The sequence below is a fragment of the Scyliorhinus canicula genome, chromosome 25, assembly GCF_902713615.1.
Source record: "Scyliorhinus canicula chromosome 25, sScyCan1.1, whole genome shotgun sequence".
Lineage (NCBI taxonomy): Eukaryota > Metazoa > Chordata > Chondrichthyes > Carcharhiniformes > Scyliorhinidae > Scyliorhinus > Scyliorhinus canicula.
The window spans coordinates 19165306-19226253 of record NC_052170.1 but is presented as its reverse complement, the minus strand read 5'-3'; the positions used below and the strand labels follow the sequence as shown (position 1 = coordinate 19226253).

The following is a 60948-nucleotide window of genomic DNA, read 5'->3' as shown; positions in this document are numbered from 1 at the left end:
ACATGCATACCAATTAGGAGCAAGTGCGGGTCACCCTGCCATTCATTAAGCCAATGGTTTACCAGCTTTTAACCTAACCTCCGTGAAGTGGCAACTTTCATCTGAGTATCGGGATTTATCAAGATTTATTTGGGTCAAACCAGTTTCTGTGGTGAGTTTACAGTTTACAAATCTGCGAGATGGCAAACAAAAGTGACTCCCCGCATCTGCTCAATATTGATGGTGTGGTCAGTGGGATATCAAACTGATCATGCAGACAAATAGCAAAGCCAGAGAGCTAACATTGCCTTGCAGAAGCTATTGCTGGTCATTAGCTTGCAGCTGGAATTATTTAAACATCCCAAGGGAAGCCGCCAAAGATCTATCCCAAAGCCTCCTTGGTCGGAAACTCATGAAAAGGACATGCGAGAGAGAAAATATTTCAGCGTGCCAGTAAAACGAGGCAGATTAAAATGCAAATGCTCAGAATGAGGGGGCAATTGCATTTATGCAGCACCTTTCAACGAAGTCCAGGCTTCCCAAGGTGCTTGATTCAACTACAAGCCACATATGGAAATATTGGGACAAGTGGATGAAAGCTTGGCAAAGAGGTCAAGTTGTGTTCAAAGGAAAGAGGAGGTTTAGGGAAGGAATTCTGGACCTTGAGGCCAGGCTGCTGGAGGCACGGCTGCTATCAGAGAGGCACAGGAAAACAGGCATGCGTAACAGCCTAGAATTGGACAATTGCAATGTTTTCTGAAGGTTGGAGGAGCTCAGAAATTGAGAGTGCGAAAAACCACAAAGGAATTTGAACATAAGGATAAGAATTTTAAATCTGAGGCATTACTGGACAGAACACCAATGGAGGCAAGCATACACAAAGCATGATGAGAAACCAAGACTTGTTTATGGAGGGTGGAATATTGGGGGCCGGTTTGGAGACCAATGGAATGGTCACAGTTTCAGCAGCAGGAAGAATGAGGCAGAAATGCCAAGTTGGAAGAGAGAGTTTGAGGTTGGAAACAATGCTATGACCATCGCCGAATCCCCCACCATCAACAACCTGGGGGTTACCATTGAACTGGACTACCCATATAAATATTGTCACTAAAAGAGGGAAGAGGCTAGGTATCCTGTGGCAAGGAACTCACCTCAAGCCTGTCCACCATCTACAAGGCACAAGTTAGGAGTGCCAAGGAATATTCTCCACTTTCCTGGATGAGCGCAGCTTCAACAACACAAGAAGCTCGACACCATCCAGGACACAACAGCCCGCTTGATTAGCACCCCAATCATAAACATTCACTCTCTCCACCACCGACACACAGTGGCAGCCTTGTGTACAGGGTGCACAGCAAAACATTACCACGGTTCCTTCAGCAGCAATTTCCAGACCTGCATTGCTGCCATCTAGGAGGGGCAAGGCAGCAGATCCACGGAACACTACCACCTACAAACTCCCCTCCAAGGCATACACCATCCTGATTGGAAACATACGAGTGTTTGTTAACTGTACATGGCTCGAAATCCCTCCCTAACAGCAGCGTGTGAAAATGAAAAATGAAAGAAAATCGCTTGTCACAAGTAGGCTTCAAATGACTGTGAAAAGCTCCTAGTCGCCACATTCCGGCGCCTGTTCGAGGAGGCTGTTACGGGAATCGAACCGTGCTGCTGGCCTGCTTTCAAATCCAGCGATTTAGCCCTGTGCTAAACAGCCTGCGTGTATACCTTCACGACATGGACTGCAACGGTTCAAGGCGGCAGCTCGCCACCACTTTCTCAAGAGAGACGGGCAATAGATGCTGGCCTAGCCGGCGATGCCCATATCCCATGAATGAATTTTTTAAACAAAGAGTAGGATGCAGAGGTTACAAGCCGTCTGGTTTAGCCTTCAGGGCAGCAGCCAAAGAGAAGGATGTCCATGGCTCGGAAACAGAATCGGCAGCAGGCGCCAATGACATTGCTTTAACTGGACAAAAATTCCTGCTCATCTGATCCAAACATGCAACATAAAGCAGAGAGCGTCCGACAGCTACTACCACAGATAATCATTGATCTCTGCTCAACAGTCTGAGGAACATGAAGGTGGTGTTCTGGAGTGTCCCTTGGCGCAAGAAATGACTATAGCCTCAGCAAAACTACAAAGATTGAAAGGGCAGCTTTCCAGATACACATACAAAGTGGTAACAATTAATAATGGGGTTACAGAATCACTTGTACCCTGTACCTAAAATTCCTCCATGTTCCAAATTACAGGCTGAGCACTCAGCATCAGCTGTTCATTTTGAGATGTCGTGAAACTTGAATAGCAGTGGTCACCACCACGACTTTGTTCAAACCAGAAAAACACTCTGCTTACCTGGTGGCTCAGCTTCTGAAAGCCAACGACGAGCCACCAAGGTGAGGGAAACGCCACTCGTTAATTCCAAGTCTGTGCTGAGATTACTGAACTCACGGGAGCAGTCGGAACAGTCAGACCCCGAACCTCTTGAGTAGAAAGAGCCAGTGGCTCCCGTCCCCTCACGGGAACGATAAGCGTGGATGTCGAGGCGGAGGGGAGGCTCAGGTGAAGTTAAGGCACCTACTACCCCTTGGTCGAATAACTTACTGCTGCTCAAGTCCAGCTGGAAAAAAAAACCTGCCCTCGTTCCATCTCTATTCCCTCACATTCTGCTCGTATTATGTGCAATTGCTAACAGAATCAAGAAAGGTGGACACTTTTACATAGCAGGGTGACATAGGTCCATAAATCAGCAAAGTCCTCCATAATAGAGAACTTTCTGTCCAGTGTCCCCATTTGTAGATTCCTCCACCCCGCCCCCACATTTTATTCTTTTAGGGGTTGAAAATCAGTTCTCAATTCCGAACTTCAAAGATCAGTACAAATAACTTCAAAGCAGTTTTGCTCTGTGAGCTTTTCTGGCTAAATTGGGAAAATAATATTGACACCGACTCCCACTTTGTGACCACAAGATGCTTTATTAAACCATTCAGAATGCTTACCTGGTACAGGTTATTTAATTTAACTTTTTGTGTCTTTAAATAATCCAGTGTAGTTCAATGTTTTGCAGCGAAGTTGGTAATTTTATTTGATTTAAAAAAAAATACAATTCGCAGTAACACTTGTTTCCCCCTCATTTGATTTTGCTGGAGCCCGTTTGGGCATTTTCATCCCACTGTAGGTTTTCTTTGCACCCCCCCCGGTCCCCCAGAGTTTCAGCGGAAACGAGAATCACCCATTTTACTGTGGCTTCTTCAGTCAGGATGACGGGAAGCTCCAGGTCAAGAGCCCTCCACAGCTTTCATTTCGTCCCACCTTCACAGGAGGCAAGCCAGAGAGATTTTCACAAAGCTGGATGCAAAGGAGGTGCCGAGTTAGCAAAATGAACACAAGCTCAGAGGCGCCGACCACTGGGATGATGAGGAGGCAAGGTGAGGGAAGCATTCGGAGACAGACACAAGCCGGCTGAAGCCAACTGCATTTAGTGAGACGAGCGGGAAGCTAGCAGTTTAAGATCGGCAGGCAGTAAGGAAGGAAAAAAAAACCCCAAAAGTTGGCACACCCTCCCAGCAAGAGCAGAAGCATAGTTATGGAAGGATGTCTCAAACAATAGATTAAATGCAATGACAGGAGAACCAGGAAATCAGTGAAAAGGTAGCAGCAATGAGATTATCGAGCCAAACAGGTTCTGCATAGAAGTCACAAAACAAAGCCTAATGCAGAACCAATAGCCAAAATATCCATGCAAAATACATAAAGCACTCACACCCTCCCCGCGCGCTGACTCTCAGCTCATAGAGAACTCACCTTGGAGAAGTGGACAGGGCAGCGTGTGCAAACTGCTGCCCTGCGGGAGTGCTGTGTGTGAAAACTGCCACCTGCGGGCCACAAAGCCCAGGTAACTCAGCCACGTTCACATTTGTGCAAATTCGCAATCGCTGGTTTGTCCCGAGTGAAACCTTTGGGCCTGGAGCTTTGGAAAGAATGGTTTGTTTGTGGCGCTGTTGTCTCTTATTGGCGGAAAGCTCCTAAATCAGAACCCGAGATCTGTTAGTTTCAGCAATATGAGATTTCAACGGATGGCTGAAAAGGCGGATTTCAGTTTGGTGTGCGGCGTCTGACACGGTTGGACAACAACCTCGTAAATGTCTTGAGTGAGCATGGGTCAGCACACTAACCCTAATTTGCATCCCCAAAACACGGATTAGATCTAGCAAACAGGATGATAATCTCCTCTGTCTCTAAGGATCCTGTATCAAACATGGGTCAGTTCAACCTCGAGGCCACGAACCCACAGCACGAAATGAGCCCCACCTGAAATATTAACCTGCCCTTTCAGATACCGTGATGGACCTGCTGGTAATACAAACTAATTTGGTACTAGCTCATTCACGAGGATGTTAAAGCCCTGGACAGAGTGCAGAGGAGATTCACTACAATGATACTAGGAACGAGGAATTTTAGAAAGGAGGAAAGATTGGAGCAATTGGGCTTTTTCTCCTAGGAGTTGAGACGATTAAGAGGCGACCTTATTGAGGTGTGCAAAATTCTGACAGGGTAAAGGAGGCTATTCCGTTTCCACTAGTTGTTAAGTTAGTGACTAGGGGGTCACAATTTCAGCAAGAGAGCTAGGAGCGAGATGAGGAGAAACTTCTTTACTCAGAGAGTTGTTGGGGTTTGGAATGCGCTGCCTGGGAGAGTGGTGGAGGCGGATTCCATCGGAGGTTTCAAAAGAGAGCTGGACATATATTCTAAAGTGATGAATTTAGAGGGCGACGGAGATAGGGCTGGGGAATGGGACTAGCTGGGTAGCTCTTTTGGGAGCCGGTACAGACACAATGGGCCAAATGGCCTCCTTCTGTGCCGTAAAATTATATGACTGCAGAACGAGCTCCCCATGTCCACCCCACGTCTAGTTACGAATACTGGATAGCACTCGTTTAAGTTATGATAGTACCGTGGCAGAGTAAGTTACCAAGGAAGGCTGGAGTAGACAGCATAAATGGATTGAAGCAACAATCAGATGCATTTCTGTTCTAAGGTTGCGATGGGTTTGGTGAAGCAGTTAGTTTGAAACACGGAAAAGGAACGGGAGGGTGAGCCCTAATGATCAGTGACTGTTACTAAAACACCTAATGCTCTTTAAAATCCTGATTCATTTCCACAGAATAGGAATTATATTTAAGGGTTATAGATGGTGACAACTTTCCTAACTCTGCAGAAAACAAGGCACTAGTGTAATCATGTCTATCCTGAACCACTCAGCTAATTGAGATAAACTATTTCTCACATTTTCTAGATCTATTGTTCACTGTAAAGACAGCTTCAGAAGTTAAATAACAGGATTGTTCACTGCTCACTGGACACACACATACAAATCAAAACCAGCATCCTTTTACCAGGTACACTTGCTCCTTTGATGTAATCTTTTTCAACCACCAGCTGTTAATTGCCCAGCCTGTGTAGCATTTCTGTCCCTGATAAAGGAGATAGTAACTTCAAATCAACACCAGAGATTTGACCACACAATCCATGACTGACACTCTCAATACAGCGCTGAGGGAGTTCTGCATTGTCAGAGGTGCTGTCTTTCCCTCTAAAGGTAGATGCCAAAGATCCCATGGCACTATCGCAGGTTTTGGGGCATTTAGTCCAAAATGTCTCCCCCACCCCTTCAACAGGCACCACAGCAAACAAATTTGCTTAGAGGGCCGGCACTGTACGCACATTGGCTACCTCAATAAGGCTGCAGCGGTGACTGCACTTTCCAGGGTAATTCACTGACTGGGAGAACGTGAGGTGCCAAAAGGCCGTCCTCTGATTGAGCAGCCCTCTATAGCTCCATCGTTATACCCTTCACCTAAAATCAACCCCTTGTGCCTTTCGTCACCCCCCACCATCAAACAACTGTGCCCCTCTTCATTAACCCCCTGTGTCCCTCCATCATGAGCCCTTTGTGTCCCCTCACCAATAAACCCTGCCCCCTCATGAAACTCCACAGGCCTCACTCCCATCATTAACCCCTTTCACCCCATCATTAGTCCCTGCACCCCTCACCCCCGTCATTAGTCCTTGCACCCCTCACCCTCATCATTAGTCCCTGCACCCCTCACCCCCACCATTAGTCCCTGCACCCCTCACCCCCATCATTAGTGCCTGCACCCCTCACCCCCATCATTAGTCCCTGCACCCCTCCCTCACCCCCATCATTAGTCCCTGCACCCCTCCCTCACCCCCATCATTAGTCCTTGCACCCCTCCCTCACCCCCATCATTAGTCCTTGCACCCCTCACCCCCATCATTAGTCCTTGCACCTCTCACCCCCATCATTAGTCCTTGCACCCCTCACCCCCATTAGTCCCTGCACCCCTCACACCCATCATTAGTCCCTACACCCCTCACTCCCATCATGACCCAGTCTCCCTCACCCCCATCATGACCCCGTCCCCCTCACCCCATCATGACCCCATCTCCCTCACCCACATCATCCCCCTCACCCCCATCATTACCCCCAGTGCCCCTCACCCCATCATTACCCCGTGCCCCCATCCCCGCTACCTTTCGTGCCCTTACCCAATTACCCCATGCCTCACCAACATAACCACCAGTGCCCCTCACCCCCTCCTGTGCCCCTCATCACCCCGTGTCCCTCACCCCCATCATTACCCACTATGTCCCTCATTCCTATCATTCCCACCCGCCCCCCCCCCCCGTGTCCCTCACCACTGACTTCCCCCATCCCCGCCCGCCAGCGAGGACGCACCGGTTTTAGGTTCAACCTCCTTGGGCGTAGACTCCTTGCTCTGGACCGAGGTATTGGTGCTGCTGCTATTCTTGGACCATTCGCGGTTGGTCAGCCGCCAGAGTTTCATAGCCCCGCCTCCCACTGACCAGCAGCAGCAGCTCTGCCACAGCTTGGCCGCGGGGGGAGGGGCCGGAAGTTCCCCCTCCCCGCCCCCACCGGCGGAGGAAGTCCCGCCTCCCGCCCTCACCGATTGGCTTACGGCTGAGGGGCCGCCCGCCGATTGGTGGAGCTGCCCGCCCCTCGACGGCGAGCCCCATTTGCGTCCCCCTCCCTCCGGGCCTGTAAAGCTCGGGCAGCCGCCTCACCGCCACCACCTGGACAGCCCCGACGCGCTGATTGGCTGGGAAGCGCTCACTGATTGGCAGAGTCGACCCCGTCACGTGGGCCGAGCCTCCTCCCGCTCTCCGGCCGTCCGCGACCGGCTCGTTTCCCCGGGCAACGAGCCTCGCTGACCGCCCTCCGGTGACGTGCCCTGGCCATGCCCTCCCGCCGCTGATTGACGTGTCGTCGCCACGCCCTTCCATCGTTGATTGACGTGGGGGAGGCCACGCCCTCTCGCCGTTGATTGGCGAGCTGAGGCCACGTCGTCACGAGAGCTGAATGACGTAAAGGCCGCGCCCACCAGCCAGTGATTGACGTGTGGAGGTCACGCCCTGTGACCTCCACAGATGAGGGATCCAGCATGGCTGCGAGGTGACTGACGCCCGCCGGTGATTGACGTGCCCAGGCCACGCCCTACCATTGATTGACATCTGTCGCCACCGCTGATTGTTTGGTAGGCCTGTGATTGGCGGGCCGGGGCCCCACCTCTGACGCATCATTGACACGCCCAAGCCACGCCTCCCACGCTTCAACCATCGCAATGACGTCATCCAGCTCACCAGCCCCTCCCCAGGGATAAACTAGTATGGCAGGGGGGGGTGGGCCTGAGGGAGAACTAGGGAATAGGGCCACTATGGCTCTGAGGAAGAGCAGAAAGGGAGATGTTGCTGAACACAGTGGGTCTGGTGGCCTGAAGTGCATATGTTTTAATGCAAGAAATATTACAGTCCAAAGATGTGCAGGTTAGGTGGATTTGCCATGATAAATTGCCCTTAGTGTCCAAAATTGCCCTTGGTGTTGGGTGGGGTTACTGGGTTATGGGGATAGGGCGGAGGTGTTGACCTTGGGTAGGGTGCTCTTTCCAAGAGCCGGTGCAGTCTCGATGGGCCGAATGGCCTCCTTCTGCACTGTAAATTCTATGAAAGGCAGATGAACTTAGAGCTTGGATCAGTACTTGGAACTATGATGTTGTTGCCATTACAGAGACCTGGTTGAGGGAAGGACAGGATTGGCAGCTAAAAGTTCCAGTATTTAGATGTTTCAGGTGGGGTAGAGGGGGATGTAAAAGGGGTGGCGGAATTGCGCTACTGGTTGGGGAGAATATCACAGCTGTACTGCGGGAGGACACCTATATGGGTAGAGATCAGGAATAAGAAGGGTGCAGTCACAATGTTGGGGGTTTACTACATGCCTCCCAACAGCTAGCGGGAGATAGAGGAGCGGATAGGTAGACAGATTTTGGAAAGAAGTAAAAGCAACAGGGTTGTTGTGATGGGTGACTTCAACTTCTCCAATATTGCCTGGGACTCCGTGCTCGGGGCTTGGCCGGGGCAGAGTTTGTAAGGAGCCTCAGGAGGGCTTCTTAAAACAATATGTAGACAGCCCAACTAGGGAAGGGGCTGTACTGGACTTAGTATTGGGGAATGGCCAGGTGGTTGAAGTTTCAGTAGGGAAGCATTTTGGGAACAGTGACCACAATTCAGTAAGTTTTAAAGTGCTGGTGGACAAGGATAAGAATGGTCCTCGGGTGAATGTGCTAAATTGGGGGAAGGCTAATTATAACAATATCAGGTGGGAGCTGAAGAACATAGATTGGGGGCGGATGTTTGAGGGTAAATCAACATCTGACATGTAGGAGGCTTTCAGTGTCAGTTGAAATGAATTCAGGACCGGCATGTTCCTGTGAGGAAGAAGGGTAACGAGGGATTTTATAGGCCTCGTCAAAAAGAAAAAGGAGGCATTTGTCAGGGCTAGAAGGCTGGGAACAGACAAAGCCTGTGTGGAATATAAGGAAAGTAGGAAGGAACTTAAGCAAGGAGTCAGGAGAGCTAAAAGGGGTCACAAAGTCATTGGCAAATAGAGTTAAGGAAAATCCCAACGCCTTTTACACGTACATAAAAATCAAGAGGGTAGCCAGGGAAAGGGTTGGCCCACTGAAGCGCAGGGGAGGGAATCTATGTGTGGAGCCAGAGGAAATGAGTGAGGTACTAAATGAATACTTTGCAGCAGTATTCACCAAAGAGAAGGAATTGGTGAATGTGGACTCTGGTGGAGGGTGTGTAGATGGCCTGGGTCACATTGAGATCCAAAAAGACAAGGTGTTGGGCGTCTTAAAAAATATTAAGGTGGGTAAGTCCCCAGGGCCAGATGGGATCCATCCCAGAATACTGAAGGAGACAAGAGAGGAAATTGCTGAGGCCTTGACAGAAATCTTTGGATCCTCACTGTCTTCAGGTGATGTCCTGGAGGACTGGAGAATAGCCAATGTTGTTCCTTTGTTTAAGAAGGGTAGCAAGGATAATCTAGGGAACTACAGGCCGGTGAGCATTATGTCAGTGGTAGGGAAATTACTGGAGAGAATTCTTCGAGACAGGATCTACTCCCATTTGGAAGCGAGGGGCCGTATTAGCGAGAGGCAGCACGGTTTTGTGAAGGTCCCTCATGGCAGACTGGTACAAAAGGTGAAGTCACACGGGATCAGAGGTGAGCTGGCAAGATGGATACAGAACTGGCTAGGTCATAGAAGGCAGAGAGTAGCAATGGAAGGGTGCTTTTCTGATTGGAGGGCTGTGACTAGTGGTGTTCCGCAGGGCTCAGTGCTGGGACCTTTGCTGTTCGTAATATATATAAATTATTTAGAGGAAAATGTAACTGGTCTGATTAGTAAGTTTGCAGACGACACAAAGGTTGGTGGAATTGCAGATAGCGATGAGGACTGCCAGAGGATACAGCAGGATTTAGATCGTTTGGAGACTTGGGCGGTGAGATGGCAGATGGAGTTTAATTCGGACAAATGTGAGATAATGCATTTTGGAAGGTCTAATACAGGTAGGGAATATACAGTGAATGGTAGAACCCTTAAGAGTATTGGCAGTCAGAGAAATATTGGTGTACAGGTCCACAGGTCAATGAAAGGGGCAACACAGGTGGAGAAGGTAGTCAAGAAGGCATACGGCATGCTTGCCTTCATTGGCCGGGGCACTGAGTATAAAAATTAGCAAGTTATGTTGCATCTGTATAGAACCTTAATTAGGCCACACTTGGAGTATCGTGTTCAATTCTGGTTGCCACACTACCAGGCGGATGTGGAGGCTTTAGAGAGGGTGCAGAAGAGATTTACCAGGATGTTGCCTGGTATGGAGGGCATTAGCTGTGAGGAGAGGTTGAATAAACTTGGTTTGTTCTCACTGGAACGAAGAAGGTTGAGGGGCGATCTGGTAGAGGGCTACAAAATTATGAGTGGCATAGACAGAGTGGATAGTCAGAGACTTTTTCCAGGGTAGAGGGGTCAATTACTGGGGGGGGCATAGGTTTAAGGTGCGAGGGGCAAGATTTAGAGGAGATGTACGAGGCAAGTTTTTTACACAGAGGGTAGTGGGTGCCTGGAACTCACATGGAGGAGGTGGTGGAAGCAGGGACGATAGTGACATTTAAGGGGCATCTTGACAAATACATGAGTAGGATGGGAATAGAGGGATACGGACCCCGGAAGTATGGAAGATTTTAGTTTCGACGGGCAGCATGGTGGGCACAGGCTTGGAGGGCCAAAGGGCCTGTTCCTGTGCTGTACGTTTCTTTGTTCTTGTTCTTTGTTCTTCCACCAGCTCAGAAACCCCTTTGGTTAAGCTAAAAGAATGGTCCATGGGAAGAACACACCCCCTCCCCCTTGAGGAAGCACATCACTCTGTCTCACATGGAGTCCAGGGAGAAGAAGACCACACACAGCCTTCTGACTGCCCCCTCAACCCTGCTCCACCTGGAGCCCCTTCCAAAGATAACCCACCCCATCGAGCCGGGTGTCCCTGGTCTCACCCGGAGCCTCTTCTGAAGATAACCCACCCCCTCGAGCCGGGAGGCCCTCGTCTCACCTGGAGCCCCTTCTGAAGATAACCCACCCCCTCGGGCCGGGCCACCCTAATCTCACCTGGAGCCCCTTCCGAAAATTACCCACCCCCTCGAGCCGGGTGACCCTGGTCTCACCTGGCCAGTAGTCCCGGTCCATCAGAGGGCTGGTGCTGCCCGGATCAGCAGCGGAAAGAAGCACGGGCAAGCTGTGGTTCTTCGGCGGGCTCAGCGCCACTGAGACCTCGATGGGATCTCTTGGTTTCGGCCCTCTCGTCCTGTAATTAAGCTCTCTGACCTCTACGGAGCGCGAGTGCATACTCTATATTGGCCAAACAGAAACCCTACAATTGGGTGTCGATGTCTCCATAGCCTGATTTAGAGATTTGAAAATGGCGCTGGTTTCCATGTATGTCAGACAGACCCTAACCGTACTGTCTTTCTATTACATCATCAAAGGCTAACGGAATGTTGGCCATTATCTCAAAAGGGCTAGAATACAAAGGGGCGGAAGTTACATTACAGTTATATAGAGCTCTGGGTGGAACCCATTGTGTTCAGTCTGGGCGTCACACCTTTGGAACGCTATGTTGCCCTCGGAGAGATGCAGTGTTGTTTCGGCAGAAAAGTACTGAGGCTGGAAAGGTTTTTCGTTAAATCGATCTACTTCTAACCTATTTATTTGTAGCGAAAAGACTCCCTTATGTCGGGTTCTCTTCCCATTCCACACCATTAGCTTTGGTGTGTGTCCCGCCCCCAGGATTTACCCATGGTTCCACCCTGTTTCTCATCGACAAACTGGCTGGACTGGCATCCAGTACTGGGTGAGCCGAGCTAAATATTCGCCAGCTAAATATTGGGAGGAGTGGAGTCCCTGCCAAAAATTCCCTTGTCCAGGAGGTGAGGGGAAGTTTCTTCACCCACAGAGTGGTGGAATTCGCCACCACAGAAAGTAGTTGCGGCCAAAACGTTGTGTGATTTCAGGAAAGAATTGCATAGCGCTCTTGGGGCTAAAGAGATCGAGGGACATGCGGGGGGGGGGGGGGGGGGGGGAGGCAGGATCAGGGTATTGAACTTAATGATCAGCCGCGATCGTAATGAATGGTGGAGCAGGCTCAAGGGCCGAATGGCCGACTCCTTCTATTTTCTGTGTCTTAACTACTGGCTCCAAGGAAACTGAGAGCAAGCTTGCAGTTTGGCAAGTGGGGGAGTTGGGGGCAGGAAGTTTTTGTTTTCCTTTGCTTTTTCTATTTTTCTCACCCGTTACAATTGGTTCTTACTCTCCGACAGGGAAAGGAGCTAGCTGTTTGGTGAGTACCTGGTAAGTAACTAATAATAATAATCTTTATTGGGCCTCACGGTAGCATGGTGGTTAGCATCAATGCTTCACAGCTCCAGGGTCCCAGGTTCGATTCCCGGCTGGGTCACTGTCTGTGTGGAGTCTGCACGTCCTCCCCGTGTGTGCGTGGGTTTCCTCCGGGTGCTCCGGTTTCCTCCCACAGTCCAAAGATGTGCGGGTTAGGTGGATTGGCCATGCTAAATTGCCCGTAGTGTAAGGTTAATGGGGGGATTGTTGGGATACGGGTTACGTGGTTTTAAGTAGGGTGATCATTGCTCGGCACAACATCGAGGGCCGAAGGGCCTGTTCTGTGCTGTAATGTTCTATGTTCTATGTTTATTGGTACCCCAAGTAGGTTTACATTAACACTGCAATGAAGTTACTGTGAAGTTTCCGGCGCCTGTTTGGGTACATAGAACATGGAACATAGATAATACAGTGCAGAAGGAGGCCATTCGGCCCATCGAGGCTGCACCGACCCACTTAGGCCCTCACTTCCACCCTATCCCCGTAACCCAATAACCCTTCCTCACCTTTTTTGGTCACTAAGGGTAATTTATCACGGCCAATCTACCTAACCTGCACATCTTTGGACTGTGGGAGCAAACCCGGAGGAAACCCACGCAGACACAGAGAGAACGTGCAGGCTCCGCACAGATAGTGACCCAAGCCGGGAATCGAACCTGGGACCCTGGAGCTGTGAAGCAAGAGTGCTACCTACTGTGTTACCGTGCCGCCCCACTAGTGTATCCCTAAGATTTTAACTGGTACACGGCTTGCCGGTATTGTTCATAAAATGTATAAAAAGCATCATAAATAAGTAAACAGTTATTTCAAACACATTACGGGTGTAGGACAGGTGATGTGTCAAGGCTGCAGCATGTGGGAGCTCCTGGTCACGTCGCGATCCAGGGAAAACACGCCTGCAGTAAGTGTTTGCAGCAAAGAGGAACTTCGGCTCAATGTCATTGAGCTGGAGGCTGAGCTGCAGACGCTGCAACACATCAAGGAGGGGGGAAAGTTACCTGGATGCTTGGTACCAGGAGGCAGTCAGACCACTTAGTCTTCTGATCTGGTCAGTGGTCAGGGACAGGGGTGTGTGACTGTGAGTGAGGCAGCAAAGGGACCGACTGGGCAGGAGTGCCAGACTCTGTGGTTGTCCAAATGGGAGCGGGGCTGCAGAGTAGATGAGCAAACTGACCATAGCTTTGTGGTACAAGAAGCTATTCATGTTGGGGGACCAAAAAAAAGAATGTCGTAGTAATCGGGGACATTATATTAAGAACATAAGAACTAGGAGCAGGAGTAGGCCATCTGGCCCCTCGAGCCTGCTCCGCCATTCAATGAGATCATGGCTGATCTTTTGTGGACTCAGCTCCACTTTCCGGCCCGAACTCCATAACCCTTAATCCCTTTATTCTTCAAAAAACTATCTATCTTTACCTTAAAAACATTTAATGAAGGAGCCTCAACTGCTTCACTGGGCAAGGAATTCCCTTGATTCACAACCCTTTGGGTGAAGAAGTTCCTCCTAAACTCAGTCCTAAATCTACTTCCCCTTATTTTGAGGCTATGCCCCCTCGTTTTGCTTTCACCCACCAGTGGAAACGATCTGCCCACATCTATCCTATCTATTCCCTTCATAATTTTATATGTTTCTATAAGATCCCTTCGCGTCCTTCTATATTCCAACGAGTACAATCCCAGTCTACTCAACCTCTCCTCGTAATCCAACCCCTTCAGCTCTGGGATTAACCTAGTGAATCTCCTCTGCACACCCTCCAGCGGCAGTACGTCCTTTCTCGGGTAAGGAGACCAAAACTGAACACAATACTCCAGGTGTGGCCTCACTAACACCTTATACAATTGCAGCATAACCTTCCTAGTCTTAAACTCCATCCCTCTAGCAATGAAGGACAAAAATTCCATTTGCCTTCTTAATCACCGGTTGCACCTGTAAACCAACTTTTTGCGACTCGTGCACTAGCACACCCAGGTCTCTCTGCACAGCGGCGTGTTTTAATATTTTATCGTTTAAATAATAATCCCTTTTGCTGTTATTCCTACCAAAATGGATTGAGAGGGATTGACACTTCTTTGCAACAAAGAGCAAGAGTCCAGACGGCGGTGTTGCCTGCTTGGTGCCAGGGTTTGGGACAGCTGCTCAGGGCTGGAAAGAAACTTGCATGGAGAACATGAGGAGCTAGGCACCAATTAAAAAGCAGAATCGCAACGGTTATAACATGGCGCCGGCTGTGCGCAGACCCAACCTACCAAATAGTGTCCCCCCCTGGCCACCCTCCACCATCTCCCCAGCCCTCGAGGAAGGCCCCCCCGGCCAGCAGCACGGCTCCCGGCCGACAGTGGCAGCGATGGACACCGTCTTCAGCCGCCCCGCCGGGTTCACGACCGCTCGGACCACATGTCCGCCGCGCGGTCGGGAATTCAGCCCTTCGGGGGAGGACCTTCAGGTGACGTGCCAACGACGCGATGACGCCATTTCGGAGCATGGAGCGGGTAGAAAACCGGTGGCACCGCCGGGATTTACCGCTCGATTGCCGATGACGATATCGGCGGCTGGGAACGCTGAATCCCGCCCGAGGTCCCTTACAGTCAGAAATGGGAGAATTTATAATAGAAATATAATGTTATGTAAAGCAAGGAAATAACAGAGCAAATAACCAGAGACTTTAGTTCCGTCTTCACGGAGAAAATCACAAATAACTTCCTATAAACGCTCGGGTACAAAATAGGAATTGTAGGAAATTAGTATTACTTCATGAAAAAAAGCGATGCAGTAAATGAGACTGAAAGAAGATAAATCCCCAGGGCCTGATATTCTCCAGGGTATTAAAGGCATTGGCCATGGAAATAATGGATGCATTGGTTGTTGTTTTCTATAGATTCTGGAACGGACTGGTGGAGATGCCCCTTGAGGTGGAGACTTGACCTGATGAAGGAGCAGTGCTCCGAAAGCTTGAGATTTCGAATAAACCGGTGGACTTTAACCTGGTGTTGCGAGACTTCAGACTGGAGGGTGGCAAATATAATCTCGCTGTTTAAAAAAGGAGGGAGGGAGAAAAGAGGGCATTACAGACCAGTTAGCCTCACATCAGTGGTCAGAAAAATACTACAGTCTGCTGTAAACTGTGTGATAACAGGACACTTAGACCAAATCAGTGGGATTAGACTAAGTCAACATGGATTGATGAAAGGAAAACCATGTTTGACAAACCTAGTGGCATTTTTGAGAACGTAATGAGTAGAATAGGTAAGGTTGAACTTGCATGCAACATCTAGTGAAAAATGAAAATCGCTTATTGTCACAAGTAGGCTTCAAATGAAGTTACTGTGAAAAGCCCCTAGTCGCCACATTCCGGCGCCTGTTCGGGGAGGCTGGTACGGGAATTGAACCGTGCTGCTGGCCTGCCTTGGTCTGCTTTCAAAGCCAGCGATTTAGGCCTGTGCTAAACAGCCCCTAGTATAAGCATTGGAGAGAGAATGAACTCACAGTTAATTTGTCAACGTTACTCAATAAAGTATTTGCTCTAATTGGAAGACTACAGGCAGCACAGTAGCACAAGTGGCTAGCACTGTGGCTTCACAGCGCCAGCATCCCAGGTTCGATTCCCCGCTGGGTCACAGTTCAAAGACGTGCAGGTTAGGTGGATTGGCCATGCTAACTTGTCCTTAGTGTCCAAAAAGGTTAGGAGGGGTTATCGGGTTACGGGGATAGGGTCGGTACAGACTCGATGGGCCGAATGGCCTCCTTCTGCGCTGTATGTTCTATGTTCTTGGATGTAGTGTATTTGGATTTTCCGAAAGCTTTTGATTGAGTGGGAAATTGAAGCATAAGGGATTTCGAATTGGTTATCGGAATGGAAACAGGGAGTCTGAATAAGTTGGTCTTTTTTGAAGTGAAAGGCCGGTGACCAGCTGATCCCACAGGGACTATTCCCAATATACATCAATGATTTGGATAAGGGAACCAAATGTAATATTTCCATGTTTGCTGAAGACATGACATGAAACTTGGTGGGAACGTGAGTAGTGAGGAAGATGTTAAGGAAGACGCGAGGAAGTTATTGGAATAAATGGGTCTTTTTCGGATTGGCAGGCAGCGACTCGTGGGGTACCGCAGAGATCTGTTCTCTGACCCCAACTGTTCACATTATATATTAATGATTTGGATGAGGGAACTACTTCCAAATTTGCAGCTGATACAAAGTTTGGTGGGAGGGTGAGCTGTGAGGAGGATGCAGAGATGTTTCAATGGGATTTGGACAGGCTGAGTGAGTGGGTACATGCACGGCAGATGCAGCATAACGTGGATAAATGTGAGGTTATCCACTTTAGTAGCAAAAATAGGAAGGCAGATTATTATTTGAATGGGTGTAAATTGAGAGAGGTGGATACTCAGCGAGACCTTGGTCTCCTCATGCATCAGTCGCTGACAGTAAGTGTGCAGGTACAGCAGTAAAGAAGGCAAATGGTATGTTGGACACCATAACGAGAGGCTTTGAGTATAGGAATGTTTTACTACAATTGTATAGGGCATTAGTGAGGCCACACCTGGAATACATTGTCTTGGTCTCCTTATCTGAGGAAGGATGTTCTTACTATGGAGGGAGTGCAGCGAAGATTTACCAGGCTGAATCCTGGGAGGCGTGACTGTCATATGAGGAGAGACTAAATCGGTTAGGATTATATTTATCGGAGTTTAGAAGAGTGAGAGGGGATCTGATAGAAATTTATAAAATTCTAACAGGATTAGACAGGGTAGATTCAGAAAGAATGTTCCCGATGGTGGGGGAGTCCAGAACTAGGGGTCATAGTTTGAGGATAAGGGGTAAACCTTTTAGGACTGAGGTGAGGAGAAATTTCTTCACCCAGAGAGCGGTGAATCTGTGGAATTCGCTACCACAGAAAGTAGTTGAGACGAAAACATTGTGGGCGCGATTCTCCCAAAACGGGAGAAATTGTAAGGCTGGCGTCAAACCCGGGCGGGTTTGACGCCAGCGCGCCCCTTCCCGACCGGGAACCGATTCTGGTCCCCGGTCGGGGCTAGCAGCCCAACGCCGCAAGCTCCGGCATCACGGGCTTAACGAATTTCGTTAAGCCCGCTTGCCGGAGTTAGCGCCGGCTGACGCGTCATATGACGTCAGCCGCGCATGCGCGGATTGGAAGACTCCAACCCGCGCATGCGCGGTTGACGTCATCGCATATTTGCGCGAAACCCGCGCATGCGCGGGCCGGGATGCCCCTCAGCCGCCCCGCGAATGGATACTGCGGGGCGGCGGAAGGACAAATAGTGCGCGGGCATCGGGCCCGCTGCCCGCGATCGGTGCCCACCGATCGCGGGCCCATGGCACCCTTGGCACGGCCGTGGTACTGCCGTGCCAATCGGTGCCATGGTTATAAAAAGCGAGTTGTTCCCGCCGTTTTTACGAACGGCCAGACCAGGTCTGTTTGCCGTTCGTAAAAACAGCGTAAAGGGCTGGGACTTCGGCCCATCGAACAGCTGTGAATCGCTGCCGGCCGTAAAAAAACGGCGGCAGAGATTCGTGTCAGGAGTTGGGCGGGGGGGGGGGGGGGGGGGGGGAGGAATGTCGGGAAGGCCCTCCCACTATTCTCCGACCCGTCGTGGGGGTCGGAGAATTTCGCCCTGTGTAATTTCAAGAAGGGATTAGATTTCGCTCTTGGGGCTAAAGGGATCAGGGATATGGGGGGAAGGCGAGATCAGGGTATTGAACTTGATGATCAGCCATGATCATAATGAATGGCGGAGCAGACTCGAAGTGCCGAATGGCCTCCTATTTTCTCTATGTTTCTATGTATGTAGGTTTTTACAACCATAATTGCTTGGTTTATTAATGACTTTCCTCTGGATGGAATATACTGATAATGTGTAGGGTGAGTGGAGAATCATCAATTTAAAACATTTCTTTCCACATTTGTTACAGGAATGTTTTGCCACAGGAATTAGTTGAGGCACAGGCAGGTTTGTGGTTCAGGGCAGGCGATTGCAAACTTGGATTGGAGCAAACACAGTGAGCCAAGTGGCTGCCTTCTGCACTGAAGAACTCTATGCTTAAACCATGGGAGGACGTAAGAAACCAGATTATCTTGCCAAATTAGGAACAGGAGTAGGCCATTCAGCCCATCGAGCCTGTCCCGCCATTCAATGAGATCATGGCTGATCTGTGACCTAACTCCATACATCTGCCTTTGGCCCATAGCCCCTTAATATCTTTGCTTGACAAACATTTGTCTATCTCAGATTTAAGATTGACCACTGATCTAGCAGCAATTGTTGTTTGTGGGAGAGAATTTCAAATCTCTACCACCTTTGCATGTAGAAGTGCTTCCTAACATCTCTCCTGAACGGTCTGGCCCTAATTTTAGAGTATGCCCCTGGTTCTAGAATCTCCAACCAATGGAAATAGTTTTTTTCAAATATAAATTTAGAGTTTGCAATTCTTTTTTTTCAATTAAGGGGCAATTTAGCGTGGCCAATTCACCTACCCTACTCATCTTTTTTGGGTTGGGGAGGGTGAGACGCACGCAGGCACGAGGGCGAATGTGCAAATTGACTGGGGCTGGTTTAGCACAGTGGGCTAAACAGCTGGCTTGTAATGCAGAACAAGGCCAGCAGCGCGGGTTCAATTCCCGTACCGTCCTCCCCGAACAGGCGCCGGAATGTGGCGACTAGGGGCTTTTCACAGTAACTTCATTGAAACCGACTTGTGACAATAAGCGAGTATTATTATTTTATTATTAAACTCCACACAGACAGTGACCCAGGGGATGGGATTGAACCCGGGTCCACGGCGCCGTGAGGCAGCAGTGCTAACCACTGTGCCGACAAACCAGTGGAAATAGTTTATCTTTTCCTACCCTCTTCTCCTGTTAATATTTTGAAGACTTTGATCAGATCACCCCTTACCTTTCTAAATTCTAGAGAAAACAGATCTAATTTGCGTAAACTCTCCTCATAACTGAACCTCTGAAGTCCAGGTATCATTTTTGTAAACCTACGTTGCACTCCCTCCAAGGCCAAAATATCCTTCCTGAGGTGTGGGTGCCCAGAACTGCTCACAGTGACTCCAAGTGGGGTCTAACCAGGGTTTGTAAAGCTGCAGCATAACCCCTGTGTCTTTATATTCCAATCCTCCAGATATAAAGGCTAGCATTCCATTAGCCTTTGTGATTACTTTCTGCACTTGTTCCTGGCATTTTAAACCAAAGATGTGCGGGTTAGGTGGATTGGCCATGCTAAATTGCCCTTAGAGTCCTAAAAAAATAAGGTTAATTGTAGGGGGGGGGGGGGGGGGGGGGGGGGTTACTGGTATCGGGTGGATACATAGGGTTGAGTAGGGTGATCATTGCTCGGCACAACATCGAGGGCCGAAGGGCCTGTTCTGTGCTGTACTGTTCTAAATCTAAATCTAAATCTATGCACCTGAACCCCCAAGTCTCCTTAGGCATCCACTGAAATTAGTTTCATACATTCTAGAAAGTGCTCTGCTCTATCCTTTTTTGGTCCAAAATGGATAACCTCACACTGCATACATTGAAATCCACCTGCCACAGTTTTGCCCATTCACTGAGTCTATCAATATCCCTTTGTAATTTTATGCTGTTATCTACACGGTCCACAATGTCACCCAACTTTGTGTCATCAGCAAATTTGAATACATGACATTCTATGCCAGTACCCAAGCCATTAATGAACGTGAACAATTGAGGCCCTAACACAGATCCCCGTGGGACATCCTTAGTCACATCCTGCCAATTTGAGGATCTACCTATTGTCCCTACTTTCTGTCGCCTGCCACTCAACCAATTTCCCAGCCATGTCAGTAATTTGCCCTCAATTCCATGGGCTTCTACCTTAGTCTCTTGTGTAGGACTTTATGAAATGCCTTCTGGAAGTCCATATAAACAACATCCACAGACATTCCCCTGTCCACTACCTTAGTCACCTCTTTAAAAAATTCAATGAGGTTTGTCAGGCATGGCCTTCATGTCATGAATCCATGTTGGCTCTACCTGATTAACTAAATATTTTCAAGGTGTTCAGTCACCCCATCCTTGATTATAGACTCCCAACAATTTCCGCACCTCAGATGTTAGGCTAACGGGTCTGTAATTCCCCATTTTCCTCTTTTTCCCTCCTTAAAAAGTGGAGTGGCGTGGGCAATTTTAGGGAGTGCTGCGCCGTCGAAGGCACCTCTCTCAGTACGTACAGCAGAAGTGTGATCAGCCCTGGTGGATGCAGACAGATCCAATTCCCTTGGTCGAACATCACTGGAGTTCTCCAGGCGCCCGAGAGACCACTTACCCCTCAATAAACCACCCAAAACAGCTGCTTTTTGTGGGAGCTTGCTGTGCCCATATTACCTGTACGCTTCCAATATTGCAACAGGTTTCAAAAGAGCTTAATTGTAATGCACCTTGGGGCATCAGGATTGTGGAAAGCACGACGTAAAAGTAAGTTTCATCTTGCTCACCCTTGATATCGTCCTTGTGAAATTTCACAGTGCAGTCTATACAAAAGGTCATTGACGGCGTAACAGGGTGCTGAAGCAGCAGTAATAAATACGTATTCACACAGCATCTTTCACCTCAGGACTCTTAATTTGTTCACGAAAAAGATTGACTTGTAATTATAAAATCCAAAATACTTTTTGCCTTTTTTAAAAAAGAATTTTGAATCCATTCATTTCTGGCCATTGACCTCTTGCCTTGACTTCAAGTCCTCTTCTGGTGTCCACCCAAAATGCATGGCCTCATGGGGTCAACTTAGCGCCTCAGTCTTTTCAGCCATGACAAATTTCAGCCCACCTTCAACCTGTGAGAGTTTGTCTCAAGTTAAAATCAGAGCTTGATGGGAAATGGAATGAGAGTTTGGTCAAGTTAAAATCAGAGCTTGATAGGAAATGGAATGAGAGTTTGGACAAGTTAAAACCAGAGCTTGATGGGAAATGGAATGAGAGTTTGGACAAGTTAAAACCAGAGCTTGATGGGAAATGGAATGTCACGTTTGTGCAAATATGTGTACGTGCCTTGTAAAATGAATTGCTCCTGTGAGAAAGCGTTATCACGGCCTTGGCTGTCTGGAAAGCCTGTGAACCATCCATGGGAGTCTGTAACTGTTTGTGAGAACTTCACCCCTCAGGACTTTCTCCCGATAAAGAAAAGCTATACTATGAAACTTGTGAACTAACTGTATTACTAATGATGGGAAGAAATAATTACATGAAGGAGGGGTTTAATGAGCTAATTGTATGACTAATGATTGAAAGGCTTGAGGGGTTTTTGTAATAATATATAGTCAACTGTAACTAAGAAAAAATTGCTTTTCACTTGCTGTAACTCTGAGTTACACTTGTGCTGCAGCCCCGCGGTAAATAAAAGGTTCTTTGAAGTTATCTGGTGTTCGACTGCTGATTACCTCCGGACTGAAAAATTTTGTATTATCACCTGCACTGGAACCTCTTTGTCACCGAGCAGCTCAGGTGCCAAGGTATTCGCTGCCCGACTACAAAGGTATGGAGATGCCGGCGTTGGACTGGGGGTGAGCACAGTAAGAAGTCTTACAACACCCAGGTTAAAGTCCAACCGCGACTACAAAGGGTAATGGAAATCCAAAACGTTCCCCAAAAAGCCGGTAGATGCTGGAAGTGTTCATGTTTTCAGGGAATGGGATTGTTTTGATGGCGAAGGTGTTTAGTTATAAGGACCGACGGGTGGACAAACAGGAATCGAGTTGCAGAGCCGATGGGGATGGCAGTGCATTTGAGAGAATGAATGGCCTGTGGCTATCCATGTGCAAAGAATTTGAAGTTTGACTCCAATGCATTGTACCTCACAGAGTGATTGGGGATTTCAGTTGCACTCAACCACTTAATCTAAACTGAGTGTAATGCAAGATACTAAAGCTAATATAAAGGCTAATTTCAATTGTTTGTTTAAGATATTAAGCCAAGACAGCACGGTGGCATTGTGGGCAGCACGTTAGCATTGTGGATAGCACAATCGCTTCACAGCTCCAGGGTCCCAGGTTCGATTCCGGCTTGGGTCACTGTCTGTGCGGAGTCTGCACGTCCTCCCCGTGTGTGCGTGGGTTTCCCCCGGGTGCTCCGGTTTCCTCCCACACTCCAAAGATGTGCAGGTTAGGTGGATTGGACATGATAAATTGCCCTTAGTGTCCAAAATTGCCCTTGGTGTTGGGTGGGGTTACGGGGATAGGGTGGAGGTGTTAACCTTGGGTAGGGTGCTCTTTCCAGGAGCCGGTGCACTTGATGGGCCGAATGGCCTCCTTCTGCACTGTAAATTCTATAATTCTAAAAATAAAAGACATTTGTTATAGTTCAGGCTTCCTCCGTTCTTTAACTAGTACTCAATCCCAAAAGGCAATCTTGAAAGACAGATCAAGATGCTAGAAAAAAAATGCATGCGAGTTGGATCGTACAGGACTATTGATTATGGGATAATCTTTATTAGTGTCACAAGTAGGCTTACATTAACACTGCAATGAAGTTACTGTGAAAAGCCCCTAGTCGCCACACTCGGGCACCTGTTCGGGTACACCGAGGGAGAATTCAGAATGTCCAATTCACCTAACAAGCACGTCTTTCGTGAATTGTGGGAGGAAACCGGAGCACCCGGAGAAAACCCACGCAGGCACAGGGAGAACGTGCAGACTCCGCGCAGACAATGACCCATGCTGGGAATCGAACCCGGGTTCCTGGCGCTGTGAAGCAACAATGCTAACCACTGTGCCACCCACACCTGGTTCGCTAATGTCCTTGAGGGAAGGAAATCTGCTGTCGTTACCCGGTCTAGCCTACATGTGACTCCAGACCCACACAGCGATGCGGTTCACTCTTAACTGCCCCCCTCTGAAAAATGGTCTCGCAAGCCACTCAGTTCAAGGGCAATTAGGGATGGGCAACAAATGCTGGGCCACCCGACAACGCCCACATCCCAAGAACGAATAAAAAAGGCCAATAAAGATTAAACTGGCTGACTAGGTTTAATTATAAGGACTGGAGCAAGATCATGAAGTTCAACGCATCAGTCCAAAAAACGTCACCGGTACCCTCCAGTGCAATAATCTGGAAGAGATTTACATGAAGATTGTCAACTCATCGATACCGTTTTTGTACACACCCCTGGAAGACAAATTAGACCATTTGTTGCAGCTTTGACTAGAAACAGGCATCCAAACAAGGTCATTTGAAGGTCACAGAAGCTCATTGCAATTCCATCCCTTCTCTCTTTTGCCAGAAACCGGTGCCTATTATCACCTTTTCACACAGCCCGCATTAATGCTACAGGTAAGGAAACGGGAGTACTTGGAATAGATTCAAATATGGGGACAACTTTACCATTGCAGATTGTACAATTTTAGTTGAGTGTTTCAACACTTTCTAAAAATGCACACAAAGTGGACGAAGACCATGTGAGTGTTTTTCTTATATTATTTCTAATGATTTAGATTATGGATCAAAAATGTAATAATCTCCAAATCTGCAGGTGACACCAAGTTGAAAAAAAAAATGAAAATCGCTTATTGTCACGAGTAGGCTTCAATGAAGTTACTGTGAAAAGCCCCTAGTCGCCACATTCCGGCGCCTGTCCGGGGAGGCTGGTACGGGAATCGAACCGTGCTGCTGGCCTGCTTTAAAAGCCAGCGATTTAGCTGAGTGAGCCAACCAGTTGGGTGGGAGGGTGAGCAGTGAGGAGGATGCAGAGATCCTATGTGATTTGGACAAGTTGAGTGAGTGGGCAAATCGATGCAGTATAATTTGGATAAATGCAAGGTTATCCACTTTGGTAGGAAAAGGCAGACTATTATTTGAATGGCCATATATTAGGAGAGGGGAATGTGCAATGAGACCTGGGTGTACACCAGTCACTGAAGGTAAGCATGCAGGTACAGCAAACAGTAAACAAGGCAAATGGTATGTTGGCCTTCGTAGCGAGAGGATGCGAGTACAGGAGCAGCGATGCCTTGCTGCAATTGTACAGAGTCTTGGTGAGGCCACACCTGGAATATTGTGCGCACTTTTGGTCTGCTTACCTGAGGAAGGATGTTCTTGCAATAGAGGGAGTGCAGCGAAGGTTTACCAGACTGATTCCTGGGATGGCGGGACTGACGTACATAGAACATAGAGTGCAGAAAGAGGCCATTCTGCCCATCGAGTCTGCATCGACCCACTTAAGCCCTCACTTCCACCCTATCCCCGTAACCCAATAACCCCTCCTAACCTTTTTTTTTTCGACACTGAGGGCAATTTAGCATGGCCAATCCACCTAATCTCTGGACTGTAGGAGGAAACCGGTGCACCCGGAGGAAACCCACGCAGACACAGGGAGAACGTGCAGACAGACAGTGACCCAGCGAGGAATCGAACCTGGGACCCTGGCACTGTGAGGAGACATTGAATTGGTTAGGACTGTATTCGCTGGAGTTCAGAAGAATGGGGGGGGGGGGCGATCTCATAGAAACCGATTCAATTCTAACAGGACTAGACAGGATAAATGCAGGAAGGATATTTTCGATAGTGGGGGAGTCCAGAACCACGGGTCACAGTCTGAGGATACGGAATAGACCATTTAGGACAGAGATGAGGAGACATTTCTTCACCCAGGGAGTGTTTGGCCTGTGAAATTCATTAACACAGGAAGTAGTTGAGGTCAAAACATTGTCGGCGTGTTTCTTCGTCTGGTGTGGCACGCCGTCGGGATTCTCTGTTTCACTGGCTGGTCAATGGGGTTTCTCTTGTGGGGCAGCCCCACGCCGCCGGGAAACCCCCGGGCTGCCGGCAAAACAGAGATTTCTGCCCTGTATGTTTTCAAGAAGCATTTAGATATAGCACTTGGGGTGAAGGGGATCAGAGGATATGGGGGGAAAGCGGGATTAGGCCATTGAGTTGGATGAGCCATGATCACAATGAATGGCGAAGCAGGCTCGAAGGGCCGAATGGCCTCCTCCATTTTTTATGTATCTATATTTTAATAATGGGCAAAGTAGCTTTTCTATCAATTGTGGTTTAAATCACTGATTGATTAGTAAATCAAAATAGGTTTGACCGATGCGATTGTCAGCTTCTGATTGGAAATAACACAATATAAAATGCTATATTTCAGAAGAAAAGGAACTATGGGTAAATAAAACAGAAATTAGCTTTGGAGGTGGTTCAGTGACGATTCACTGGTTTGGTCCCTGGGATGGGGGGTGTTGTCCTATGACAAGAGGCTAAGTAAATTGGGCTTGCTGGAGATTAGAATGATCTCACTGATATCTATAAAAGTCTGAAGGGGCTTGATGTAGTAGAGAGTTTCTGCTGGTTGAAGAATCTAAAACACGGGACGGGTGTAGTCTCGTGATAAAGGGTAGGGGATATCATTGAGTCTAGTAGCTGTGGGGAAGAAGCTGTTCCTATGTCTGGATGTGCGGGCCTTCAGACTTCTGTATCATCTGCCTGATGGAAGGGTCTGGGTGTGAGGGATCTCTGACAATGTTGACTACCATCCTGAAGCAGCAGATGTAGCCAGAATCAATGGGAGGGTGGAAAGCTTGTGTGATGCGTTGGGTTGAGTTCCCAACACTGCAGTTTCTTGCGTCGAGCAGTTGCCACACCAAACTGTGATGCAGCCGGGTAGGGTGCTCTCTATCGCACATCTGTAGAAGTTTCTGAGAGTCGATGCAGACAGGCCGAATTTCTTCAGCTTCCGTAGGAAGTAGAGACGGTGGGCTTTCTGAATGTTGCATCAACCCAACTGGACTAGGACAGACTGTTGGTGATGGTGACCCCCCCCCCAGGAATTTAACGCTCTCGACCATCTCCTCTTCGGAGCCATTGATGTGGACAGGTAGAAGTCGATGATCAGTTCCTTGATTTTGCTGACATTTAGAGAGGTTGTTTTAGGTACACCATGCAACCAAGTGATCTATCTCTCTTCTGTGGTCCGATTACAGCATTGCAGATAGACTGGAAGAGCTGAGGTTGTTCTCCTCAAGCAGGAAAGGCCAACAGAAATTTCAGAGCTTTTAAAATCCTGAAAGGTTCAGATAGAGAAATGATGTCCCGTGGCTTAAGGCTCAATGATCATAGATTTCAGGTGATTGGCATAAGAATCAGGGGCCAATGCAGGAAAAAAACAGGTTGTCAACATTTTCAATCACTGCCTGATCAGAGTGGTGGACATAATGTTCGTAACAGAGGAGAGGACAGTGTTCCTAACAGGAGATAAACTGAAACCCCGAATACTCTTCATAACTGTCTGCAATCATTGTGGTGGTTTTGGATAGAACAGAATCATCAGATTTTCATAGGTTCACAAATAAAGGTGGTTTATTTACTCACTCAAATGCTATGCACTAAAAAGCCATACACCAGGTTAAAGTCCAACAGGTTAGTTTCGAATCACTAGCTTTCAGAGCACTCCTCCTTGCTCGGGTGAAATACAGCCTCCAGGTCAGAGGTTCCTCTGGCTTCTGTCTCTTCTAGGTTGTCCCAGCAGGTTTGTCACATGACCAACACCGGTACTGTTTAACCACGATGATTTGGCAGTCCAAAGACATCATTACATACAATAGGATAACAGTCATTCATACTTAATAATTGGTCTTTTCAGCTGGATTGCAAATGGAGTCTCTAGCAAACTTTGAACACTGGCAGCTGCAAATTCCAGATACTGAGCACACCCGTTCCAAGGAACGCTCCCCCACCCAGGATGATGTCAATTGATGATCTGTCTGGAAGCGCAATATCACATGTTGAAGTTCTAACAGCCACCATGTCCATTTTAATATTATGGACAGAACAGGCCATGTTTGAAGCTATGAATAGGACGCATCTTCACTAGGCAGGACCATCAGCCTACAAAAGGAAACTAGATAAAGTGAAGGAGAAATGGAATAACTGGATCAGCCTTTGAAAGAGCTTCTGCAGTATTGGTGAGCTAAATGGTCTCTTTCCATGTGGTTCTTTAAAAGATGGTATAAATAGAAACATCTGAATCACCCAACAGCTGCCATCACAAAAGTGGAGCAGAGGTTAATGATCTAGATTTACACAATGCAATGTCAAGAATACAGATTGTTAAATGCCTGGGGAAAAAGAAGTGCTGCATTAGGTGCTAGCTTCACTGGGACAGCAAGAGCAGTAGGGGAGAACCAAAATGGAGCAAATGTGAGAGGTTGCTGATGAACAAAACTATAGGCATCATAGCGGGAAAGTGACAGCGACGAGTAAAAATTCACTCTGGCAGGCCAGTGGTGAGTACTGCTGCCTCACAGCACCAAAGACCCAGGTTCAATCCTGGCCCCAGGTCACCCATGTGGAGGGACACGAAGCTCCATCAAGAGTGGAAAAAGATCCACTCTTACCACCGTTTAACTGAGGTGTTTATGGCAGGACAGTGGTTAGCACTGCTGCCTCAAGGCACCAGGTTCAATCCTGGCCCTGGGTCACTGTCAGAGTTCTCCTGTGTCTGCACGGGTCGCACCCTCACAACCCAAATGTGTGGAGGGTAGGTGGATTGGCCACACTAATGTTGCCCCTTAATGAGCACACTTTCTCCAAATATTCCAAAGGATTATCTAAAAGGAAAAAGGCATTGCAAATGGTTTTCAATAAGCAATGTTTTCCCAGGAATCCTATGCACCAAGTGTTTGTTTGGTCTTAGGATATTTTGGAATAAGGAATAAATGAAATGCGCAATATAACAGTCTCCAGCTTTCAAATGTCACAATACTATTTACCCTCAGACAGTAGGCCTGTTACAATTGGACAGCCAGTGAATAAATCTATACCAATTTGTTGAAAAGGATGCAAAATAGCCACATCAACCTCCCCCTCAGGCTTGTCATGCTCAAATTTGCTGACATTTTGTTATGCGCTCTTCTTCCTCTAGGACTAAAAGGTCTGATTTGCTCTGCCCAAATAGAAGAACCCTTTGCAAAGTTAAGGAGCACTATTAAAGTAAAAGCAGTTATGAGACCCAGCTTTCACATCTTGGAAAATCACCCAGTCACAATGGTAACCAAAAAAAAAAGGACACAGCTGCATTTACAAGTGCTTTTATTCAGACAACGCCAGACAGTACAACTCTACATCGCTAACATTTATAAAAATGGCTGCAGTTTTCAAAACCACCAATGCGGCTTTAGAAAGCTCATTTTGAGATTTTTAACCCTTTTAATCAACCTCTTCCACATGGGTTTGGATCACGATTTACAAAGTACTATTAAAAGTTACAAAAATGTTTTTCAATAAACTTCTGAAGACAATTACACGGGGCAGCTGAGTTTCACGAAGAGGAATTAAAGTTCCAGCTTGGATAATACGGTAGCATCGTTGGACATATGGTATGTTAAACTGGCGACTCCGGAGCGTTAAACTTGCAGAGGAACCAAAAGTTGCTGCTGAAGCCACAACGTTAGTGGACTCATATTGGCCATAGCTGCCAACTGAAGTTCTGGAAGTGACCAGGTCTTGGGGGTTATTTTGAAGAGGCAGTGAACAAAAAAAAACATTCAACACAAACCGGCCTTGTCCATCCATACCCACTGTCATTTCCTCCCCCCCCCCCCCCCCCCCCCAAATGTTCATGGACTTACTATATAGAAAAAAAACTCCTACAAATACATTCTGTAGTTCAACACTCACTTCTGGCTGATTTACAATAGGCACCAACTGGCTTTGCAATTCCAGAATGTTTACCAGTAAAAAGCATTATTGCTCCCATTTGGGCAAAAGCAATCCAGCTGGATGTAGATCGCAATGTGTCTGGCAGTCACACAAGACTGCATCTGCTGTGGCCCAGTGCCATGAATGGCAACGTCATGGCCTCCTACCCTCGTCACTCCCCAACCCCTGCCGACTTAATGCTACCTTCTGGGGTATTGAGGTTTGACTCAAATACTCCATCGAATTAACAACTCCAAAAGCTAGCAAACCCTGATACAAAATAACATATTTGATCCACTTTAAATCCATTTCACCAGCAGATTTCACATGCAGTCCATAGAGTTCTCTGGAACTATAGTCAAAGCGCCTCCAGCTCCAAGTCCCTTCAGCGGTGTACAGGTGGGGGGAAGCATTGCATTTGAACTTGGATCAACGTTCTCAATATCTTCCATTTTTTCACTGGCGCCCTCCCAGTTGATGTGGAACCTGGTAACTCTTGGATTAGAGGCCAAAATATTTCGTTGGAGCTAGGAGAGAGAAACAGACGCAATTAATTGCAAGTTACTTACAACATCAACATGAGACAGATACACAGGTCACATTCATGCTGGGGGGGGGTTTCAGGCAGAAGAAAGGAAATGAACAGCACAGTAAATTGTAGCGGCCTGGATTCAAACCCCACCAAAAAATGCTCACATCTAACTTTAAGACACAAGACTCACCAGCAAAGCCGACATTTTTCTCAGCTATACCAAATATGAGCTTTACTCCATGTGGAGTATCTTTTTGAGACAAAATCTTTTTTAAAAATGGACAAAATGTACCACAAAGGGTGGCCAGCATTTAATGTTAAATTTAGTACAGAAGAGTGCAATTGTGGACACTGCACTTTCACAAGGGGGCAGCACGGTAGCATAGCAGTTAGCACAAATGCTTCACAGCTCCAGGGTCCCAGGTTCGATTCCCGGCTTGGGTCACTCTGTGCGGAGTCTGCACGTTCTCCCCGTGTGTGCCTGGGTTTCCTCCGGGTGCTCCGGTTTCCTCCCACAGTCCAAAGATGTGCAGGTTAGGTGGATTGGCCATGCTAAATTGCCTTTAGGGTCCAAATTGCCCTTAGTGTTAGGTGGGGTTACTGGGTTATGGGGATAGGGTGGAGCTAGGGTGCTCTTTCCAAGAGCTGGTGCAGACTCGATGGGCTGAATGGCCTCCTTCTGCACTGTAAATTCTATGAAATAATGCAAAAGCTTAGAAGTACACCAATTTAAAGTGATTGGCAAAGCAACCAAAAAGCAACACGAGAAAACCTTTAGGCGCCTGGTTAGGAGATGGAATACACTGTCTGAGGGGGGCAGTGGAGAAAGTATTCTAATTTTGAATGACCGCAACAATTTAGATTCAGAGAGCTGGCATAGGATCTAACCATATCAATCTGAAGGAGTGTCCGGTTAACTGCTCTCAAACACAGCACTACAGATCTAATATCCCCGATGAGGTACTGTACTTTGTGAATAAGTGTTCCTGTCAGAGAGCTAGCCTCCGTCACTGAAGCCACTATTTTATAATATTGTGAATATCTAGTTCATGTCTTTAATTCCTAAGCTTAAAATTTTATTTACTGGAAGTGTAGAAAAATGGGATAAATGCAACTAAAGCAAACCTGTAGTCTAAATCCACCTGCAGTTTTTAAATGAAGAGCTGGAGACATGATGCTTACAATCCTTGCAGTGAGGGTAGTCCGGAGGGATGTTTTGGGAGGTCAAGCTAAATTGAATTAGTTTAAAAGCATTCAGTTGTGAAACCCATTAACTTTATCAGATCAAATAAAGAAATTGTAAACAAGGGATAATTAAACTAGGTCAATTTGAGAGGGGAGGGGGGACAAAAAGAGACGGAAATAAATTGGAGTTCATCAATATGTGTTGCAAGTAAAGCACTAATTTTAATTTTTGTTTTCTACCACTTGTCTGACTATTCTGCAAGCAGAGCTAGGTCATGTTGCAGGTGGTGGGTATAACATCTGCAAGTTTGGAATCGCCAGCAAATTGACATTTCACTCTATTCCAATACCCATGACAGCTATACAAAAACAGCAATCTAGGGAACATCACTGCCTATAATCCTCATCTCAGATAACCATTTACAAATCTATCTTTCCTTATCCTACCTCCCATTGGGTCCAGCAACCTTGTGGGTACTTTTAGCCATTTTATTAATATTCACGAACAACCACCGCATTTGGGGGTGGCACAGTGGTTAGCACTGCTGCCTCAGTACTGCTTGGGTAGGGTGCTCTTGCCAGGAGCCGGTGCAGACTCGACGGGCCGAATGGCCTCCTTCTGCACTGTGAATTCTATGATTCTATGAATTGGGTATTCTAAATTTATTTTAAAAACCACAAGGGAAAAAACTCCTTGGCCAGAGTAACTTACACCCCCCAAGCAAATATTGAGGGCTTGGAAAGGGCACAACAGTAATAATGGGTGATTTAAATATTCATATTGACTGGATCAAATAGGGAGATTTCAGAGTGGATGAGGGATTATTTCTTAGAGCAATATGTTATGAAGCCAACCAAGGAGCAGGCTATTTTAGATTTAGTATTATGTAATGAAGAAGGTTTGATAAATAGTCTTGTCATTAAGGATCCTCTTGGAAGGAGTGATCACAACATGCTAGAATTTCAAATTCAGATTGAGAGAGAAGACAGTGCCATACTAGAGTTTTAGCATTGGGAAGAGGTAATTATACAGGTCTGAGGAAAGAGTTGACCGAAGTAGATTGGGCAGATAATGGAGGGTAGGGCAGTTGATGAACAGTGGCAGATGTTCAGGGAGATATTAAGTACATTGCCGAGAGGAAGAGTTGTAAAAAGGAGAAAAACATTCCATGGCGAAAGGAGGAAGTCAGATGACTGAACATTTGGAATGACAAAGCTCAATTAATCAATCAAAGCTGCCTGGATTGGAGGGTGGGTCTTGTGAGGAAGGATTGAGGGAGCTAGGGCTTTTCTCATTGGAGTGAAGGAGGAGGAGAGGCGACTTTATAGAGGTTTATAAGACGATGAGGGGGAATAGATCGAATGGACGTTCAGAGACTATTTCCTCGGGTGGATGTAGCGGTTACAAGGGGGCATAACAATAAGGTTCGGGGTGGGAGATTTTAGAGGGCTATCTGAGGTAGGTTCTTTACTCAGAGTGGTTAGGGTGTGGAATGGACGGCCTGCTATGATAGTGGAGTCGGACACTTTAGGAACTTTCAAGCTGTTATTGAATAGGCACATGGAGTGCACCAGAATGACAGGGAGTGGGATAACTTGATCTTGGTTTCGGACAATGCTCGGCACAACATCGAGGGCCGAAGGGCCTGTTCTGTGCTGTACTGTTCTATGTTCTAACACTGCCAGCATGGTTTTATGAAGTGCAAGTCATGCTTAACAAACTTGGGAGTTCTTAGAGGACGTAACCAGTAAGATGGATATTGGGGAACCTGTGGATGTGGTATATCTAGACTTCCAGGAGGTGTCTCATAAAAGGTGATCCAGAAGGTGAGATTGCAAGGGATTGGGGAGAGTACTAGATTGGATTGAGATCGGCTCGCTAACAAAGCAGAGGGTCGGGATAAATGGGTCCTTCTCTGGCTGGCAAACTGTAACTAGCAGGGTGCCGCAGGGGTCCATCCTCGGACCTCAACTGTTTACAATTTATATTAATGATCTGCAAGCAGGAACATAGTGTAACATAGCAAAATTTTGCAGACGATACTAAAATTGGTGGGAAAGCAGGCAGTGAAGGAGGTAAATATTTTATAGATAGGCTAGGAGAATGGGCCAAAGTTTGGCAGATGGAGTTTAATGCAGATAGGTGTGAGGTGATCCATTTCGGCCAAAAAAAACAAAACAAAGGCAAATTATCTGAATGGAAAGTAGATTCTGGGCAGAGGGATCTGGGAGTATTTGTTCATGAATCGCAGAGAGTCAGTATGCAGGTACAGCATGCCATTAAAAAAGCAAATGGAATGTAACTGCTTACTGTAAAAGGACTGGAGTATAAAAGTAGAGAAGTGTTGTTGCAATTGTATAGGGTGTTGGTAAGACCACATCTGGAGTATTGTGTCCAGTTTTGGTCTCCTTATTTGAGGAAGGACATGGTAGCATTGGAAGCAATTCAGAGGAGGTTCACCAGATTGATTCCAGGGGTGAAAGAGTTGACATACGAGAGATGAAACAGTTTGGGCTTATACTTGCCGGAGTTTAGAAGGATGAGGGGGGGGGGGGGGGATCTCAGCGAGGTATAAAATACCAAATCGGGTTGATAAAAGTAAACGTAGACCAAATGTTCCCTTGTGGGGCAATCTAGAACGAGGGGTCACAGATATAGGTTGAGGGGATAGATTTAGAACTGAGATGAGGAGTAACTACTTCTCGCAGAGGGTGGTGAATTTGTGGAACTTATTGCCCCAGTGCGGTGGAATCAGAGTCATTAAGAGGTTAATGACATATTTCTGATTTTTTAAAAAATGGGTTAAAAGAGATATGGGGAACAGGTGGATTTAAGACCAGGAAGAGATCAGCCATGATCTAATTGAATGGCAGGGCAGAGTCGAAGGGTTGAATTGGGCAGCACAGTAGCACAGTGGGTAGCATTGTTGCTTCACAGCTCCAGGGTCCCAGGTTTGTTCCCGGCTTGGGTCACTGTCTGTGCAGAGTCTGCACCTTCTCCCAGTGTCTGCGTGGGTTTCCTCCGGGCGCTCCAGTTTCCTCCCACAAGTCCCAAAAGACGTGCTTGTTGGGTAATTTGGACATTCTGAATTCTCCCTCTGTGTACCCGAACAGGCGCCAGAATGTGGTGACTAGGGGCTTTTCACAGTAACTTCATTGCCGTGTTAATGTATGCCTACTTGTGACAATAAAGATTATTATAATTGCAGACTTCTGTTCCTGGTGAGACCACAATAATTGCCAGGACATAATTCCGTAGTCAAGGACCAGAAAAGGGAATCTGAGCGCTTCGAAAACACTCACTCGAGAGGCTACTGGTCAGGAATAAACAGTGGTCTCTCACTCTTGTGAAATTGCACTATTGGGGCACTTCCAGGTGACATTTCACCATCACAGGAGACACTCACACAGGCAGTAGGTGGCAGTCAAGGTAACTGGTGTGACACAAGGACAACCTCACTTGTTAGGTATAAACAGTGAGACTTGTCCCCTCTCTCTTGTGAAGCTGCCCCAGTGCGACACTTCAGGGTTGTGGTTTCAACACCTGCAGGAGAGAGACACCCACAGTTATCTGTGACACCCAATACCAGCCTGTTGTGGAGTAAAGGAAACAAGTTCCTATCTGGGGTCATTAGACACTAGAGAGAAATCATTCCCATTGCCAGAAGGGTCAAGAACCACAGGGCACTGATCAGAGATGTAGGTATAGCATGGAGCCCTCCAATGTTGGCATTATGAGAAGGGACAAGAGTTAGCTGTAATACACCAAATATGACCAGGATTGTCAAGGCTGCTTTGTAAGGCAGCTAAACCACTGCAATACTTGGGGCGAGTGTTTTACTATACCAATTTCTTCCCTATTTCAAGAAAAGACGACTGAGTCTCATGTAAAGCTTACCTTGGCGTAGTCAGGTTTCATTGGTGGGTTCTCTTTTAATTCAGGGTCTGTGTATTCATTATTCACATAATACCCCACACGAATGAACTCCTGGTCCCTGTACGTGCATGTGATCAGCACCACAGTCACACCAACTGCATCTGCATCTGGGATGAGACTTGCATTTGGGGCATCAGCCTGGAATATTAAAATAGGACATCAATTTAGCTCAGAAACAAAGTGTAAATACAAGACACCACACAAGCACAAACACCATTAAAAAGCAAATAATGCAAAGACAACCCGCACAATACATCCAAGATCAGTCTTCAACAACCCAAATCCCTGAGATACAGAGCTTCCCGGTAAAGCCGGCTTCCACATTGTTGGTGGAGGTGCTGACGACAGGGGGACTGGAGAAGTGGGTATCAGCGGTTTACGGGGCTATTTTGGAAGAGGAGAGGGCACCGCTGAAAGGGATCAAAGTGGGAGGAAGAGTTGGGAGAGGGTATGGAGGAGGGGTCATGGTGCAAGGTGCTCCGGAGGGTGAACGCCTCCACCTCGTGAGAGGGGTTGGGGCTGATACAGCTGAAGGTGGTATATAGAGCACACTGTACAAGGATGACGATGAGTCGTCTCGTTGAGGGGGTAGAAGATGTGTGTCCAAAGCTGGAGGATTACTGGAAGGAGGTTTTTACGATAATCTCTAAAGTGGTGCACGTGAAACTGGACTCAGGCTCTCGGGAGACCATATTCCGGGTGTCGGACCAGCCGGGGTTGGAAACGGGCGAGGAGGCAGATGTTGTAGCCTTCACCTTGTTGATTACTGGAAGACAAAGATCCTGTTCGGGTGGAGATCAACCTCCTCACCCTGTGCCCAGGCATGGTTGGGGGGGGGGGGAGACCTGCTGGAATTCTTGACTCTTGAGAAAGTCAAATTTGAACCGAGGGGTCAGATGGAGGGGTTCTACAATTCTTGGGCATTATTCATTATGCACTTTTGAGAATTGGATTACATCGAACATTAGGGGGGGGGGGGGGGGGGGGGGGGGGCTGGGAGAATTGGGGGACTCTGTGTTAATGGCGACTATGGGTGATTCCAGATTCCCTTTTGGCATTTGTTTATGTAAACATGCAGGCTAATGTTTGGGGGTTTGGTGGGAGGATGGGATTGTTGTTATTGATATGGGGATTGACACTGCATTCGTTACTGATTGCTGTTTATTTTTGGGTGTAAATTTGGGAGAAAATGTGATAAAGAATAATAAAAATATTTTTTTAAAAACCCAAACTTCCCGGCAGAAGGCCACAATACTTCACTGTCTTGTCAAATAATCAAGTAATGCATTATCTCAATTCTTGACGTCTCTAGCCTCCACAAGAATCAAGAGTTCTGTCCAAATTCTTACCTTTTTCAGGTTATGGCCTACCATTAGCCTATTCTGAAAACAATTTGATGCTTAAATAGAAATGTCCATGGTAACTAGTTACAAGCTACATCGAAGACTCTTAGGATTTGAAACAGACATCTCCAGCTGAAGCTTCAACATCCACTTCTGGAAGTTTGCTTCCAGTTCCACCACTACCCCAGACTACCAATTCAGGAAGGAAATAGGCCAATACAGGACGCGACTCCAGGATGAGAGGGTCTGAAGTGTACTTCATGAGTTAGGAAAGGAATTAAACAGTAGGTCCTCAAAAGCAGTAATCTCAGGATTACTCCCAGTGTCACAAGCTAGTGAGCACAATAGGAAAATTCAGCAGTTCAACGTGTGGCTGGAGAAATGAAAGAGGGAGGGGTTTAGATTTCTGAGGCACTGGGACAAGTGGGACCTGCAACACCGTAACAGGATGGTAAAACCTGAGGAAGGAGCAGTGCTCCGAAAGCTAGTGTTTGAAACAAACCTGTTGGACTTTAACCTGGTGTTGTAAGACTTCTTACTAGGATGGTAAAAGAAAGAGTAGGGCTGATGAGGAGAAATAACAAGAGGTATTAAACAAGCACTTTGCACCCATCTGTACAAAAAAAAAAGAGGATGCTACCCAGGCTGAGATGAGAGAGAAAGTAAATGGAACACTAGAAGTATTTAAAATTGAGAAGGTGGTGGTGGAAAGGCTATTTTTTCTAGATAAAGTACCAGGACGAGATGCATCCAAGGGATGAGAGATGAGAGAGTGGAAGTTGCAGAAGCACCAGTGGTAATCTTTATTTGTTTGGACATGGGGGGGGCAGGAGATCTTTAGAGGATTGCAAACATTACGCCTGCGCTCAAAAAGAGGCGCCAAAGATAAAGCCAGCATCTAGACCAGTCAGTTTGACAAAATTCAATAGTCACTTCCAAGTGCAGGATTTATTTTCCCAATTAAGGGGCAATTTAGCATGGCCAGTCCACCTAACCTGCACATCTTTGGGTTGTGGGGGCGAGACCCACGCCGACACGGGGAGATGTGCAAACTCCGCATGGACAGTGACCGGGGATGCAAACCCAGATTGTGAGGGGCGAGACCCAAGCAGACACGGGGAGAATGTTCAAACTCCACAGACAGTGATCCAGGACCAGGATTGAACAGCTGTGAGGCAGCAGTGCTAACCACTGCACTACTATGCCACCCTTAGTACAGGATAATCAAGGAAAGCTAACATGGATTCAAGGGAAAATTATATTCAACGAAGTGCTAGAGATTTTTGAGAAGGCAAAACGGAAGGTTGCTAAGGGCAATACCGTTGAAGTGGTGTATATGGATGTTCAGTGCCACACAACAGACTTGAGGAAAACTCTAGCTCATGGAATAAAAGCAGATATGTAGTGGAGTTCCCCAGGGGCAAGTACTCGGACCCTTGATCTTCCCGATATATATTAAATGCCTTAGACGGTGGAGTTCAGGGCATGATTACAGAATTGAGAGGAGTTCAGGGAATGATTACAGAATTGAGAGGAGTTCAGGGCATGATTACAGAATTGAGGGGAGTTCAGGGCATGATTACAGAATTGAGAGGAGTTCAGGGCATGATTACAGAATTGAGGGGAGTTCAGGGCATGATTACAGAATTGAGGAGTTCAGGGCATGATTACAGAATTGAGAGGATGGTCAAACAAGGACAGACAGGTGGCAGAAGATGTTCAATGCAGAGAAATTAGATGATTAATTTTGGCAAGAAGAATATGGTAAGACAATATAAAATAAAGGGAAAAACTCTAAAGGAAGTCCAGGAACAGAGAGATCTTGGTGTACGAGTACATAAGAATAATTTCAGTGATAAGGAACTGTAGCTATGAGGACAGATTAGAGGGGCTGAGAAACTGCTCCCTCCCAAGATAGCATATAAATTCAAAATACTAGGCTGAAGGACTAGAAGAGATGTGCGGAAAATATTTCACCCAGAGGGTGATTGGCACCTGGAATAAGCATTGAGAGGGGGTTCAAAAGGGTTGTTATCTGAATGTGAAATGAAACGAAAATCGCTTATTGTCACGAGTAGGCTTCAATGAAGTTACTGTGAAAAGCCCCTAGTCGCCACATTCCGCCGCCTGTCCGGGGAGGCTGGTACGGGAATTGAACCGTGCTGCTGGCCTGCTTTAAAAGCCAGCGATTTAGCCCAGTGAGCTAAACCAGCCCCTGTGCGAGGTAACAGGGATAAGGCAGGGGTGTGAGACTAGGTATATTGTTCTTTCAGAGAGTCAGTGCAGACTTGAATGGCCTCCTCCTGCACTGTAAAGATTCTGATACTAGGAAGCTGCTCTGTGTTCAAAGGCCTCCGTGGTAAGTAATGAAGATTGAAGAGTCAACTCACGTTTGAACTGCCTGCCTTATTAACATCCAAGAAGCTGCATCTACCAACGAGAAAAGGTAACAGAGGACGCTGATTTAAAGGCGATTGACAAAACAACCAGAGCCAACATGAAAAGAAGTATTTAGAAGTAGCACAGCCTCAGAAGCCTTGAAATTAATTTAACAAAAGCTTTCAGGAGAAACTTGATAAACACGACATATATAAATTGTAATGATATGGGAGAAACCGCACAGGTTATGGACTGAATAGCGAATGACAGTGCAGGAAGAATCTGGGTGATGTGAAAAAAAGACCACCACTGACATGGAGGCAGGACTTGATGACAATTTTATGAAAGGCAGTTTCATTATAAATTTGGGTAAAGGAATTCATAATGAGATGGGTTAGCATTCATGTCGAGAGGGCTAGAATACAAGATCAGGGATGTACTTCGGAGGCTGTATAAGGCTCTGGGTCAGACCCCATTTGGAGCATTGTGAGCACTTTCTTGGGCCCCGAATCTAAGGAAGGATGTGCTGGCCTTGGAAAGGATCCAGGAGGTTGACAAGAAGGATCCCTGGAATGAAGAGCTTGGCATATAAGGAACGTACGAGGACACTGGGTCTGTAATCTATGGACTTTAGAAGGATGGGGGTGGGGGGAGGAAATCTTATTGAAACTTACAGGGTACTGCGAGGCCTGGATAGAGTACACCTGGAGAGGATGTTTCCACTTGTAGGAAAAATTAGAACCAGAGAACACAATCTCAGACTAAAGGGATGATCCTTTAAAACAGAGGCGAGGAGGAATTTCTTCAGCCAGAGGGTGGTGAATCTGTGGAACTCTTTGCCACCGAAGGCTGTGGAGGCCAAATCACTGAGTGCCTTTAAGACAGAGATAGATAGGTTCTTGATTAATAAGGGGATCAGGGGTTATTGGGAGAAGGCAGGAGAATGGGGATGAGAAAAATATCAGCCATGATTGAATGGCGGAGCAGACTTGATGGGCCGAGTTGCCCCAATTCTGCTCTCATGTCTTATGGTCTAACACAGTGTTCTTCAAAGTCGGGGGCGCGACCCGCAGGTAGGTCGCGGAGCCATTGTCCGCGGAGCTTCCGATCGCGCAAATCCCCACGCAGCAGCCGACTGCAAGCGGCCGAGAACATGTTAAAAAAAATACGGCCGGATTGCACATGTGCATTTATAATCGGGCACGCATGCGCAGTGCGGCCGCAAATTAAAAAAACTGTTGCAGCTTTTTATTTTACAAGTTCTGTAGTAGTTTTTAATTCATTTATTCTTTTCATTTGGTTTTTATTTTTTTATTTATTTATTCATTTTTTTTTTTTAAGAAGTTCAGACGGGTTTCAGTTTTTTCATTCATTTTATTTTAACTTTTCTTTTACAAGTTCGAGGGGGTTTTATTTGATAAAATTTTACAGGAAAAAAATGCAGAACTTTGGACAGATGGAGACTCCATACTTTCCGACACCAGAAGGCTTCACCTTCATCCAACAGGTTCCATTGGAGGAGCGTGTACGAGGGCCAAAGGGACCCAAAACCATTTCCTCCATTTTTGTCAGCAGCAAACAAGGTAATAGAAAATGGTGGGTCGCACAGCATGGGTCGTGAAAGTCGGCCGGTTGGTAAAAATGGGTCCCTGGAAAAAAAGTTTGAAGAACACCGGTCTAACACCAGGTTAAAGTCCAACAGTTTATTTGGAATTACAAACTTTCGAAGCATAACTCCTTCCATCAGGTGAGTGAAGGGGTCAGTTACACAAACACAGCATATGTCGACAAAGCCAACGATGCAAGATAATACTTTGAATGGGAGTCTTTGCAGAGAATTAAATCTTTATAGGTCCATTGGATAGAAGGGTACAATAAGTGTTCCAGGTCTCCCACAGCCACTTTAGAAAATATGGGATGTTCCCTCCATAAATTGGAAAGTGACAGGAAGTCCCTGGTCAAGATATTAGATCTGTTTCAGAATATACTATTGCAATGAACCATATAGTAGAGCTACAGTTCGACATCATAGAAAAATACACCCTTCATGAGCAAAACTTTCAACGCCCAAAACGCATCAAGCCGTTGATGATTGAAATCAAGTTTCCAAGTTTAGTTTTTAAAAAGTCCACTCGTGCAAGAGTGTTCTTGGGTGTACTTCAAAACCTGGTGTAAAAGGCACATTTCAGCTGCAGTCTCTGCATCTATCTAGCTTGTGCAGCAAGTTCCACAGCAGCTGCAGTGTGCATTTCAATTTGAGAATATTAATGACACTACTGGACAGCAGCATCCATCACGGTGCAAATACTTCCTACAAAATTTCTGTCCAAAAGAAGGTCAAACCAGAACAGTTTTTAAACAGGGTTTGCAGAATTGCTGAGACAATCCACATAATGCAAGACTGGGAAAGTTCAATTCTGGAGTTCTATTCTATTTTATTGGGGCCATCACCTTTCTTGACGTATCAGAGAAAATTCTATAGGTAGATGTTTATACAAGATCAGAACCCAAGGGCTCAAATTACTTTTCAGCATCAAGTCAGAATGATACAGGTGAGGGTTCCTGGTTCGCGCATTCCCCCCCGGAGAGCGAGTTTCAGATCCCACCACTGAGGCAGAACATTTCTGAACTCCCTTCGACTTTGGTCAGTTACTTTAAAACATGCATCACACCTGGCTATTGACCGCTCCGCTAACAGAAAATAAAAAAGGACCTTCTTTCCCACTATCTGGGCCCCTCAAAACACCAAAAGTTAAACAACCTCAGACTATTCGATCTTCCTCACAGCTAAGCTGCCACTCCAGTAACTTGAAATGAAAATCGCTTATTGTCACGAGTAGGCTTCTAATGGAGTTACTGTGAAAAGACCCTAGTCACCACATTCCGGCGCCTGTTCGGGGAGGCTGGTACGGGAATTGAACCGTGCTGCGGGCCTGCTTTTAAAGCCAGCGATTTAGCCCTGTGCTAAACCAGCCCTGGTTTAACTTCCTCAAATTTGCCCCCGTAACTTCACTAATATGATCACATCCTTCCTGTAACAGTGCCAGTCGACATCTTCCTGCATCCTACAACTTTCTTCTTCAGGATCAACTTGTGCATCATCTTCAAAAAATGTAGGGGGCAAGACTATTTAAATATCACAAAAAAAAATTAAGGACTGCCTGAGTCCCTGTGCCACCCCACTGGATATTTCAAAGCAGCCAGCACAGCAAGGTTGAAATTTGGTCATGAAGCACCAACGATTAGATAAAAGCACAACATATTGTCTTGGCCTACACCAAGCTGGTATACAAATACGCAAGGAAGGGCCACTAGCCACACATCTTACAATGGCCTATAATCCAGCCCTGATCTGTGACTAGTCTTGAGAACAATACTCCATTATTCTCTTGATTGGTTTATCCTACCTCCAAAGTACATTATACCATGCTCACTGCAAATTATGGAAGTGCTGTAAATGACAATTGCGTCACTGAGGCAAGGCAAGTATGTAGATAATTAACCAGACAGGCATGGAAATCATCAAAATCTTAGATTTTGTAGGTGTCACAACCACTTACACAATACATTTAACTGTAGAATTACCAGTGAATCCTCCCCACCATTTAACCTAATATTCCACACAAAAAGATTAGAAGCCTCGCCACAAACTACTGTAGCTGATCTTACACTTGATTAATGGATACAGGAAGCCAAGACAGAGGCCAGTCTTAAGCAATTAATGGAGAACGACAAGCAATAAAACAGCAAATGATGGAAAAAAACTCAACATGTCTGGCAGCATCTGTGGAAGGAGAAACACTGAGGGAGAAAGTGCAAACTCCACAGTCACCCAAGGCCAGAGTCGAACCTGGGTCTCTGGAGCGGTGAGGCAGCAGGGCTGGACAACGTGGCACCGCACCATTCAGAGCAAAACGTTCGAAGCTGAAAAGTGCCATCAGGCTTTCTATGATTGAAATAGTTGCAAGAGGTTCGCCGTTTTAGAAATCCATAGCGCTGAAGAGATTAAAGAGTGCGTCCCAGAAAATATCTTGCACTGTATGCATCGAGCATGCTGCAAGCTGGCACGGCGGCGTGACGAGCACTGCTGCCTCACGGCGGCAGGGACCCAGGTTCGATTCCAGCCACGGGTGACCGTCCTGTGTGGAGTTTGCACGTTCTCCCCGCCTCTGAGCGGGTTTCCTCCGGTTCCCTACCACAGTCCAAAGACGCGCTAGTTACGCGGACCGGCCGTGTCGAATCGCTCCTTAGCGTTTCAACGGTTAAGTGGGAGAGGGAAGAAGAAAAGAGAAGTGGGCTCATTCTGGACGGCACACTCGATGGGTAGGGGTGTGGAAGTGGAAATTTCCAGATTGCAATCTGGGAATAAGGATAGCAGTTCCCTGGTATCACTGGGTAGCAGTTCCCCTGCCTTTGGTCAACCCTGGCTTCTCTGCCCACAGACAGGATGGAGCAACCCAGTCTGGCTCCCCGAGTGCCAAATGCGCGCCTAAAATAAGGGAGGAGGAAGAGGGGGGAAAACACCCTCCCGCTCTCTGTGTGAAAGCAAACGGCGGCTGCTTGCACCGAGAGTGGGTCAGACCCCGACCCCTTTACCTGGAACACAAACATGTGGCGGCCGGCGGGTACGGGGCCCACCAGCACCGAGTCCAGCACCTGGTCGTGCTCCTCGCTCTCCGCCGATCCCACGTAGATTATTTTCCATTCCAGATCTGAAAAGGAGCAGCAAAAAAAAAAAAAAAAATTTGTACAAGGAGCAGCAGCAGCAAAAAAAAAAGACAGCGGCGAAAATTGCAGATGTTTAATATGTATCAAAAAAGCGGCGCCCGGGGAGCGCGCGCGCGCCACGGCCGATGATTGACAGGTCCATTGATAAAAAAAAAATAACCCCGCGCCATCGGAGCGCGCGCGCCGCCAGTTTAGAGTCCAAACGGCCGGGCTCGCGGCCCCCCCCGCCTGCGCACGCGCGCCGCCCTCCCCATCCCCATCCCCCGCCTAACCACTCACCGTCCGGCAGATCCTCGATGCACTCGAAGGTGATCTCGAACTGGAAAGGGTTGTTGAAGGGAGACGGGTTGTCCAGCACCACCACGTTCAGCACCTGCACTTTAGCCATAGCGGCCCGGAGAGGGGTTTGTGTGGGACCGGCCCGTTCGCTAAACCCCGCCGCCCTGCGCCGGTTTTCCTCTTTTTCTTTTTTCCCCCTCTTTTTTGTTGTTGTTGTTTCCCCCTCCCGCTGCCCCTGTAGAGTCCGGCTGGGCGGCCGCTCTCCCACACTGCGCGCCGCTCCGCCCCTCCCCCCGCTCTTTATAGCCGCACGGCTCTCGCGAGAGCTTCGCGCGCCACGCCCCCTTCGATCAACTTTATTTATAAACAATGGGCCGCGCGCACTGCCGTCCCACCAATCAGCGCGCCGGGTGGCGGCGGCGCCAAAACCGCTTCGCACACTGGGAAGGGGAGGGGGAGGGGAACAGTGATGTCATAAAGGGGGCGTGGTTACGGGGATGGGCGGCACTGTAGCACAGTGGTTAGCACTGTGGCTTCACAGCGCCAGGGTCGCTGGTTCGGTTCCCGGCTTGGCTCCCTGTGCGACGTCTGCACGTTCTCCCCGTGTCTGCGTGGGTTTCCTCCGGGTGCTCCGGTTTCCTCCCACAAGTCCCGAAAGAGGTGCTGTCAGGTGAATTGGACATCCTGAATTCTCCTTCTGTGTACCCGAACAGGTGCCGGAGTGTGGCGACTAGAGGCTTTTCACAGTAACTTCATTGCAGTGTTGTTACAATAAAGATTATTATATAGTGGGAGGTGGTAAAGGGGATATGGGGGGGGGGGGGAGGGGGCTTAAAGGGCATTGGCTAAAGCAGATGGGTTTAGAGATAGTGCGGGGAGGTGGAAAGTGTATTGGTAATCAGAGCAGAGGGGTAAAGGGGCTGGGTTAAGAGGATGGGGTGTAGGTGGTGGAGTGACGGGGTAAAGGAGTTGGAGTAAAGGGGTACAGATGGTGACAGGGTAACAGTGACAGAGTAAGGGGGGGATGAAGTAAAGGAAATGCGGTAAGGAGGAGGAGGTGAAGACAATAGGGTAAAGGAGTACAGAAGATGGGGTAAAGGGGATTGGGCAAGGGAGGGAAGGAGTAAAGGGGATGGGGTATAATGGGACGGGTAAAGAGGATGGGGCAAAGAGGGATTGGTTAAGTGGTCAAACCAAAGGCTAAGGGCTAACGGTGATGTGATATGGAGAGGGGTAAGGTAGGGGAGGGGTAAAGGGGAATGTGGATACAATAAGGAAGAAGGGCTAAAGGTGATGGGGTCAGGGGTAAAGGTGATGGGGTCAGGGGTAAAGGGGATGGGTAAGGGCTAAAGGTGATGGGGTAAGAAGGAAGGGCAAAGGGAATGGGGAGGGGCAAAGAAGATGATGCAAGGGGAGGGGTTACATTGAGGGGGATAGTAGTGGGGTAAAGGGGACGTGGTGGAAAGGATGAGACAAAAGTGTGAGTGGGGAGAAAGGGGAAAGTAAAAGTGGGGAAGGAGGGACAGGTAAAAGTGTTGGAGGCAAGAGGGGAGGTTGATATGTAGGAGGGGAGATGTAATACAGGCGAGGGGGGGAGATTAGAGAGTTGGGGGTAGCGAACTGGGAAAGAGGTGTAGAGGGGGATAAGGCAGAGGGTGGGCATGGTGGGAGGCAGGAACGGGAGGAAGATGGGAGATAAGAGGGGAAAGGGAGTGGAGGGATGGCGAGGGTAATGACATGAGGAAGTAAAATCGATTGACGATAACCATTAGGAAGTCGAATAATACAGAGATTAATCAGGTGGAAATTTTGCAGACACAACAAATTGGTTATTACATAGAACATAGAACAGTACAGCACAGAACAGGCCCTTCGGCCCTCGATGTTGTGCCGAGCAATGATCACCCTACTTAAACCCATATACCCGTAACCCAACAATTCCCCCATTAACCTTACACTACGGGCAATTTAGCATGGCCAATCCACCTAACCCGCACATCTTTGGACTGTGGGAGGAAACCGGAGCACCCGGAGGAAACCCACGCACACACGGGGAGGACGTGCAGACTCCACACAGACAGTGACCCAGCCGGGAATCGAACCTGGGACCCTGGAGCTGTGAAGCATTGATGCTAACCACCATGCTACCGTGAGGTAGCATGAATATAATTCCAATTATAAAATTATTACCTGGTTGCAAGACTGTACAATTATTAATGGCCTTCAGCACTTCAGGATGTTCCAAACGCTTTTGCAAGTAACCGATAATCTCCTTCTGCTCACTGTTATGGACACTTTGATCACAGCCAAAGAAGTACTTTTGAGGCGCAGTAATTGCTATAATGTAGCAAACCTGTCAACCGCACAGCAAGATCTCATTTACTGCAGCATGACAATGGCCACATAACCTGCTGCGTGATTTTGGATTAAGGATTAGATATTGCCCAGGACGCAGGGGACACACTCCCTTCATTTTCTTGATAGGGCTGGCGTGGCCCTGATTAGACACTTCCTGACAGTTCAGCCTGTACTGGAGAGGCAGCCAGATTTAGTGCTCAATTCTGTGGAGTGGGGTTTGAACCCACAATTTTACCCACCAGGGTCCTGGATTCGGTTCCCGCTTGGGTCACTGTCTGTGCGGAGTCTGCACGTTCTTCCCCCCCCCCCCCCCCGTGTCTGCTTGGGTTTCCCCCGGGTGCTCTGGTTTCCTCCCACAAGCTCCGAAAGACATGCTTGTTCAGTGAATGGGACATTCTGAATTCTCCCTCTGTGTACCCGAACAGGCGCCAGAGTGTAGCAACTAGGGTATTGTCACAATAACTTCATTGCAGTGTTAATGTAAGCCTACTTGTGACAATATGAAAGATTATTATTATGACTCAAAGGCCAGAGTTCTACCTACTGAGCCACGGCTTGCACTTGCGCGAAAGGAGTGCCCACCAATCTGTCCAGACTCCAGGAGGTTTGCTGCGTAGTGTAAAGAGGGGGGCCAAATTGACACTGGAAGGTGCGTGGGCAAGCCATGTGGCCGGGCAGCTTTTGATATTCAACTGCGTTAGTCGGCCAAATCCCCCCCCCCCCCCCCCCCCCCCCCCCTCCAAGGAATCGGCAGCTACCCTCATCCTCCAGTCGACATCCCCATTTATTCAGATGTCTGTGTTTCCTTTTTGGGGGGGGGGAAGCACCCCAGTAATTGCTTTGTTGCCGAGATGTCGCTTAATGCCATCTTAACGCTGTCCTGGAACTGCAGTTCATTCATTGTCAGGAACTGGTGTGTGTTTAAGAAAATTGCCGTGTTGTTTTCCTTCGCACAGTGAACCCAAAATCCCATCTATTTTTATTATTGACTCGGTTGTGCCCTGGGCATTAAAAGCTGGTTGCCTTCAGCCCGCGAAGGCCGAGAAGTAGCCTTGAGAGGCAGGTCATGTTGTGCTCACAGAGAGAGATTGGGAATGGGCGGCCTGGATAAGGGTAATTTTACCTCAGAATGTCGTTCAAAGATACATGGCAAGACTTTGCCACGCGACATATATCAAACCTCCAAGCAGAACCGTAGGTTGACTTGCTCGCTTCTCGTCCCATTAAGGAGAGCAGAAAACACGCTGGAATTTGTCACGGTTAGAGACCCAGGTCCCTTTAAGAGTAAACCAGGGCTGGCTTCGGAGAGATACAAGCTGATTGAAGCTTGTATTTTAAGAGCTGGGCTTTGCCACAGTGGAGGGGTTGCTTCCAGACAGGGAGAGGATCCAGAAGAGTTGCGTGGGAGCCAGTTTGTGTACGCTGAACTCACGTAACATAATAAAACACAGGTAAATCATCACAATGTCTTTGCTGCCGAATTTGGTAAATGGACGTTCACCTGTATAACAATACAGGGAGGAGTACGTGCAAACTCCGCACAGACAGTGACCCAATGGGGAATCGAACCTGGGACCCTGGCGCTGTGAAGCCACAGTGCTATCCACTTGTGCTACCGTGCTGCCCTAACTATTTAACTATTTAATTATAAAGAACAAAGAAAATTACAGCACAGGAACAGGCCCTTCGGCTCTCCCAGCCTGCGCCGATCCAGATCCTTTATCTAAACCTGTCTCCTATTTTCCAAGGTCTACTTCCCTCTGTTGCCGCCCGTTCATATACCTGTCTAGATGCCTCTTAAATGATGCTATCGTGCCCGCCTCTACTACCTCCGCTGGTAAAGTGTTCCAGGCACCCACCACCCTCTGCGTAAAAAACTTTCCACGCACATCTCCCTTAAACTTTCCCCCTCTCACTTTAAAATCGTGACCCCTTGTAACTGACACCCCCACTCTTGGAAAAAGCTTGTTGCTATCCACCCTGTCCATACCTCTCATAATTTTGTATACCTCAATCAGGTCCCCCCTCAACCTCCGTCTTTCCAACAAAAACAATCCTTTTAAAAAAAAATTTAGAGTACCCAATTATTTTTTCTAATTAAGGGGCAATTTAGCGTGGCCAATCCACCTACTCTGCACATTTTTAGGCTGTGGGGGCGAAACCCACGCAGACACGGGGAGAATGTGCAAACTCCACACGGACAGTGACCCAGAGCCGGGATCGAACCTGGGACCTCAGCGCCGTGAGGCAACTGTGCTAACCACTAGGCCACCGTGCTGCCCCAACAAAAACAATCCTAATCTACTCAACCTTTCTTCATAGCTAGCACCCTCCATACCAGGCAACATCCTGGTGAACCTCCTCTGCACCCTCTCCAAAGCATCCACATCCTTCTGGCAATGTGGCGACCAGAACTGCACACAGTATTCCAAATGTGGCCTAACCAAAGTCCTATACAACTGTAACACGACCTGCCTACTCTTGTACTCAATACCCCGTCCGATGAAGGCAAGCATGCTGTATGCGTTCTTGACCACTCTATCAACCTGCGTTGCCACCTTCAGGGTACAATGGACCTGAACTCCCAGATCTCTCTGTGCATCAATTTTCCCCAGGACCCTTACATTGGCCATATAGTCCGCTCTTGAATTTGATCGTCCAAAATGCATCACCTCGCATTTGCCTGGATTGAACCCCATCTGCCATTTCTCTGCCCAACTCTCCAATCTATCTATATTTTGTTGTATTCTCTGACAGTCCTCCTCGCTATCTGCAACTCCACCAATCTTAGTATCATCTGCAAAAACAATATAGTTATTGTTATTCATAAACTTTATTGTGTTTAAATTTACAAACCTGGTGACTGTAATTATTGGGTAACCAAGGGCCAAAGATTTAAGGTGTTTCATTTCATAACCGAATTCAAGGCTCAATGAAGACTTTTTACAAGGTTTACTTTCTTCACAGTGTTGCTCGTTTTGCTAAGTGTGCTTTACACTTAATTTCTCTGTTTTATAACCTTGCTCTAGAGTCGCCAGGTATCTTTATGATACCACCACGAGGTTCAAGTTCAAGTGCTGATCAATAACTCAATACACCAGTTAGTAAGGTTCAAATCAAAACACATTTATTATATACACAGTCAATCACTACTCATGCACAAAATACTACAGAACTAGATTATTTCTACCACTAAAGGCCAATACTTAGCTTTGGAAAAGGAACCCACTGGGTCAGGGAACAATGGCCTCTCGTTCGATCCTGAGTCTGCAGGCTTCCAGCTGGTATGGACTAAGGGTTAGGAGCACCTATCTCGTAGCGTGCGTTGACTGGACACTTACTTGTTGGTGTAGCTGTTAGGCAGGTGTCTGACAAGGGTTGTTTCGAGCTGCTGAGAGACCCTGCCAAGAAGACCGAATTGAACTTGGGGACACTACATTATAGTCCCCAGGGGCTTCGCGCCCTTTTGGGCGGTTCCCCGTACCTGGTTCCAATTGATTGGACCATGTTCCCAATCAACTGATTTGATTTCCCCAATACTGGGGCTGTTCCCTGATCGCTGGGCGGTTCCTAAGTGTCCGTTGGCTTCTTTTGTGTTGGCTCCTGCTGGCGCCGAGGAGTCTGGCTTTGCCTCGATTACCTTAACTGCTGCTATTGTTCCCGGGGATCATTCATCAATATGCAGATGGTTGTCAGTTTCAGTGCTGTCTGCTTTTCTGCGAGTCTAATATACAGGAAGCTTGGCATTCTGCTTGCTTCCCTGTACCTGACCATTTTTCCCTGCGATCTTAGCGAATCTCCATTTTAAAGTCGGGAAGTGGCCAACCCAGGTGGCTACACTAGCATCCTTTTTTTTTTACAACAATATACTTTATTTGTAAAATTTCAGGAAGAACATTACAAACATGTCAAAGTGACCATCACGCAAAGTGCAATAATATTTAGCTTCTCCACATACAGCAGGTCGCACTCTGAGATGTTTCAATACAGTCAAAGAAACATTACAGATGTTTTAAAATGGTCATTACAAAATGGTGCACAGGTACTTGAGTTGTCTACTGTAAGGGCCCTTCCTGTAGATTACCTTATTTCCCCTTTATTCTTGCTGCTGTCATTTTGAGCCTTGGCTCCTTAATGGACACGTTTCTTTAAGTCTAGCAGTGAAAGTGGGGAACTCAAAAGAGTACACTGTGCTAGCCATCGGACGGCAGAACTCAGACTTTGTGACGCCTGAGAGATTGGTGGGACTCGGTTCGATTGGTTTGCTGGTGGCCAATGAATTGACCAAAAGTTCTGCGTTCTGCCCGGTAACAGGCGATGATTGGATCTTACCCCAGTGGGATGATTTTTCAGAGAACTAACGAAATAACAGTCGGGTCCTGGACACTCAAGGAAAGGAGCCGCTCTGTCTCCACTGTTTTCTCCAAAAAGGCTTTATGGCTGTATTTCTGAAACTGCAGAGACATGAATGACTCTACAATGAACATCATAACAGACTGAAGGCGGAAACTTCCGACTAAAAGCCTAAATTGGAGGATGATGTGCTCGAAGATAACCATCTGAAACAAAGACTCTTATCCTTTTTACTTATTATTTTCTCTCTCCTCTTTTCCCTTCTGTGTTTGTTTGTCCGTCTTGCGTGTGTGTGTGTGCGTGTGTGTGTAGAGGATGGGGGTGAGTTAAGGGGGGGATGGGTTAGGAATTAGATAATAGTTAACCTGTTGTATTTGCTGCATATTCAGATAGATCACATAGAACATACAGTGCAGAAGGAGGCCATTCGGCCCATCGAGTCTGCACCGACCCACTTAATCTCTCACTTCCACCTTATTCCCGCAACCCAATAACCCCTCCTGACCGTCTTTGGTCACTGAGGGAAATTTATCATGGCCAATCCACCTAACCTGCACGTCTTTGGACTGTGGAGGAAACCGCAGACACGGGGAGAACGTGCAAACTCCGCACAGACAGTGACCCGGGGGGGATCGAACCTGGGACCCTGGCGCCGTGAAGCCACAGTGCTATCCACTTGTGCTACCATGCTGGCCTAACTGTTTAACTATTTAATTATAGTTATTGTTATTCATAAACTTAATTGTGTTTAAATTTACAAACCTGGTGACTGCCATTATTGGGTCATGTGTTTCAACTCCGGGTCAAATGGGGCTGGAATTGACCACGCACTAGCCCAGGGGGTCGTAACATAATTTGGGGGCTTGGGTCCGTGATCTTTGGAACGGTAGACGGCGACATTTGGGTTACAGTATGAATTTTAGAAAGGCACCAGGTTTGTAGTAATGTAACAGGGTGGCCATGGAAGCTGCTGAGGAATTTCTTCAAGTGGACGACTTGTCTTTGGTCTGTTTATAAGGACAAACTGCAATCGTAACGTGTTGTGCAGAACTAAGTTATAAACCCTAAATACAGTTAGAAATAAAACAATTGGAAATGCAGTAAAACAAAAAGAAAAAGTTAGAACTTTTCAAACGGAAATTGAAAAGAGGAGGTTGGAATTAGAGAGGGAGAGGGAAAAGTATGAGCGAGTTTCAGCTTAAGGCACTGAAAATGAAAAGGCGAGCTTAATCCTAGAATGGAACCCAGTGGCGGTACGCTGAAGTTTATGCAGACCCTTCCAAAATTTGAAGAAAAAGAATTAGTAACCTTTCTTCGGGCATTTGAGAAACTAGCACCCCAAATGGAGTGGCCGAAAGTAAACTGGATATTACCCATGCGAGGTAAATTGATTGGGTGGGCACAGGAAGTTTATGCTTCCCTGTCGGAGAGGGGTGTCTGAGGATTATGATGAGGTAAAAAAGGCAATTCTGGGTGTGTGGTGAATGTAATATGATAATTCACACTATGTCTTTCTAAGCGCAGTAGCGTTATCCGACCACTAGGGGGAGTAGCTCTGGGAATGCTCAGGAGTTTGTACAGGGCTCCACCCGTGGCTCCACCCGCGACTCCTCCCCCTAGTGCAGTTGTATAAATACCCTTGTCCAGAGTCAGCCTGCAGTTCACTGAGAGTTCATCAACGGGTAACAAGGTGGCTCTGTAGTAAGTCGATTAAAGCCTAGATTCATATCGGAAACACGTGTCTGGTGAATTGATGGTTCCATCAGGGTGCTTGTGAATTGGTTCCCGAGGCACGTAGGCAAAAGTTTCGGCATTTATTGTCCATAGATCTCTGAAGGGAGAAATGTGGTGAAAAAGGCACATTGCCTTCATCAATAGAGGCATAAGCTACAAAAGCAGGAAGGTAACTTTGGAGTTGTGTAGAACTTTGGTGAGGCCACAGCTGGAGTACTGTGTGCAATTCTGGGCGCCACATTATAGGAAGGATGTGATTGCACTGGAGGGGGTGCAGATGCGATTCACCTGGGATGTAACATTTGAGCTATGAAGAGAGGTTGGGTAGGCTTGGGTTGTTTTTGCTGGAGCAGAGAAGACTGAGGGGTGACCTGATCGAGGTGGACAAGATTATGAGGGACATGGACAGGGTGGATAGGGAGCAGCTGTTCCCCTTAGTTGGAAGAGTCAGTCACGAGGGGGACACAAGTTCAAGGTGAGGGGCAGGAGGTTTAGGGGGGATTTGAGGAAAAGCATTTTTACCCAGAGGGTGATGACGGTCTGGAACGCACTGCCTGGGAGGGGGGTAGAGGCGGGTTGCCTCACATCCTTTGAAAAGTACCTGAAGGAGTACTTGGCACATCTTAACATTCGAGGCTGTGGGCCAAGTGCTGGCAAATGGGATTAGGAAGGAAGGTCAGGTGCTTTTCATGCGTTGCTGCAGAATCGATGGGCCAAAGGGCCTCTTTACTGTATCATTCTGTGATTCTATTCAGGATGTGGTACCAATAATTGAAATGACACCAAAGCAAACCCCTTATTAATGCATCTCCATTTAAAGGCACATAATGCCCCCTTGAGGTAAAGGAAGCAAATAGCAAAGGAGATGAAATAATTAGGGATCAAATTCTTTTGAAAATGAAGAGCAAGGTGGATGAAGAACCACTGCACAGTTCTTCATCTGTTAACAAAAAACAGAAAGTTCATGGCACCAACAATGTGGCATCCTCTGATTCTGATAATGATGCGAGAAGTAGTTGCAGGCCGCCACCATTTACAGGAACAATGGGCGGGATTCTGCGTTGGCTGACGGCGAAAACGTAAATCGTGATTGAGCGGAGAATAGGTTCCGACGCCAAAATTGCGGTGGGCGCCAATTTGACGCCAAATTGCGGTTCTCCATCACCTCGACTGCGGCGTCAATGCATTCCAGAACACAGGTATAGTCAACACCGTTTGCATATCATTAGCCGGCCTGATCCGGTATTCTCCGGGGCCTCTGCATTACTCCACCTCTGATGGGCCGAGTTCCTGACTGCGTGGTTCACTTGTGCTTTTAAAATCATGAAACCGGGGTAGTGGCTGCTGAGGGAGTGAGGAGGGGGGTAGGAAGTTGTCCAACATCGCCATAGTTTGCTGACAGTTGTGCTGCTGGCCGGGGGGGGGGCTCCTGCCCGGGCCACAGGGAGTAGCGGGGGGGCAGGAGGTGGGCTGTGGTGTCGGGGTGGATGGGTATGGAACATCATTGCCGCAGCCGGAAAGGCATCCATGCAGCTGCGCACACCGCTAACAGCCCAATGTAAACTTAGGGCCATGGGTCGTATAGACGTCCCCACAGGCCACCCCCATAGGTATCCGCTGGTCCCAGCCGACCCACCAACTGTATGGACTCTCTTCAGCACAACCAGTGCCATCTTGTTGGCTGGGATGAGTGTGTGCGGGGAGTGTAATGTGTGTGTGCGGCTTGGATGAGTGTGTGTGGGGAGTGTAATGTGTATGTGCGGCTAGGATGAGTGTGTGTGGGGAGTGTAATGTGTATGTGCGGCTGGGATGAGTGTGTGTGGGGAGGGTAATGTGTGTGTGCGACTGGGATGAGTGTGTGTGGGGAGTGTAATGTGTATGTGCGGCTGGGATGAGTGCGTGTGGGGAGTGTAATGTGTGTGTGCGGCTGGGATGAGTGTCTGTGGGGAGTGTAATGTGTGTGTGTGCCTGGGATGAGTGTGTGTGGGGAGTGTAATGTGTATGTGTGGCTGGGATGAGTGTGTGTGGGGTGTAATGTGTGTGTGCGGCTGGGATGAGTGTGTGTGGGGAGTGTAATGTGTATGTGTGGCTGGGATGAGTGTGTGTGGGGAGTGTAATGTGTATGTGCGGCTTGGATGAGTGTGTGTGGGGAGTGTAATGTGTGTGTGCGGCTGGGATGAGTGTGTGTGGGGAGTGTAATGTGTATGTGCGGCTGGGATGAATATGTGTGGGGAGTGTAATGTGTGTGTGCGGCTGGGATGAGTGTGTGTGGGGAGGGTAATGTGTGTGCGGCTGGGATGAGTGTGTGTGGGGAGTGTAATGTGTATGTGCGGCTGGGATGAGTGTGTGTGGGGAGTGTAATGTGTGTGTGCGGCTAGGATGAGTGTGTGTGGGGAGTGTAATGTGTGTGCGGCTGGGATGAGTGTGTGTGGGGAGTGTAATGTGTATGTGCGGCTGGGATGAGTGTGTGTGGGGAGTGTAATGTGTGTGTGTGGCTGGGATGAGTGTGTGTGGGGAGTGTAATGTGTATGTGCGGCTGGGATGAGTGTGTGTGGGGAGTGTAATGTGTATGTGCGGCTGGGATGAGTGTGTGTGGGGAGTGTAATGTGTGTGTGTGCGGCTGGGATGAGTGTGTGTGGGGAGTGTAATGTGTGTGTGCGGCTGGGATGAGTGTGTGTGGGAGTGTAATGTGTGTGTGCGGCTGCAGCTTGTCAGCCTCCCGAGTGTCAATCACGGACCCGGCGAATCCCACACCGTTTCTCATTGGAATCGATTGTGTTCCACGTGGCGCCGGTGCTAGCCCCTCCGCAATCCCTGAATCGGTCCAGGTGCGGCGCCAGTTTCGCTGTCGTGAAAGTCCATGAATTCTGCGTTGGCGTCAACACTTAGTCTCAGCAACTGAGTATCGCGCCCAATTTCTCTTCAATTCAACACATCCACCATGGATTCTCCTAGTCCATGGGCTTCACCTTGGTACGTCTGAAAGTAAAAGAAGAAAAGTTGAAATCTGGAAAGCACAAATTGTATAAGTCCGTATTACTAAATGCAGATAAAAGCTGTGATGACGAAGACTCCGATGAAGAGGTAAAAGCTGTAAAACAAAGAATGGTGAATATTGTTGCTCGTTCTGGGCGAGTGTGCTTAACACTCAATTGGCTCTGTTTATTCCTTAGCTCTAGAGTCGCCAGGTATCCTTATGATACCACCACGAGGTTCAAGCTCAAGTTCAGATCAATGACTCAATACACCAGTTAGTAAGTTCAAACAAGACACGTTTATTATTACACAGTTATTTACTACTCATGCATATAATACTAAGACTAAACTATTCCTACCACTACTAGGCCAATACTTATCTGGAATAAGGGAACTGCCGGATCAGGGAACAATGGCCTCTTGCTTTGTCCTGGATCTGCAGGCTTCCGGTTGGTGTGGACGAAAGGGGTCAGGAGTGTCTATTCTCGTAGCGGGCGTTGTATGACACTTACTTGTCGGTGTAGCAATTGGCCAGGCCTCCCCTTCTCACGTTCAAGTTCCTAGAGAGCTGCTGCAAAGGTGTTCTGCTGGGAGGGCCGGCTAAGAGAGAGAGGCCGGTTAAGAGAGAGAGGCCGGCTAAGAGATCAAATTCGTCTTGGGACCTTACTTTTATAGGTCCCAGGGGCTTCGCGCCCTTTTGGGCGGTCCGCTAACTCACTGGCAATCGATTGGGTCTCATCCCAATCGATTGATACGAATCCCCCAATACTGGGGCGGTTCTTTCTACCTTGTTTGTGTCCTTTTGTTTCAGACTCCGTTGGTGCCGGGAAGTCTGACCTGCTATAGAATGTTTCTATTGCAGCTAATTGTTGTGTCCATTGTGCCCGGGAATCACCGGGAATCGCTCAATTAGTATGCAAACTTGCTAGTTTCAATGTTGTCTGGTTTCTTCACAGACAGAATCTACAGAGAGGTTCTGCAGCCTGCTTGTCTTTCTGACATTGTCCAATTTTCCCTGCATGCATTTCAATTCTCCATTTTATGTCGGGAAGTGGCCAGCTTCGGTGGCTACAATATAAATCAGGTATCCACACCCCTGCCCCACACCTATTGCTGAGTCTCATGAGGCTATCGGACATCTTCCTGCAGTGTACAGAGCAGGTCTGGTCAGGGTGGATAACCAAATCCAGAGAAGACCTGACCCGATTGGCTATGACCGTGGACACTTTCAATAGTGAATTGGTTGCTCTTCTCGAAGGACTCTTAGCCAACTCAGCCAGAGCTAGCGGCCTGTCTGGCCTCTCCTGCTCGCTGCCCTCTGAACTCCGTGATGGAGACAGGAAGGATTGGGAGGGCGTGCTGTCAGTGGGCTTCAAGCCCAGCACAAAAGAATTTGCTGATCCTCAAAATGTCAGACTGCGATGGCTTCTCTGAGCCGTCTTCTTCCTTCAGGCTACTGACCGCAGTGCTCTCTGAGCGCACCTTTTGGAAGAAGAAACTCGAGGACGTTTCCTCCTGTTTCAGGGAGCATATTCCACCTTCACAGCTTTGTCCAGCACCTCTTTCAAGTTGGTAGGCGCGCTTATGGCAGACGTAGCTTCCCTGTGTGTACGGCAAGTGCAGCAACATCACATTGGAAGTCACTGCTCCGATACACGTGCCGCTGGTCCTGCCAGATTTTGACCTTGTTCTATCAACGCAGATGCCGCCAACACGTTTTGACCACACGGATTAAAGCAACCGTCAAGCAACCAGAAAGATCACCCCGGCTGTTCCAGTAGGCAGTAGCTGGTAAAACAGAAGGCCCTCCTGTGTTGCAACTTTGTAAGCATATCAGATCAGACCATGACCTTATCGAGGGGCAGAGCAGGCCCGAGGGGCCGAATGGCCGACTCCCAATTTATGAGCCCCGTATCTGGCAAACCAGAATGTTCTCCTGCATTGCAACTTTGTAAACATACCTCTGATACACCAGAAGGCGAGCCAAGATGGCCATGTCTGAGAATTCGCCCAACTGCTCACAACATGCAATTGAGTTAGGGCTTCGCTGGCCCTGTCATTGATACTGCGTTGCCTGATACTGCCGCTAAGTGGATGAATTTTTTGGCCTCCTCTCGAAGCGCAGTATCTGCAGCTTTCCTTTGCCATGGTGTGAGGTTTTCCTAAGGATGAGGACCTCAATGTTGTGGTTAGCAGCAGAAGTGCACAAAACTGTCTCGATCTCCATCAGCTATGCCTGTGTCCGCTTGATGTCGGTGGTTTGTCGTCGTGTTGTTCTTGTTTTATTTCTGAGTGCCTGCCTGTTACTCGACAGCCCGTCGCCACATTGCACTCGCTCAGCTCCAGTATAACTGAGGCCCCTTTCTCTGAGCCCCTTTTGTCACGTTTGCGTCTCTTTGGACACAGGTCCTTTTTCTGCCTGGCGTCAATGTGGGCCATAAGATGCTGAGATTGATATGTTGAACCAGTGATATAACAGTACCTGACAAGCCTTTACTTGCTGGGCAAGTAAAACCGAGCTCTAGTGCGGAGGATCGCGGCGTTTCCAATCGCGGGAAGAAGCGCCTAACGGCCGCGATCGGCTTTTAAAAAATGCCGGCCGTCCCGGGCATGTGTTGCCCCCTCAGCCGGATGTAGCAGTGCTCAGGCCTGGAGCCCAGCAGGGTAGACCGCCTCTTCTGTACGTCAGTGCGCTATTCCAGGAACAGATTTTTAAAAAAACGATTAGTCTTCCCGCCAGAAGTGGCAGCAGAGCGCACGTACTCTGAGGGCAGCTTCCTCCATTTTGTAGCTGCCAACAAGCAAGCAACAAGACTGTGACGAACTGAAGATGGATCTTTTTGGACGGAGGAAGAGGGAGGGCCAGAGACACAAACAGGCCAGGATCTCACTACTGAATCTGCTGGAGAGAGCTGCACAGGAGAGTCCACCGCAGGACAAAGCAGTGGTGGAGAGAGCTGCACAGGAGAGTCCACCGCAGGACAAAGCAGTGGTGGAGAGAGCTGCACAGGAGAGTCCATCGCAGGACAATGCAGTGGTGGAGAGAGCTGCACAGGAGAGTCCACCGCAGGACAAAGCAGTGGTGGAGAGAGCTGCACAGGAGAGTCCACCGCAGGACAAAGCAGTGGTGGTGTGAGCTCCAGGACCTCTGATGAACAACCCATACGGAAGTCTGACATTGTACGACAAAGCAAGTGAGATCGTGAGGTCCAAGCAGGTTCACCTGTTGCATTAAAGGTAAACGAAAATGGTGGGTTGCGAAGGTCGGCCGGCGATCGGTCCCTAAGGTCAGCCGGTTGGTAAAAATAGGATCCCGGAAAAAAAGTTTGAAAAATACTGGTCTAGCGAGTAGTGATTGGGGATGAGGGCTCTAAACAGCATTGACTCAGTGTATCCCTGTTTCTCTTGGTGCATCCTGAAGTAAATTAGATATCAAATTCCCATAGAGTTTTAAAGCTTTGTCTGTGTGGACTGTTATAAAAATGTATAAATAAGTGAAATAATGAACAATAAATCAAAATTATTTGCCTGTACTTCCGGTTGCGATGATGCGGAGCTAAGCCACACGTTCGGCAGCTCCCGCTATTAAAGGACTTTCAGGCCTATTTTAGGGCCCCAAACGGCGCTGTTTCGACGATTCCCGGTGGGGGAAGGTGTTTGGAGGAACATTCCTGAAATTTATGGTGCTTACCCGGAGTGGGGCAAAGGAAAAGGCTGCAGCAACTCCCTAGGAAAAGCGGGGGAAGGAGGACAAAATGGCGGCCGGCGGAACACCCGAGGACTGGTGGAAGTGGGCGCAGGAGCAGCAAGCTGCTCTTCTGCGCTGTTTTGCGGAGCTGAAGGCTGAGTTGCTGGACTCCCTGAATGCGACTACCAACAAGCTGCTTGAGACCCAGACAGCATAGGGGGTGGCCATTCAGGAGTTGCAGCGGCAGGCCGCTGAGCGGGAGGAGGAGGCCGTGGTCCTCGTGGGGAAGGTGGAGTTTCACGAGGCACTTCACAAAAAGGTGGCAAGACCGCTTGGAGGAGCTGGACTCAGCTCTCAGGAGAATCCCTTGCAGAGTTTCTATCCAGGCTACGCAGGATTGCGGAGTACTGTGACTATGGTGAGACCTTGTCAGAAATGTTATGCGACAGTTTGGTTTGCGGTATTAACAATGCGGCCACCCAGAGAAAGTTGTTTTTTATTTTCTCTTCTGTACGGAGCTGGGGGATGGGGTGGAGCTGGAATTTGGGGAGCTGCATCAGAAGATGGGGTGGGGCAGTGTGAAAGCGCGGGCTTTCCTCTGGTTTCCTGCCCTGCGGGGCAGGGGGGTGGAGCTGGCAGTGGGGGCGTGGCCTCTACTGGTTTTTTTCCGTGCTGATGCGGTGCCAACGAGGTGTGGCAGCAGGGGGTATGACCCCATGTAGGGATGGGCCGGGGTTTGGCGGGAGTTGCCGGGGTCAGCAGAAGTCAGCTGACTCGCGGAAGTACCATGGAGGGTGCGTCGTGGCTAGGAGGGGTCCTAGCCTGAGGGGTGGGGGGTGGGGGGGGAATACCGAGTTGCTGCTGGAAGGGCCGGGGGGGGGTAGAGGGGAGGCGGTATCGTCATGGGGGACGGGTCGGGCAGGGCGAGCTGGCCTGGGGCGAGCAGTCGATGAGCTATGGCTAGTCGGCGGGGGAGGGGGGGGGGTGCCCTCTGATCCGGCTGATCACCTGGAACGTGAGGGGGCTGAATGGGCCGGTTAAGAGGGCTCGGGTATTTTCTTATTTGAAGGGGCTGAAGGCGGACGTGGCTATGCTCCAGGAGACCCACTTGAAGGTGGCGGACCAGGTTCGTCTGAGGAAGGGGTGGGTGGGGCAGGTTTTCCATTCAGGATTAGACGCGAAGAACCGGGGGGGTGGCGATTCTGGTGGGGGCGAGGGTGGCGTTCGAGGCGTCTGAGGTGGTGTCGGACAAGGAGGGCAGATATATTATGGTGAAGGGTAGGCTGCAGGGAGAGAAGGTGGTGCTGGTAAATGTGTATGCCCCGAATTGGGATAATGCTGGCTTTATGAGGCGCATGTTGGGCCGCATTCCGGACCTGGAGGCAGGGGGCCTGATCATGGGGGGAGACTTTAACATGGTGCTAGATCCCCCACTGGACCGGTCCAGTTCAAGGACGGGTAGGAGGCCGGCGGCGGCCAAGGTGCTGAGGGGGTTTATGGACCAGATGGGAGGGGTGGATCCCTGGAGGTTTGGGAGGCCGAGGTGCGGGAGTATTCCTTTTTCTCCCATGTCCATAGGGTTTACTCCCGAATAGATCTTTTCGTCCTGAGCAGGAGATTGATCCCGAAGGTGCAGGATGCCGAGTATTTGGCCATAGCAATTTCAGACCATGCTCCGCACTGGGTTGATCTGGAGATGGGGGAGGCGCGGGACCAGCGCCCACTCTGGCGCCTGGATGTGGGGATGCTGGCTGATGAGGAGGTGTGTAGGAGGGTCCGGGGAAGTATTGAGGGGTATCTTGAGACCAACGACACGGGGGAGGTCCGGGTGGGGATCGTCTGGGAGGCTCTGAAAGCAGTGATCCGGGGGGAGCTGATTTCCATCCGGGCCCATAGGGAAAGGAGGGAGAGGAGGGAGAGGGAGAGACTGGTGGGGGAGCTCCTGGATGTGGATAGGAGGAATGCGGAGGCCCCGGAGGAGGGGTTGCTGGGGGAACGGCGTAGTTTGCAGACCAAGTTCGACTTGCTGACCACCAGAAAGGCGGAGACACAGCGGAGGAGGGCACAAGGCGCGGTATATGAGTATGGGGAGAAGGCGAGCAGGATGTTGGCGCATCAGCTCCGCAGGCGAGATGCGGCTAGGGAAATTGGTGGAGTGACGGATAAGGGTGGGAATGTGGTGCAGAAGGGGGCAGAAGTGAACGATATCTTTAGGGACTTTTACGAGGAACTGTACCGGTCGGAACCTCCGATGGGGAGAGGGGGGATGGAGAGCTTCATGAACAGGCTATGTTTCCCAAAGGTGCAAGAGGAGCTGGTGGAGGGGCTGGGGGCGCCGATAGAGTTGGAGGAGCTAGTCAGGGGGATTGGTCAAATGCAGTCAGGTAAGGCGCCGGGGCCGGATGGGTTCCCGGTGGAATTTTATAAAAAGTATGCGGATCTGATGGGCCCCCTGTTGG

General features: G+C 48.2%; 1 protein-coding gene and 2 long non-coding RNA genes across 3 annotated transcripts; 1 reads left to right on the top strand and 2 right to left on the bottom strand.

Annotated features, from left to right (window-relative positions):
- Positions 1-3042: 3042 nt before the first annotated feature.
- On the bottom strand, positions 3043-7130 carry LOC119957036. The gene is made up of 2 exons (XR_005458730.1): positions 6744-7130; positions 3043-3331 (listed from the first exon to the last, which is right to left on the bottom strand). It is a non-coding gene; the product is annotated as an uncharacterized LOC119957036 (long non-coding RNA).
- On the top strand, positions 7090-15573 carry LOC119957037. Its single transcript, XR_005458731.1, has 3 exons — positions 7090-7560; positions 12240-12270; positions 15192-15573. It is a non-coding gene; the product is annotated as an uncharacterized LOC119957037 (long non-coding RNA).
- Positions 15574-28371: 12798 nt separating this feature from the next.
- Positions 28372-43645, bottom strand: LOC119957106 (histone chaperone asf1b). The gene is made up of 4 exons (XM_038784802.1): positions 43381-43645; positions 42970-43085; positions 34613-34789; positions 28372-29524 (listed from the first exon to the last, which is right to left on the bottom strand). The coding sequence occupies exons 1-4, from the start codon at positions 43487-43489 to the stop codon at positions 29321-29323; spliced, it is 606 nt and encodes a 201-aa protein (XP_038640730.1). The 5' UTR covers positions 43490-43645; the 3' UTR covers positions 28372-29320.
- Positions 43646-60948: the final 17303 nt, after the last annotated feature.

Bases quoted from the DNA above. Each gene is read 5' to 3' on its own strand.
- LOC119957106 (XM_038784802.1), bottom strand. From the start codon at position 43,489: ATGGCTAAAGTGCAGGTGCTGAACGTGGTGGTGCTGGACAACCCGTCT. The intron at 43,086-43,380 runs GTGAGTGGTTAG...GCTCCTTTTCAG, and splicing joins CATCGAGGATCTGCCGGACG to ATCTGGAATGGAAAATAATC. The intron at 34,790-42,969 runs GTAAAGGGGTCG...TTAATATTCCAG, and splicing joins GCCACATGTTTGTGTTCCAG to GCTGATGCCCCAAATGCAAG.